Raw genomic sequence first — 72,089 nt, 5'->3', positions numbered from 1 at the left:
AGAAGTCTAGGGAATATGTATAGAAACAGATATTAAGGTTGTGAGATAATGGTTGAAAGAACAGATTTAGTATGTCAGCTCAGGGGTTTAAAAAGGACTTAAACAGTTTGGTTGATTGGCTGAAACATAGACCAAAGGATGTCCTCCACTAAATAAAGATGAAATGCCAATCCAGTCCATTTGCCAAGAGACTTGAAAAGCTGGTATACTGTAAAGAATTCAAAATCTTAGGGATATTGAATATTAGAGTGGATTTATTATTCAAGACCTGGTCACATACCCTGGGTAGATTAAGAGGACACATCTTTTACCACTACTGTGAAGGGAGCCCCAGCTCTGTGATTGCTCTTCACTGTAGGTCAGAAATTACAGTGGAAACTTCCTGACACTGAACTGGGAAAACTAGATGCAATAGAGGTAATTGGATCCTGAGGTTCAGGGGTTAAATGGTGGCAATTAAACATTAAGGCAAGCTGGGCATGGTAACCGTAATGGACAGTAGAGTCAAAGCAGCAATCAGAATAATTGGGGAACTCTACCAACTTGGGAACTCTATCCAAATCTATTACATCATCTGGAAAAGCAGAAGAGTTCCAGGTCATCTGAACAAAAATTCAGCTTGAATTATAAAAACGGAGTATCATAGGCTCTCAATCAATTTCCAAATTTGAGCCAGTTTCCAGACTCAGAACTTCCCTAATGAAGAAAAGTTTCAGTCCTCCTGAGGAAGAACCCCACTACATTGCCAAAAATTTACACTGTTAATCTTTCTCTCAGCCTTCCCCAAAGGGAACCATGAATTTTCGCTAGAGTCACTGTGCATTGGGAAAAAAATTAAATAAACCTTTTGGGGTTTATTAGACTCTGGTTCTGAACTGATACTAATTCCAGGAGACCCAAAATGTCACTGTGGCCCACCAAACAGACTAGGAACTTATGGTGGTCAAGTAAACAACAAAGTTTTAGAACAGTTTCACCTCAACCAGGGGTCCAGTGAGTCCCAAACCCATTCTATGATAATGTCCCCAGTCCCCAGAATGCAAAATTGGAATAGATGTATTCAGCAAGTGGCAGAATTTTCACATTAGTTCTCTGACCTATGGAGTGAGAGCTATTGTGGTAGAAGAGGTAGAAGCCACTAGAACTGCCTCTACCTAGAAAAATAGTAAGCAAAAACCCATACCATATTTCAGAAGAGATTGCAGAGATTAGTGCCACAATCAAGGACCTAGAGCAACCAGAGGTGGTGACTCCCATCATATCCCCATTTAACCTGGCTTTTTGTCCTCTGCAAAAGACCATTGCATGTTGGATAATAATGGGAATATTGTAAGCTTAGCCAGGTGATGGATTTAATTGCAGCTTTTATACCAGATGTGCTATGATTGCTTGAGCAATTTAACACATCCCCTGGTACTTGATAGGCACTGTTAAACTGGCAAATGCTTATTTTCACATATCTGATAGTAAAGATCACCATAAGCAGTTTGCTTTCAGATGGCAAGGCCAGATATAGGATATGGATAGAAATGAAGATCATTGACATTAAGGAGATAGATGAAACCCAATCCAAGGATTCTAAGCAATGCAATAAAGTGACACAGGAGATGAAAGATAAAATGGCCATTTTAGGAAAGAACCAAACTGAGCAGATAAAGGTGAAAAACTCACTTCAAGAATTTGAGAATACAATTGCAAGTATTAACAGCAGAGTAAACCAAGCTGAGGAAAGAAGCTCAGAGCTCGAAGACCTACTCTCTGAAATAACTCAGGCAGACAAAATAAAGAAAAACAGTACAGAATGAACAAAAACCTCTGAAAAATATGGGATCATGTAAAGAGACAAACATCTGACTCACTGGCATCCTCAAAAGATAGGGAGAGAAAGCAAGCAAGTTGAAAAAAATATATTTCAAGGTATTGTTCATGAAAACTTCCCCAACCTCATTAGACAGGCCAACATTCGAATTAACGAAATACAGAGAACTCCTGTGGAATACTACACAAGACCATCTCCAAGACACATAGTCATCAGATTTTCCAAGGTTGAGATGAAAGAAAAGTTAAAGGCAGCTAGAGAGAAGGTTCACTTACAAAGGGAATCCAGTTAAGGGTAACAGTTAACCCATCAGCAGAAACCCTACAAGCCAGAATAGAATAGGGGCCTATATTCAGCATTCATAAATAAAAGAATTTCCAACTAAGAATTTCATATCCAGTCAAACTAAGTTTCATAAGTGAAGCAGAAATACAATCTGTTTTAGACAAGCAAATGCTAAGTGATTTCATTACCACCAGACCTGTCTTACAAGAGATCCTAAAGGGAGTGCTAAACATGGAAAGGAAAGACTATTACCAGCCAATACAAAAACACACTTCAGTACACAGACCAATGACACTATAAAGCAACCACACAAAGTCTGCATAATAAGCAGCTAACAACATGATGAAAGGATCAAATCCAAACGTAGCAATGCTAACCTTGAATGTAAATGGGCTAAATGTCCAATTAAAAGGCACAAAGTGACAAGTTGAATAAAGAAGCAACAGCCAATGGTATGCTGTCTTCAAGAGACCAATCTCACACACAACAATACCTATAGGCTCAAAGTAAAGGGACAGAGAAAAATCTACCAAGCAAGCAAACAAACAACAACAACAAAAACGCGCGCACACACACACACACACACAAAAGCCCAGAAGAAAGCAGGGCTTGCTATTCTAATTTCAGACAAAACAGACTTTAAACAACAAATATCAAAAAAGACAAAGAAGGGCATTACATAGTAGTAAAAAGCTCAATTCAACAAGAAAACCTAACTATCCTAAATATATACCCACTCAACACAGGGGCACCCAGATTAATAAAGAAAATTCTTAGAGACCTACAAAGAGACTTAGATAACCATGCAATAATAGTGGGAGACTTCAACACCCCACTGACATATTAGACAGATCACCAAGACGGAAAACTAGCAAAGATATCCGGGACCTGAGCCCAACACATGACCAAATGGACCTAATAGGCATCTACAGCACACTCCACCCAAAGACAATAGAAAATACATTATTTTCATCTGCACATGGCATATACTCTAAAATTGACCATATAATCAGACATAAAACAGTCCTTAGCAAATTTAAAAAAATGAAATCATACCAACCATACTCTAAGACTACAGCACAATAAAAATAGAAACCAATACTAAGAAACTTACTCAAAACTATATAATTACATGAAAATTAAACAACCTGCTCCTGAGTAACTTTTGGGTAAATAATGAAATTAAGGCAGAAATCAAGAAATTCTTTGAAACTAATGAGACCAATGATATACCATACCAGAATCTCTGGGACACAGCAAAGGTATTGTCAAAAGGGACATTTATAGCACTAAATGCCCACATCAAAGAGTTAGAAAGATCTCAAATTAATAGCCTAATCTCACAACTAGAGGAATTAGAGAAACAAGAGCACACCTACCCCAAAGGTAGCAGAAGACAAGAAATAACCAAAATCAGAGCTGAACTAAAGGAAATTGAGATGTGAAAAACTGTACAAAAGATCAACAAATCCAGGAGTTGGGTTTTTGAAATAATTAGTAAGATATATAAACCACTAGCTAGAATAATAAAGGAAAAAAAAGAGAAGATCTGAATAAATACAATCAGAAATGACAAAGGGGATATTACCATGGACGATTACAGAAAAATTTAAAAACACTCAGGGACTGATATGAACACTTCTATGCACACAAACTAGAAAAGTCAGAAGAAATGGATAAACTCATTGAAACACACAACCCCCCAAGATGGGACCAGGATGAAATTGAATCCCTGAGCAGACCAACAATGAGTTCTGACATTGAATTAATAATAAAAGGCCTATAAACCAGAAAAATCCCAGGACAAGATGGATTCACAGCAGAATTCTACCAGATGTATAAGGAAGAGCTCGTACCATTCCTACTGCAATCATTGTGAAAAATTGAGGAAGGACTCCTCCCTAACTCATTCTGTGCAGTAAACATCATCCTGATACTCGAACCTGGCAGGCACACACACACACACACACACACACACACACACACACACACACACGAAAACTTCAGGCCAATATCCCTGATGAACATAAATGCAAAAATCCTCAACAAAATACTGCAAACTGAATCCAGCAGCACATCCAAAAGCTAATCCACCACGATCAAGTAGGCTTTATCCCTTGGATGCAAGGTTGGTTCAATATATGCAAATCAATAAATGTGATTCACCACACAAAACCAAAGATAAAATCCATATAATAATCTCAATAGATGCAGAAAAGGCTTTTAATAAAATTCAACATCCCTTCACGTAAAATGCCCTCAACAAGCTAGGCATTGAAGGAACACACTTTAAAATAATAAAAGCCTGTCATGACAAACCCACAGCCAACATCATACTGAATGGGCAAAAAGTGGAAGCATTTCTCTTGAAAATGGGTACAAGACATGGATACCCTTTCTCACCATCCCTGTTCAAGTTCAACATAGTATTGGAAGTCTTAGCCAGACAATCAGGTAAGAGAAAGAAATAAAAGGCATCCAAATAGAAGAGAGGAAGTCAATCGATTTATCTCTTTTCACAGATGATAGGATTCCATATCTAGAAAACCACATAGTCTCTGTCCAAAGCTCTTTAATTTGACAAACAACTAAGGAAAGTCTCGGGATACAAAATCAATGTACAAAAATCATTCCTATACACCAACAGCATCCAAGCTGAAAGCCAAATCGGGAATGCAATCCCATTCACAATAGCCACAAAAAGAAGAAAATACCTAGGAATACAGTTACGCAGGGAGATGAAAGATCTCTACAATGAGAATTTAAAAACACTGCTCAAAGAAATCAGAGATGGCCGGGCACAGTGGCTCACACCTGTAATCCCAGCACTTTGGGAGACCGAGGCAGGTGGATCATGAGGTCAGGAGATCGAGATCATCCTGGCTAACACGGTGAAATCTCATCTCTACTAAAAATACAAAAAAATAGCCAGGCGTGGTGGCAGGCGCCTGTAGTCCCAGCTACTTGGGAGGCTGAGGCAGGAGAATGGCATGAAGCTGGGAGGCTGGAGCTTGCAGTGAGCTGAGATCATGCCACTGCACTCCAGCTTGGGTGACAGAGCGAGACTCTGCTTCAAAAAAAAAAAAAAAATCAGAGATTAACATAAACAAATGGAAAAACATTCCATGCTCATGGATTGGAAGAATCAATATTAGTAAAATGGCCATACTACCCAAAGCCCTTTACAAATTCAGTGCTATTCCTATCAAACTACCAAGGACATTCTTCACAGGACTAGAAAAAAACTATTCTAAAATTCATATGAAATAAAAAAAAAGAACCCAAATAGCCAAGGAATTAGAATGCAAAAAGAACAAAGCTGGAGGCATCAATTACCTGACTTCAAACCATACTACAAAGCTACAGTAACCAAAACAGCATGGTAGTGGTTTAAAAGCAGACACATAGACTGATGGAACAGAATACAGAGCCCAGAAATAATGCTACAAGCCTGCAACCATCTGATCTTAAATCAAGTTGACAAAAGCAAGAAATGGAAAAAGGAATGTAAATCGTTCTACCATAAAGACGCATGCACATGTACATTCATCACAGCACCATTCACAATAACAAATACATGGAAACAACCTAAATGGCCATCAATGATAGACTAGATAAAGGAAATGTGGTACCTATATACCATGGAATGCTGGATGTTCTTACTTACAAGTGGAAGCAAAACATTGAGTAGTTATGGATACAAAGAAGGGAACAACAGACATCGGGGCCTACTTGAGGGTGGAGGTTTGGAGGAGGGTAAGAATTGAAAAACTACCTGCTGGGTACTATGCTTATTACCCAGGTGATGAAATAATCTGTACATCAAATCCCAAAAACACACAGTTTACTTATATAACAAATCTGCACATGTACCCCTGAACCTAAAATAAAATTTTTAAAAACCTGCAGGGATCTTCTCAGTGAAATTTCCAGGGATCCAGTGGTGTGAGGTGTATGGAAAGATCCCTTTTAAAGTGAAAAGGAAATTGTTGCATCTGGCCATGCCTACAACAAAAAGGGAGGCACAAGACCTAGTGAGCCTCTTTGGATTTTGGAGGCAACATGTTCCTCATTTTCAGGTGTCACTCCAGTCCATTTACTAAGTTACTTGAAAAGAGTAAGATTTGAGTGGAAGCTGGAATAAGATAATGCTCTGAAGTTGATACAGGCGTTGCTAAATCTGCTCTGCCACTGGGACCATATGATCAAGCCAATACAATGGTGCTTGAAAGGTCAGTGGCAGATAAGGAAGATTTTGGAGTATTTGGCAGGACCCTACAGGTGCTATCTTCTGTAGATACCTACTATCTTTTTCAAGAAACAGCTTTTGGCTTTCTATTGATCCTTGGTGGAGACTGAACACTGAACTATGGACCACGAAGTTACTATATGACCCTACCTGGCCATCATGAACTAGGTATTAACTGATCCATTAAACAACAAATTTGGATGTGCACAGCAGCACTCCAACAAAAAATGGAAGTGTTATCTACATGATTGGCCATAAGCAGGCCCTAAAACAAAATACAAGTCACATAAAGAAGTGGCTCAAATGTGCATGGTTTTCACTTCTGCTACACTATCTACTCTCACCCAGCCTGCAGGTATGGCCTCATGGAAAGTTATCTACAATCAGTTGATGAAGAAAGAAAAAACTCAGATCCAGTTTACAGATGGTTCTGTACGATATGAAGGCATCACCTGGAGGAGACAGCTACAGCACTAAAACTTTTTTCTGGGATATCCCTGAAGTACCCCGTGAAGGAAAGCCCTCCCAATAGGCAGAACTTTAAAAAGTAGTGCAACCAATTGTTCATATTGCTTAGAAAGAGAAATAGCCAGATGTATGATTATATACTGAATCACGGGCAATGGCCAATGGTTTGAATAGATGGTGAAGGAATTGGAAAGCTACCTGGTTGCACATTGGCTACATACTGCTTCCATCATGGAAAAGTCAGCATTTTCTCCTCACTGGAATAGACATTTACTCTGGATACAGATTTGCCTTACATACACACAACGTTTCTCCAAGAACTACCATCCTCAGACTTACAGAATGCCTCATTTACCACCATGGTATTCCACACAGCATTGATTCCAATCAAGGAACTCACTTCATAGGAAATAAAGTGTAGCAAAGGGCCCATGTTTATGGAATTTAGTGAACTTGCTATGTTCCCCATCATCCTGAGCAGCTGGCTTGATAGAAAAGTGGCCCTTACAAGACAAACTAAAAGCACCAGTTAAGTGGCAATATCTTCCCGGATTGAAGCAAAGTTCTTTAGGAGGCCACATATCCTCTAAATCAGTGTCCAATATATGGTGTTATTTTTCCCATGACTAGGATTCGTGGGACTATAAATCAAGAGGTGGATAGGGGAGAGATACCACTCACTACTATTCCTAGTGCTCCACTAGCAAATTTTGCCTTCTACTTCTGCAACATTATGCTCTGCTGCCTTAGCCATCTTAGTTCCAAAAGGAAGAATGCTTTCACCAGTAGACATGACAATGATTTCATTGAACTAGAAGTTAAGACAGCCACCCAGCCACTTTGGGTGCTCATGCCTCTGAACCAACAGGCAAAGACAGGAATTACTGTGCTTGCTAGGATGATTAATCCTGACTATCAAGGACACTTAGAACAACTACTCCCCAATGTAGGTTAAGAAAATGTATGTCTGGAGATCCCTTAGGGTATCTCTTAGTATTATTGTGCCCTGTGATTAAAGTCAATAAAAAAAGACAACAACTCAGCTCAGGCAAGATGATGAATGGCCAAGCCCCTTCAGAAATGAAAGTCTGGGTCACTCCATCAGGTAAAAATCGCTATCACTCGAGGTGCTTGCTGAGAGTGAAGAGAATATGGAATGGTTAGTGGAAGAAGGTGTACTATGAATAGATATTGGTAACATTTTATAGATAATCTGGTATAAGAAAACAGTGTGGTTGGTGTTACATAATAGACATCCTGAATTGCTGGTCCTTGTGGCTCCTTCACTACTGAATATATTAAACTGTATTTAAGTGAAAACTGAGTAAAAATAGAGAGTCAGAAATCAAGTACAGGTATGTATATGTTGATCTTAAGGAAATGAATGAGGTCAGTTACAGTTTATATCTAAAATGAAGAGAGGGGCTTGAGAAACAAACACCTATACTTGTTTGCTTATACTCTCAGCAAAAGCCATGTAAACTTCTTGAGGACAACTTTTTATTTATTTTTGATTCTTTGAATCCTGGCATAATATCTGACAAATAATTTTGCAAATTTGTTGAATAAACCAAAGAAACACAAATTATTTAACATTTTAAATCATTTCATGGGGAGTCATACGTGTTTGGAGAAAAATAATTGTAGGTCTCTTCTTTTCCTTATAAACACGTCCCATCTGCAGATACCAAAACCCTCTTCCACAAGGATGAAAGCTGTTTCTACTTTTTAGAGAAATTGACAGCCTCACATGACTCTACTGGAATGATTGCTCTGGGTCTTATGCTTATTATTTTTGTCTTTCACACTGGGCCTATCTCCATTCTCAGCACCTCAGGGACTGGGGGAAATGTGATGAAGCCTTGTATGTGAGGAGAAGCTGTTATTTATTTTATTTTATTTATTTATTTTTTTGAGACGGAATCTTGCTCTGTCACCCAGGCTGGAGTGCAGTGGCGTGATCTCGGCTCACTGCAACCTCCACCTCCCAGGTTCACGCCATTCTCCCACCTCAGCCAACCGAGTAGCTGGGATTACAGGCACCCGCCACCACGCCCGGCTAATTTTTTTGTATTTTTAGTAGAGATGGAGTTTCACCGTGTTAGCCAGGATGGTCTCGATCTCCTGACCTCGTGATCCACCTGCCTTGGCCTCCAAAAGTGCTGGGATTACAGGTGTAAGCCACCGCGCCCGGCCCCGAAGCTGTTATTTCTTAATTTATGTTTTCTTTCTTCTTCCTAGAATGTGGATGGCATCATAAAGTGGTATGTGTGGGAGAACAGAGATTGTCCTTTTGTGTTGTGAGAAAAGATGTGTAGCCATTAGAATTGCCCGGGGTTCAATCAGAATAAAACATCTTCCAGGACAGGAAATTTAGATATAATATTATTGTAAATTTCTGGTCACAATTCAGGGTGTGAGCGTTCTAAAACTACTGAGAATAAATTGCATTCTATGGTATAAAATTTGGGTGGTGGAGAGTCACAGAGTGTGTGGATCAATAGTGGTATTAGGGATAAGGTGTTGCAGTATCAGACCCCTGTGACATCACCATTGCATTACCTCCATCTAGCTCTGGTTTTGTATTTAATAGGTATCTCAGCTGGGCGTGGTGGTTCATGCCTATAATCCTAGCACTTTGGGAAGCCAAGGCGGGTGGATCACGAGGTCAGGAGTTCAAAACCAGCCTGGCCAACATAGTGAAATCCCCTCTATACTAAAAATACAAAAATTAGCCAGGCATGGTGGCGTGTGCCTGTAGTCCTAGCTACTCAGGAGGCTGAGGCAGGAGAATTGCTGGAACCCGGGAGGTGGAGGTTGCAGTAAGCCAAGATCGCACCACTGAACTCCAGCTTGGGTAACAGAGTGAGACTTTGTCTCAAAAAAATAATGTCTCATTTGCTATAACAGAATTACATCTTCTTTGTCTGCCAAGCACCCCAAAGTTTTCATTGAGACAACTCCTATATATTTATATTTTTCTTGTGGGTATAGAAAAGAACAGATCCTTCCTTGTGGTTCTTTAGATTTAAAAAAAAGATATGCATTTCTGGAATAATTTTTTTCTTGGTATAAACAATTGATTCATCTCAGTCAGATACTTTAGAAGAGTATGAAAAGGTGACATCTTTGTGTCTAAAATTGTACACCTACTTGACAATATAGAGCTTTTCCAAACACACAAAATTCAGACCACTATTAGTTTGGTATTCATAAAATCCCCTTTGCCACGTATTGGTAATTTTCCTCAAAAAATGTGGAACCTCAGATATTATCTGAGCACTTCTCTAGTGGAAATAGGCTTTGAAGGTCTTAGGCCTCTCCAGACAGGATTCCTCTCCTGATATGTCTCAAACACCCAGGAGCCAGGTTCTGCAACCTCACTGTCTAACCATCTTTCTGGTAACCCACATCCATAGCAATGATGTTTCCACACATTAAATCGTTTTGTTAAGGCACCAAAGTTTTTTTGTTTGTTTGTTTTAAAATCCATTATTTCTTCATGTCCTATGAGCTCAAGAAGGTAGAGAGGGAGAGATTAAGTATTTCATTTTGGAAGGAAGAAACTGTGCTTCTGAGAGGTTAAGACCATCCCATGGTCATACAGAGAGTAAGGGAGAAAGTGGACATGAGTACATTTTGTCTGGTTCTAGGGTCAATAGTCTGCCCTCTCCCTTCTCAGGGAACAGAGTTCAAGTACATCAATGGGGTGAAATGATAGGAAATCAGTGGTGTCCAAGGGTTACAAAGTCAGAGGTTTGGGAGTCAATTTTTTTTCATTCCTAGTGGTGAGAATTTGACTTAAGCTAAAAACGTTTCCCAAAGAATAAAGGGAAGTGTGTTGAGCTTCTCATCTAAGAGGAATGCTTCAAGTGTGTAAAGATGAGAAGAGCTAGAACAACTAGATCTGCAGTAGTCTAGTGGTGGCAGGTGCTAGACAGGGAAGAGAGCACTTTCTAGGCATAGATGGAAGAGATAAGGGAGGATGGACATTGTGTGCTGATGATGTGGTTATATTTGATGGAGAATAGCCAAGAGACTGTTTCATGCTATTATTCGCAAATTCATTGCCCTAACATAGTCCCCTCCTCTTCCTCTGTTCTGGAGAAAAAAATTGACGTCAGTGCTGCCTCCTTTGCATATAGTCAATATTATGAATTTTTATCATTTCAGAGTGGACAGACATCCAGTGCTACTGTGGTAAGATGATATTTCCAGATAAGCTGTGCCTCTGGTTGGAATTCTGGGAAGAAACATAAGGGTGGTTGGTGTATTTGGGGATGTGTGTGTGTGTGTGTGTGTATATTTATATAATATACATGTATATTAAAATGTATACATTTATATGTATTATACATATATAATCTATGTATATGTATTATACATATGTATATATTTATATAATTATAAGTTACACATATATTATACATACACATATTAATGTACATGTTATATATATATATATATATATATATATATATTTTTTTTTTTTTTTTTTCCAGAAGACTAGATTTGATGAAGAGAGCAGTTGTCACATTTGGGTAAAAGTCTCATCATCAGGGCAAATAACAGGTGGGAATGTATCTAGAGAATCAACATACAATGAGCAAAAGTGAAGCTTTTCCTAGACTTGACCCTCATCAAGTCTCCTCTGTCCCCACTCTCTTCTGAAGAAGGAAAGGTAGGGCTGTCTTTTTTTCTTCCTGATTGTAGAACTGACCCAAAATATTAGACCTTCAAAAGTACTCTCATTCTATGCACTTGAACACATAACAATTTTATAATTTTTACATCATTTTATTATTGTGGTTCTACGGAATTTTCTGCTTCTTCCTGATTGTAAGATTGTTAATGTTAACCTATTCATTTTACAGAGATTTAAGACCTAGCATTGAATTGTATGACAATGTTTCATAATTTTTTGGTGATCTATATAACAAACCACTTTTTTCACACTGTTTTTTTTGTTTTTTTGTTTTTTTTTTGAGACAGAGTTTTGCTCTTGTTGCCTAGGCTGGAGTGCAGTGGTGCAATCTCGGCTCACTGCAACCTCCGCCTCCCAGGTTCAAGCAATTCTCATGCCTCAGCCTCCCAAGTAGCTGGGATTACAGGGGCTCACCACCACGTCCAGCTAATTTTTGTATTTTTAGTAGAGACAGGGTTTTGCAATTTTGGCCAGGCTGGTCTTGAACTCCTGACCTCGCGTGATCCTCTCGTCTCAGCCTCCCAAAGTGCTGGCTGGGATCCCAAAGTGCTGGCTGGAATTACCAGCATGAGCCAAGGTGCCCAGCCTATCACACTTTTTTATTGTTGTACTAACTTAAATTTTTTTTGCCAAATATAATCACTTTTTTATTCTAACATTAGCAGGAACAGGAACACCACTGGCAAGAGTGGGAACAATATAGAGAGAGGAGGAAGTGCCACACTCTTAAATAACCAGATCTCCCATGAACTCACAGCAAGAATGTATTCATTACCATGGGGATGGTGCTAAGCCCTCCATGAGGCCCCCATGATCCAATCACCTCCCACCAGGCCCCACCTCCAACACTGGGGATTACATTTCAACATGAGATTTGGGCAGGACAAAAATCCCAACTATTTCAAGGATTCTAGTTAATATTGTATTGTATACTGGGAATTTGCTAAGAAAGAAGATTTTAAATGCACTTACCACCACCCCCACACACACGGTAACTATATGATACAGTGGATGTATTAATTTACTTGGCTGTAGTAATCATTTTACCATGTAAGTGTGTATCAAAACATAATAGTATGTATATCTTAAATATGTACAATAAAAAAGAAAAAAAACAGTCCCACTCTCAGTATAAAAAGTTCTATAAAACAAAACTAAAATTGGAGTGGTCTTGACAGTGGAGTCTGGGAACTTGAAAAATGAGACTTCAGTAAAATCAACTACTATTCCTCTGAAGGCCACAAAACTATTGCACAGGACATTACTACAGCTCACAATTTTTAGTAATCATGAGAGCAAATATTTATTATGTTCCAGACACTAAATCGATGCATTACATTTAGAGACACTTAGTTTTACACAGTGATCTTAATAGTTAGGTACAGTCTTAAATCCCAATTTATATTTCAGGAAAAAGAAACTGAGAAAGTATTCATCATAATTAGAAAACAAGAGACAAGGTTTGAGCTCAAATACTCTGGACATAAAATCTTCACTCTGAATACACATATTGCTCATATTTTCCTCTCCTTGATTCCTTGATGTACCTGGGGTATCCTGAGCAACACACTGACATACCCTCCAAGAATCTTTAGTTGATGTTGGTGGTGGTCTTGGGGGTGGTTCCTATGGACTACCTAGATAGCATGGATGGTGGCTAACAGGCTTTGGGCCTCTTCACATCAGTGATAAAGCGAAACACAGATAAATGGGAAGGCAAGGATGTTATACCCATACTGCTTTGTCTTTAGGAGGGATTAGGTAACTGTCTCTGAAAATATGAAAAAGAATAAATGTATAAATAAGCATCTCTCATAACTCAAGCCAAATACACTGTACATCTCAAGGATGAGTAAAAGTTTTAAAGAAGGGAAACCACAAGGAAGCAATGGTCTGAATGTTGCAGATGAGTCAGTTGCAGGAGATAAGTCAAGACAAAGGGTTGTAGGTGAAGAAATGAGAAAATTCAAGAGCTTGGTGGGCATAGAGTCATGGGAGCTGGACAGTTCCAAGGATTGAAATATGGATAAACAGGCTGAGAAAAGCAACATTTAGAGAACTTGTAAATGAGGGAGCCATAGCTTGTGACATTGAAAAATGAGACAATGCCTGCTTCATAGTCTAGGAAAACCCCAACACGGCAGGGAGGCACAGCCATGGAGAGAGTCAAAACCTCGGGATCAGAGGACAAAGACTCCTCAAAGACACTATACTTACATTTATTCTGTAACCCTATAACCCAGTAGCCAAATAGAGGTCTGTATTTGGAGTAAAGATTTTGATGATTTGCACATCTTCTAACAACATACTTTATATTGCGGGAATATGTTCTACAGTATACCCCCAGGATCCAGGCAGTTTTCTTGGACACATCCACTTCCCAGTAATGTTTCCCAGAGGAGAAATATTGGGATCCCAAGACACCATAATTATAACACTGAAAAGGCCAAATTGGCACAGATATCACTTGTCTCTGATCTTCTGAAAGGACAAGATTCAAATTTAGGTTGACTGAATTCAGTGTGACATCCACTGCAAGAAAAAAAATATATATATGTATGTATATGAATATAATAATCTATGTGATATATAAGATTAGGTGACAGATATGGAGTAGGTTTATCTAGTGACATTGTGATGAAGGAACTTGGGAAGTGACTGAAAAACTTGCGTTGATGAATTGGAGGGGTAAAACACTGGAGAAATGTGTTTAGCAAATGTTTTGGGAGGTGCTGAGAACGCATGAGGCTAAGATCAGAAGATATCATTGAAACCATAAACTTCTGAAAGGTAATTGGAAAACAGTTATTTAAAGACTGTAACTTTTTCTTACCCCAGTAGCACCGGACAGCTGTCAGTTCTGAAATAATAAAAGATTCAGTGATGCTGATTAGAAACAAAGGAGTAAGCACTGATACCTATCCATTCTTTAGAGTAGGGACAGGGGAAGGGAATACCATGAAGCTGTGAGCTAGTGAACTAAAAGATAAACCGGAGACCTAGCCATTTTTCCTTACATATAAATGCATCCTCTTCATCACAGAATATTCCTTATTCTCTGACCTCCCTCCTCTCTTCTGTCCTCAATTTTAAGTTATCCCACCTAGACAGTTTATTATCTGACACCACAACAATCCCACATCCACAGTCTTTGCCTGCTTCTCCTCACCTCTAAACATTTGCAGCATCCTACTCAGATCTGGAGCATGGAATACAGTCTTCAGTTTCTTGGAAACCGTTTTTGGCTTTTTCAGCCTCCAGATCTCACTCCTAGGGATGAAAAAAATTTTTTGACCCCCACATCTCTCATCCTGTGTCCATCCCTCCCACATCACTGGTTTCATCTCCTTCACATCACTGATGCACTTGAACCCTTCTCCCTGAGCCTGAGGAGGGGGAGAAGGGAGAGCCAGACCCTGGATCCAGAAGAAATGTGACTGTGTCTATTTTCCCTCTTATCCTCTGGGTGACCTTGAGAAGGTCTTCATTTCTTGAAAGCACAGTTTCTTTCTTAAAAATGAAATAATTAAACTCTCCTTTGCTATCTAATGGAAATAATAAAATATTGGATAAAACAATAGATAGGAAAAGACTTTGCTACCTGTAGAAATGGTATGTGATATGTGGAAAACTCACTGCATCTCAGTGGGTCTTCTGGGAGGGGCCAGAGATGTAGTATTCTGAGCTGTAGATCCTGACTGTGATATGGGGCTCTATAGGGAAATCCTGTGAGCCTATGCCTGAGTTCAAAGCCTGAACTCCAGTGGAATGGCCCATATTTGAGATTTCAGATTCCTGGGAAACACAAACACTTGGCAAAGGAGAAGTTATGACAACCTAATTAAAAATGGTTAGAATTTTATGTCTTTGTAAGAAACTTGATGTTTCCAAGTGGGTTGGCAATGGTAGACACAAGGAACAAGGACTACACTTTTCCACAGGAGCTTCTAAAGTGTGTGAACAGGCAGAGATTAATTATCATCACCAGAGTCACAGCTACCGTCCTGAGGCTTGAGTCTACTTTTGGAAATCTAAAGAGAACCTTGCATAATGATCCGGTACCTTCTATTTCTAAGTAAGCAAAGTAAATATAAAGGAGCTGTCTTCATGCCCTATTTTAAGATTTGACAAGGCCCTCCATGTGTATGACAAACACATATAAAATAAAAGATCCAGGGCTGGATGCAGGGACAGAGGATGAATTAAATGAGTGAAGTCACCGAAGTCTGACAGTAAAAGCTCTCATCCTTTATATACTTTTTGGCTGTAGCTCTGAACTTCAACCACTGAATTTACTACCATAGGATGGAGTCCATTAATAGTTATGGAACACTCAAATACTCATCGGGGACCAGCAATTTAAGATAACGATACATCCACATTTTACTACTCTGGGAGATTTTTTATTCCAATTGACCAGCAAATAACTCTAATAGCTACAAACACTTCTTTATAACTCACAAGCACCACTCCTGGCCACCCATACACACCATTTCATGATTCCACTCATGTCCTAGAAAGAAAAGAGAAAACATGAGTCAAAGTGTATAAAGACTGGTGTAAGACTAATGAAAGAAAGAAGAACAGTAGAAAAAAAAAATGGAAAAATCAGAAGTGAGTTATATGAAAATGTCAACAAAATTGGCAAACATTTAGCTAGTCACACCAAGAAAAAAAGTCAGGAATGAAAGATGGGATATTACTACTGACCTTATGGAAATTAAAAGGATTATAAAATGATGAAGAACTGTATGCCAACAAATTAGATAATGAAACAGACAAATTCCTAGAAATACAGAAACTATCAATACTCATTAAAGAACACACAGAAAATATGAATAGGCCTAAAACATGTTAAGAGATTAAGTTGGAATTCAAAGACCTCCTACAGAGAAAAGGCCTCACCCAGATGGCTTCACTGGTGAATTCTACTAAAGGTTTAAAAAGAAATAATATCAAAACTTCATAAATTATTTCAAAAATATAGAAGAGTAGGGAACACTTCCTAATTGATTACATGAGGCTCATCCTACCCTGATAAAAGAAGCCTGATAAAAGAACCAAAGACATCACAAGAAAAGAAAACCATAGGCCAATATCTCTTATAAATATAAATACAAAATTCTTCAACAAAAATACAAGAAAATCAAATCTGGCAATCCAGCAAAAAGATTATACCTGATGGCCAAGTAGAATTTATTGAGAAATGCAAGGTTGGTTCAACATAAAAAAAAAATCAATTGATGTAATATACCATATTAATAAAATAAAGGATAAAAACCACATGATGATCTCAATAGACATGAAAAAAAAGCATTCAGCAAAATTCAGCACACTTTCATAAAAAAAAACAAAAAAAAAAAACAGGAATGGTAACAAACTTGGAGTAGAAGAGAGGTCCCTCAGCCTGATAAAACACATCTATGAAAAACCTACAGCTAATATCATACTTTGTGGTGAAAAACTGAATGCTTTTTCCCAAAGATCAGAAAAGACAAGGATGTTTGCTCTCACTACTTCTATTTAACATAGTATTGGAGGTTCTAGTCAGGGCAGTTAGTCACAGAAAACAAATAAAAGGCTCTATGTTGGCAGTTAGATAGAATGAATAAGATTTAGTATTTGATACCACAACAGGGTGACTGTAGTCAACAATCATTTATTATGCATTTAAAATAATTAAAATAGTATAATCTGAATGTTGGTAACACAAAGAAATGATAAATGCTTGAGGTGATGGATACATCATTTACTCTGATGTACTGATGTAATTATTATGCATTGTATACTTGTGCCAAAATCTACGTACCCTATAAATATGTATACTTATTAAGTACCAATAAAAAATAATTTTTAAAAAAGCTTCTATATTGGAAAGAAAGTAGTAAATCTATCTCTTTTTACAGATGATATGGTCTTATGTACAGACAGAAAAGTCCTGTTCTATCCACCGCCTATAGGTAACCTCTTCCAATCTTTTTTTTTTGTTTTGAAATAGAGTCTCACTCTGTCACCCAGGCTGGAGTGCAGTGGTGCAACCTCGGCTCACTGCAACCTCCACCTCCCCAGTTCAAGCGATTCTCCTGCCTCAGCCTCCCAAGTACCTGGGACTAAAGGCATGTGCCACCATGCCCGGATAATTTTTTGTATTTTTAGTAGAGACGGGGTTTCACTGTGTTAGCCAAGATGGTCTTGATCTCCTGACCTCATGATCTGCCCGCCTTGGTCTCCCAAAGTGCTGGGATTACAGGTGTGAGCCACCGCGCCCGGCCTCCAATCTTAATTTTAGCTCACACATAGGTGCTGTTTTTTTGTCAACCTTTACATATCTAATCATTGTCTTTTGTCTGTAATCATGTTTCTATAATACTGTGGCAGGTCAGGTTTCCATTAGCAACCAGAACAATCAGTTTCCCTTAACCCTTTACTATAATTTTGATGAATGCTTAAGTTAAACATTAAAGAACTGGAAAAGCTGGTGCCTGAGTACCAGGGCTGAAATGCGAAAGCAAACCCTTTAAAGACCCTGCCTGGGTTTTCTCATACCCTAAAGTCTGATCGAATAATAAAAGCATTCTTACACATACAACTTGTATCAGGGCCCATTTAAGATTAAGAAACTTTCCAAGACTCTAGAGAAAGCTTTCTAAACCCCAGACCCTAGTTAAAGATAGATATAGATTGAATGAAACACTCCTGCTTGTAGGTGCACTCCCACGTGAAGGCATACAGCTTAAAATGTATATAAGCACCAGAAAAAAAAACTTGTAACTCTGAGTTGGTCTGATAAGTTACTCTGACCTTCTCCCCGTAGCCAGTTGCAAAAATAAACTCCCTTCTTTTCCAAGTCAGTCTGCATCTCATTGGACTGTGGTGAAAAAAAGCAGCTAGACTTCATTCTGTACAGGTACAATACTACATTCCACAAAGAAGAAAAAACGGGCACCAGTAACTAAGAATATCTAAAACATAAGCTATTCACCAACCATATTGTTTCCTTTCTTGTGGCGTACTGTCAAAATGGTATCAACATTCACTCAGTCCCTGTCCCAGACACTAAAACATTTTATCAAGCCAGTCCATCCTTAACTTCTGTTAGTCACCTGCATTCCCCCATCATCACCACTATGGGTTAATTTGTTTTGAGCAAGATGTACCAATATATTTGGCTTTACTCTTTCATGACACCAGCTGGTGTACAACCAAATAAATGGTTTTGCTCTCTATATTAGTATAGTTTTGTTGTTCAACAACTAAAATTGCCTTAACTGGGAAGAAAGTAAGGGTTGTGGCCAGAGAGGTATTACTTTAGTCACAGATGGCTCTGGAAGCTCAAACCTCTGTCACAATTCTGGCCTCTCCGTGCCTATTAATTCTCATTTCTTCCCTATATTTTGACTGTATTCTCAGATTTTAGTTGATAGCAACTTTAATCTCTTTATTTGAATTATCTTCACTGATATTATTTTCTGCTAAAAAGGACAACTTCCCTTCACTGCAATGACAGTACAATTTTGTCACCCACAAGCATTCAGGATTGGGTCAGATGTCCAACCTAAAATAATCACTGTGTGGCTGGTAGGGATGTAAGGATTGGATACGCTGATTTACATATAATTAACTCATTCATCCTTGATAGTGCTGATTTTCTCAGGTCTAAACAAGTACAAGGATGGAAATAGACATGCTAGTCTTTCTTCCAAGAGTAATTCCAGGTGTTATTACCAGAAAAACGGGGAATGGATATTGACGAGACAAAAATAATGAGTACCATATAGCCCAAACCCTAGCATTGTGCAATAGACCCTTATAAGAAACCTGTAGGACAAATATTCTATGATTCCACTTATATGAGGTACTTAGAATAGGCAAAGTCATAGAGACAGAAAGTAGAATAGTGGTTATCAAAGTAGAACAGTGGTGACCAAAGGGAATGGGGAGCTGTTTTTTAATGGGTACAGTTTCAGTTTGGGATGGCGAAAAAGTCCAGAGAGGGATCACACTAATGGTTGCACAACAATGTGAATGTACTAAATGCCATTGAATTGAATGTGCCCCCGAATCTAAATTTTTTTTTTTTGAGACGGAGTCTCGCTCTGCCACCTAGGCTGGAGTGCAGTGGCGCGATCTTGGCTCACTGCAAGCTCTGCCTCCCGGGTTCACGCCATTCTCCTGTCTCAGCCTCTCCGAGTAGCTGGGACTACGGGCGCCAGCCACCACGCCCGGCTAATTTTTTTTTTTTTTTGTATTTTTAGTAGAGACGGGGTTTCACCGTGGTCTCGATCTCCTGACCTCGTGATCCGCCCGCCTCGGCCTCCCAAAGTGCTGGGATTACAAGCGTGAGCCACCGCGCCTGGCCTAAAATTTTAAAAAATCTGAAAAAAAAATTTAAATAATAATAACTGCCATCTTCATTCCCTCATTTAGCTACCTACCATTCCATCCTTTCAAAAATAAAAATGGCCAAATATAATAAAACTATTACAGAAAGCATTAAAAATCAAAATATCTCTTTTATAAGGGAAACAACCTAAAATCTCATCTAATTTTTGCATCAAATTTCAAGTTTAGCATCTTTCTGTCTAGATCGTTCTTTGGCAGTAAGTGTTGAATGTAGCTCTCACGCAGTGAACATCAGTCCCTCTAGCAAACAAACAATGGATATATGATAACACCATCCATCCCGATCGCCGTCATGAGAATCCATATAGAAAGAAAGTTGTTACAGGGACTCTCAGGAGATAGGATTGTGGAGGAGAAATACCACAAATACAACAGCATATATCTTTTTTTTTTTTTTTTAGACTGAGTCTCGCTCTGTCGCCCAGGCTGGAGTGCAGTGGCGCCATCCTGGCTCACTGCAAGCTCCGCCTCTTGGGTTCACACCATTCTCCTGCCTCAGCCTCCCGAGTAGCTGAGACTACAGGCAGCCGCCATCACCAGCTAATTTTTTGTATATTATAAAATGCCTGGCTAATTTTTTGTATTTTTAGTAGAGATGGGGTTTCACTGTGTTAGCCAGGATGATCTCGATCTCCTGACCTCGTGAACCACCCGCCTTGGCCTCCCAAAGTGCTGGGATTACAGGCGTAAGCCACCACGCCTGGCCAACAGATTATATCTTAACATATTGGAGAGGAATAGCCAAAGTCCCCACACAGATAAAAGAATAAGTTCCTTAGTTTTCCATTTGCCATTCTTTGAAGCTAACATCTAGAAGTGAAATGTTAATCCCACAGCATTTATAATTTTTGATCTACCAAAATTTTTTTAAATTCCAAGTGACCAAATAGCAACTAAGACTGACTTAAATAGGACAAATGACATAAACACAGTGTTCTTTTGTGAAGGTGGCGATTCCAAGGGTTTTGAAGAGCTTAAGGAAGAACCATAAAAAAGGGCCTATGGAACCTTTTCATTTTTGTTTTTACTGAGATGTAGTTCAAATACCATAAGATTTGCCCTTTACAGTGCACAATTTAACAGGTTTTAAAATATTCACAATGTAGTGCAACCATCATTGCACAGTGAATCCAGATCATTTTCATCACTACAAATAGAAATTGTACACTAATTAGCAATTACTTCCTATTAATTCTTCCACAGAGCCCTGGCAAACACTAATCTAGTTTCTATATTATGGATTTGCTACTTACAGACTTTCATATAAATGGAATCATACGAAAAAGAACTTTGTGTTTGCCTTCCTTCAATTATAATGTTTTCAAGGTGCATCCATGTCATAACATGTATTATTAATTCATTATTTTTCATAGCTAAACAATATTGTTTGGATATAACACATTTTGCTTATCCATTCATCAGTTAAGGAGATTTGAGTTGTTTTTATTTATGAACAATACTGCTGTGAACTTTCATATATAAGTTTATGCACAGATAAATGTATTCAGTTCTTCTAGGTATATAGGTAGGAATGGAATGGCTAGGCCGCATGAGAACTCTCTTTACGTTTCTGAGCAACTGCCAAGCAGTTTTTCCTAAGTAGCTTTACTATTTTACATCTCTACTAGCAATTCAAGAAGGTTTCAATTTCTTCACATCTTCCCAAACACTTGGTATTCTCCATCTTTTTTTATTATAGCCATACTAATGAGTGTAAAATATGTTTAGGAACCTCTGTTCCAGAGTAATCTTAAATTTAAACAAAAAAAGAATACAAAAGGAAAAAGGAATTTAAAAAAAGCTGGGATATAAGCACCAGAGTCAAAGGAAACAATTCAACAAATGAAAATCAGTTACTCTCCTGCTTCCTTCCAAATCTTAAAAAGGAAATATTTGGAAATTCCTCAAAGAAAGGAAAGCACTGTCTGTCTATATATTTGTCCATCTCTCTCCCCAAAAGGCTCAATATTCTATCACTTTATGTTTAAAAAAAATTAACAGGGGGCTGGGCGCGGTGGCTCAGGCCTGTAATCCCAGCATTTTGGGAGGCCGAGGCAGGCGGATCACAAGGTCAGGAGATCGAGACCATACTGGCTAGCACAGTGAAATCCCTTCTCTACTAAAAATACAAAAAAAATTAGCCAGGTGTGGTGCCGGGCGCCTTAGTCCCAGCTACTCCGGAGGCTGAGGCAGGAGAATGGCGTGAACCTGGGAGGCGGAGCTTGCAGTGAGCCGAGATCGCACAACTGCACTCCAGCCTGGGCGACAGAGCGAGACTCCGTCTCAAAAAAACAAACAAACAAAAACAAACAAACAAACAAAAAACTTAAATAGAACACATTTCTTAAATGTGTATGCTCTTAAACCTGAAAATGCGTGTGTTTACCTGTGACTAATCCGAGTAAAGAGAAGTCTGATGAATGCCTGACACTAGATCACATATAACAGGGGCCTAGAGACTATAACTAGATATCGTGGATCTTCTCTGCAAGGTAAAATGTATTCCCTTACTTCATAAATTAATAAAAATGTCATTCATGTCCATGACATCTAGAATGGATGACAAGGCGGCACTGCAAGGCCAAAGAAACCCCTTAGTGTCACCACCAGGATGAGAACGCAAGGACACAGGAGGGAACTGTGTTCCCAGAATCTCAGATTGAGCCAACCTTCTTACCTGCAGCAGCTCCAATGTTGACCACTGACTCCGACACTCCACATCTGAGATGAGCTCTCTCACCAACTGCTTCTGCTGAACTAGCTCATCCTCAGCCTCTGCAAACTTATCCAGCGTCTTCTTTTCCTCTTCTTCCAATCTTTGCAGCTCTCTCTGCTCCTCACTATTTAGGATGCTTCTAAGCCGATCAAATTCTGTTTGTATCCTTTGTCTCTCAGTTTGTACCTGATACTGCAAGGATGAACAAGAAAGAGATGTAGTAAGTTTGTCAGGCTAAGGGCCTATCGTGCAAGGGGATATGTGTGTGTGTGTGTGTGTGTATTATCTGTATATATATATTTGTATTATCTGTATATAGATTTTTTTTTCAGGGAGTTCAAATCAGCAAGGGAGTAGAAGCAATAGAGGTACATTTATTTATTTATTTATTTTTTTGAGACGGAGTCTCGCTCTGTCGCCCAGGCTGGAGTGCAGTGACGCAATCTCGGCTCACTGCGAGCTCCGCCTCCCGGGTTCACGCCATTCTCCTGCCTCAGCCTCTCCGAGTAGCTGGGACTACAGGCGCCCGCCACCACGCCCGGCTAATTTTTTGTATTTTTAATAGAGACGGGGTTTCACCGTGGTCTCGATCTCCTGACCTCGTGATCCGCCCGCCTCGGCCTCCCAAAGTGCTGGGATTACAAGCGTGAGCCACCGCACCCGGCCACAATAGAGGTACTTGGAGGGAAGCTATTTTTTCCTACTATTTTCCTTTCGGTACTTACCAAAACAATGACTCAAACCGTCTTATCTAGGCCAACCCTGAGACAATATGTAAAACATAAGGCTTAGCTTCTAGATAGCTTTCCTGGATATTCATGACTGCCTGCCTTACCACACTCCTAATTTGAATCTTGAGGAAAACCATAGTCCTTTATGTAGTGTCTTCCACCGGCAGTAGTAGAGCCCCATTGGAAAAGAGCAATGGAACACAGTATTTGCTAGCCTTCCTCATCATAGATTCTATCTTTGTGCTCAGTTCCAGGTATGTGTGTGTAATTGTAACATGTCCACTTTCTAGCCTCCACCCCCAACAGGGACAGGACAGAGAAGAGAACTAATCAAATGGCTTCGGGACTCATGCAATGTCAAGGAATAAAAAGGACGAGGCCTCCTTGGATTAAGGTCCTGTCGAGATTCCTGTCTCATAAATCCTTCAGAATCTCCTCTTGCCTTCCAGGAAGTTTTCTCTTCTCTGATGTCAGCTTCCAGCTTCTCAGCCTCCTCCTCCTCCTTCTTCAGCCTCTTGAGGACTGCCTGGAGTTTCTCCTATGAGAAGGGAATCACACTAGAGTCAAGCTATAAGCCTTCTTAGTATCTGGATAGAGGACAAACAGGGAAAAAATCAAGTTGATCCTAGAAAAAAGCAATTTACAGAAACTGTGAAGCTGGTGATTAGAATCTATGACATGGGGAAAAATTTGAGGAGATGAATGTATTGTTTACTCATTGTGATGAAAATCAATACCCCTCAAGAGGAGTAGCCTGATTCTCTCTTTCCTTAGAGTAAGTATTTACCCTGCAGAAAGTCCTTTTCTCTTATCAATGCTCTTTCCTCGTTCAATCCACAATGTTCCTTAGCAATTATCCTGCTTAGAGAAGCAAGAGAGCTAACTTTGGGAAGGAATGTATCACTTATACAATGAAAAAGGAAAAAACAAGACTCTTGGCTAAGAGACTGTACTCTAGGATCGTCTAGTATGTAAATGAAAGGAATACACAGGAATGTACCCCAGGCATTGGAAGCTGAGCATAGGGTGAAAGATGTACATGGAGAAGATCACAGGACTCAGAATTATGGTTCCACAAGGGGTAAAGAAGGATGAAAAGGGCTGACTCCTTTTTCAGACTCAGCCCGCCTGCGCCCAGGTGATTAAAAAGCTTTATTGCTCACAAAAAAAAAAAAAAAAGAAAGAAAAGGCCGGGCATGGTGGCTCACGCCTGTAATCCCAGCACTTTGGGAGGCTGAGGTGGGTGGATCACAAGATTAGGAGTTCAAGACCAGCCCGGCCAAGATGGTAAAATCCCGTCTCTACTAAAACTACAAAAAAAAAAAAATTTGCCGGGCGCGGTGGCAGGCGCCTGTAATCCCAGCTACTTGGGAGGCTGAGGCAGGGAAATCGCTTGAACTCAGAGGGCAGAGGCTGCAGTGAGCCGAGATCACGCCACTGCACTCCAGCCTGGGCGACAGAGTGAGACTCTGTCTCAAAAAAAAAAGAAAAAAAAAAAGAAGGATGAAAAGGTGAGATTTTCCACCAACTACCATCTTCTGCCCCATCTGCCTCCATCTAGGGCCCTACCTGACATTCCTTGAATACTTCCTCCGTGAGGAATGTGTGGTGACCACGGTGCTCCTGAGACCGCTCACAAAGCCAGCAAATGACTTTCCTATCCTCCTTACAGAAGAGCAGGAGTTTCTCTCCATGATGATCACAGAGATCTCCCTTCTTCCCATTGTCTGGGCTCAACTTGATCTCCTTGAATATCTCCACTATGTTGGCCAGATGCTGATTAGCCTGTAGATGTTCAAATGAGTAACTGATACCACACACAGGACAGCTGCTTTTTCCTCCCGGGCTGGTCACTACCTCCTTGTTGCTCACAGTGATGCAGGCTCGGCAGAGGCTGTGGCCACAGCCTAGACTCAAGGGTTCTGTCAACAGCTCCAGGCAGATGGGACAGGTCACCTCCTTTTGTACGTTAAGCAAGGTTTTTGAAGCCATGGCACTGCTTCCCTGGCTTCTTCTCATCCTAACTCCTGAGGCTCTCCTCTCTCTTCTGGTTAAAGACCCCTGGATGGCTGAGAAGATTGAAAGGGGATGGTATAAGAATGGTACAAACAAAAAGCATTCTAATTGCACACACATCAAAGACTGGCCAAGACTGCAATATCAAAGAACAAAGAAGTTGAGGAAGAGAAACCGAAAATGGCTGAAAGTGGTCTGGGCAAGCTGTTAATGCCTCAAGGCTTTTGCACTTGTTCATTACTCAGCCTAGAATTACCATCCTGTTGCTATTTGCATGACTTTCGTTTATTCTTTTTTCAACTTTCTCCTTACATGTTCCTTCATCAGAAGGGCCTGCTAAGACAAACTTAAGTACAGCAAAACCACAAACTCATCATTCAGTGTACATTTGCCATCTTTCTTTTATTATCACTATTTTTTTTTTTTTGAGACAGAGTCTTGCTCTGTCGCCCAGGCTAGAGTGAAGTGGCGCAATCTCAGCTCACTGCAATCTCCGCTTCGCGGGTTCAAGCTATTCTCCTGCCTCAGCCTCCCCGGTAGCTGGGATTACAGGTGTACGTTACCACCCCCGGCTAATTTTTGTACTTTTAGTAGAGACGGGTTTCACTATGTTGGCCAGGCTGGTCTCGAACTCCTGACCTCAGGTGATCCGCCTGCCTCGGCCTCCCAAAGTGCTGGGATTACAGGCATGAGCTACCATGCCCAGCCTATTATCACTATCTAGTTTTAAATGTCCACCTCTTCTTTCTAAAATATAATCTACACATAGATTAGGCACTTTTGTTTTTTTACTGCTATAGCCTCAGTGTTTAGAACACAGAGAAGCACAGTGTTTGATAAATATATAAAAAAAAAACTTCCCTGTCTCTCCATAGACAACTAAAACTTTATCAGTGTTTCATTATTTTCCTTCCATTATTTGGAAATTCTTCAATAGCTGAACTTTGGAACCCCAGATGTGGTTTCCAGTGAAGAAGTGCTCGCCTCCTAACACATCTACCTACACAAAATCCTCCCACGCCCTCACACACTTTCCAGAGACACCCACAGAAACAGCAATGACCACAATATGGAGATTTCATTACCAGTTACAATTTAAAAATCACTTTGGCCTGTTTGTTCCTCCTTCAAAAATTCTTGAGAAATAAGAGTACTCCCTTTCTTCAGATGAATAAATAAAATTAAATGATTTACAAAGATCACCCAATTCAATAGGTAGAATTGGAGTGAACATAATATCCTCAGAGTTCTCTTTCAGAGGTCTCCACGCTACTCCACTTATTTAAACAAAGAAAAGCAGAGGTAAAGCCTGAAAGAAGTAGATTGGGATCCAGGGTTATGAGAGTGTAGAAATGGAGGAAACCACATAAGCTGGGAATTTCTGGGGGGTCTTGTGTTTGTAGATGGTAGGATTTCATCTTGGCCTGAAGGATGTTATAGAGGTTGATAGGAACCCAAAGGTGTGTATTTGTTGGCAGAGGGGGTGTAACCAGCTGAATTACACATAGATCACAGATTCATACCAATGTCAGATCATTGAGGAATAGAAATACCAAGGAGATGGCTGTTGGTCATGAGAGAGATGTCCCAATATATAAGGGGAGACCACATTTAGGAACAATGAAGTTCTGTCTGTGTTAAATCCACATCCACTAATTGAATGCCAATTATTCATGTGTTTATTTTGGAAATTCTCACTGAAGACACATTATCTTCCATGATTAAAATCCAGGAAATGGATTAAAATCCAAAGTTGAGTATGAACAGATGGTATTAGCCAGAATAAATAGTCACCTAAAGAAGATAGAAGCTAATTACATAATCATTCATAAAGTGTAAAATGGTAGGCGTAAAAAACACCATCATAGAGAGGTATAGGTTTTTAGAAAATCAAATAATTTGCTAAATAGAGAACTATCCAAGATATCTTGCTTGGATAAGTAAGAGTTTAATGAAAGCTGAATAATGAGAAAGGAATACAGAATGAGAAAGAAAACAAATATTTTAGGTAGAAGGAATCATGTAAGTGAATGCCCCGTTTGTTCATGGAGGACATAGCATCATAACATATTTGAAAGTTTTTAAATGTGTGGCTGGTATTCAAAAAGCCCTAGGCCTTGGCATCACATGAGCCTAGAGGAACCTGGATATGTGACACTTTCTAAATGAAGTAAAAGTGACAGTCTCTTTCCAATGAATAGGAGGTGGGGGCAGGGATGGGAGGATGCAGGACAAGTTAACAGAGGAAACAGAGAAGCAGATGAGGGTGGGAAGTAGGGTAAGGTAAAGGAAATAAGACTGGAAGTCAGACTAGACATGTGGGGGAAAAAAGGTTATCATTAGGCTTAAGTCCTTTCTCCTGTAAAAAAGACATCGCCATCACCATCCCCTGGTACGTTATTTTATTTTTATTCTTTTTGGTAAGCACAGACCTCCTTTTCCGTAAGAGGGTTGAGACTCTTGTAACAAAATATTCTCTGTAGGGCCCTGGAAGCTATGCTCATGGTCTTTACAAGGGAATCAGTCTGTTGATGTAAGATTTACCTAAGCTACGTTAGTTTCACACACATCCACATGGTCTTGGACCACCATAAGAATCCTCACTGAGGCCGGGCGCGGTGGCTCACGCCTGTGATCTCAGCACTTTGGGAGGCCGAGGCAGGCGGATCATGAGGTCAGGAGATCAAGACCATCCTGGCTAACAAGGTGAAACCCCGTCTCTACTAAAAATACAAAAATTAGCCAGGCATGGTGGCAGGCGCCTGTAGTCTCAGCTACTCCGGAGGCTGAGGCAGGAGAATGGCGTGAACCCGGGAGGCAGAGCTTGCAGTGAGCCGAGATCGTGCCACTGCACTCCAGCCTGGGCGACAGAGCGAGACTCTGTCTCAAAAAACAAAACAAAAAGAATCCTCACAGAGAGCTCATCTGAAGCGGCCCTGTCTGCATGCTATATCTCCTGTCCTGTATTCCCCCTGTGGAGTTAAGCTGCATGAGTACAAATGGCAAAACAAACCCGCAATTATTGCTTGTGGTCAGCCAGAGGGTGTACCGCAGAGTAGTGGCATGATGATACAATGCCAATTCTCAGAACCTGAGGTCAGTTTAGACAAGAAACTGTGAGGCAAAGGGAAAAAGGGTGGCTCTCAGGAGGCAGTAACATTTTGATACTTGTTCTAGTAGATAGATTTATACCCTCCACAAAAATTGTTCACTTATGTGAATGTGACCTTATGTGCAAATCACATCTTTGTAGGTGTAATCAAGTTAAGATGAGGTCATACTGGATAAAGACAGGCCCTAAATTTAATGACCTGTAGTTTTTTTTTTTTTTTTTTTTTTTTTTTTTTTTGAGATGGAGTTTCGCTCTGTCGCCCAGGCTGGAATGCAATGGTACAATCTCAGCTCACTGCAACCCCCGCCTCCTAGGTTCAAGCGATTCTCCTGCCTCAGTCTCCTGAGTAGCTGAGAGTACAGGTGTATGCCACCACGCCCAACTAATTTTTAGATTTTAAGTAGAGACGGGGTTTCACCATGTTGGCCAGGCTGGTCTCGAACTCCCGACCTCAGGTGATCCACCTGCCTTGACCTCCCAAAGTGCTGGGATTACAGGCGTGAGCCACCGCACCTGGCCTTGACTTGTGTTTTTATAAGAGGAGAAGACATACAGACACACAAGAAAGCAAGCCATGTGACAATAGAGGCAGAGATGGGAATAGCACAGATATAAGCCAAAGAATGCCAAGGTTTGCTAGAAACTACCAGAAGCTAAGAGAGAGGAATAGAACCGATTTTCACATAGAGCCTTCTGAAAAAAATCAAGTTTGCCACTATCTTGGTTTTGGACTTCTGGACTCCTGAGCTGTGATATAAATTCCTGTTGTCATCTAGTTTGTGATAATTGGTTACAACAGTGCTAGGAAACTAATATAGTTGAACAGGTTTGATAGTGAAAGAAAGATCTGTGATGTGTGACAACCTAGGAATCTTTCTCACACTTGGCAAAAGGATGGGGTACAATAAAAGCTGTATGGAGATAAACCTAGGCCTCGAGACCTGTCTACTCCTCTAACCATCCATCAAAAGACCTTAAGGAGGAAAAAAGGCTGAAAGTTGGCTGGCGAGTGTCATCCAGCCAATGGTACAGATACTAAAAATCATACAAAAGAGATATATTGGTAGCCCCTGGCTACAATGACCATTGGTCAGACCAGGATCTGATGACTAGTAAGACCAGGAGTTTATATGATATGATAATATTCACCCCTGTTTATGGCTAAAGCTATGAGCCAACCACAGATGTGGGCTTGTTATCTTTTATTCAAATCAGTATCCAACCAATAGTTAGAAATACCGGGGGGCTCCAGGAGAGGAAGTAGTAGAACATGCATTCTGCCACGGGCTGTGACTTAATGTTCACAGTGAGGCTGCATGTTGATGCCAAAGCTGCTGCCACCATAATGGCAAAAGAATGAGAAAAGTGCAGAGTAACCAGGGTCCCACGTGTGAGAAATGACCCCACCACTTCCCAATGTGGCTCAAGCCCAGAGCAGTCAGGGAGGTAGAGAAGGGAACATGATCGCCATTGGCCTGACAGAACTCCCAGGTTACTTGGTTACCATAGCTGCCTAAGTCTTCTCCTAACATCTGGACTCCTAACATCTGGATATGATAACGCAAACTTTAAGTCTTTCCACAGGTAGATAGTAAAATTAGAGTGTCTCTAAGAGTGACTTTTAGGGGGAGGATGTCTTTTGAAGTTTCTAGACAATATCCTAGACACTTCTTCTGGATTCTTGGTCAGAAACTGCCAATAAGGAAAGCAGAGCCTATTTTGACATCCAGAGGCCCTGAGAGCTCAGAAACATTGTAACATCTCCTCCCCATTCCTCTGTGCACTGAGTTCTTGCTTCAGCTACTCCTTAGAGTCCAGGGCTCAATCTACACCACATTAATGACTCTCTCCCCAAGAGCTGTAGTGTTCTGGTCAATATATCTCCAAATAGTTATTTTTTAACATAGAATTATTTTCATTAAGCAACCCCTAATGTCTTTTTCTGTCTGTTACTTCATGAGAATATGCTGAAAGAGTTTTTTTTCAAATTAGTTTCCAACCACCTCAACTGCCACCACTCTGGTAGAAACCACCTGAATTCAGGAAATTGTTCTTCCACTAGTCTTGCTGATACTATCATTGCCCTTACTTTTTTTTTTTTTTTTTTTGAGACGGAGTTTTGCTCTTGTTACCCAGGTTGGAGTGTGGTGGCATGATCTCGGCTCACTGCAACCTCTGCCTGCTGGGTTCAAGCTATTCTCTTGCTTCAGCCTCTCAAGTAGCTGGGATTACAGGTGTCTGCCACCACGCCCAGCTAATTTTTGTAATTTTAGTAGAGAGAGTTTCACCATGTTGGCCAGGATGGTCTCAAACTCATGATCCACCTCAGGTGATCCACCCACCTTGGCCTCCCACAGTGCTGGGATTATAGGCGTGAGCTACTGTGCCCAGCCATCATTGTCCTTCTTCACTCTGCTCTCATCTTTGTTTTACATCAGTAGACAGAGTGATCACCTTAAAGCAGATGTCAATCACATTGCTCTTCTGTTCAAACCCATGCCATCCAGAGTGAGGCCAGACTTCATAATGGTCCAGTTAGGTCCACATCACACATCCCTTCCCACTGCCTCAATCCTCAGAGCTCACCTCTTTTTTTGAGACAGAGTCTTGCTCTTGTCCCCCAGGCTGGAGTACAATGGCGAGATCTTGGCTCACTGCAACCTCCACCTCCTGGGTTCAACTGATTCTCCTGCCTCAGCCTCCCGAGTAGCTGGGACTACAGGCGTCCGCCACCACGCCTGGCTAATTTTTGCATTTTTTTAGTAGAGACAGGGTTTCACCACGTTGGCCAGGCTGGTCTTGAACTCCTGATCTCTGGTGATCCTCCCGCCTTGTCTTCCCTAATTGCTGGGATTACAAGTGTGAGTCACGGTGCCTGGCCAGAGCTCACCTTTTATTCCTCTCCATGCACACTCCCATCTTAACCTTCCGTATCAACACTGTTCTCCTTTTAAGTCCGTGGGAAAAACCATTAAAGCCTTTAATTTCCTCACATTCTTAAGATTCTACTCAAATGTGTTCTTACAATGAAAACTGTTAAAACTTTCATAAAAACTATTTAAAGTTGCAAGGCCTTCATGAGGTCTTTACAGAGTCACTACCCTAATGTAACTTCTTGAAGATGTTACTCCATAGTATTAGTCATCTTCTCGTGTGCTCTATCATTCATTGATATGGTCTATGATCACTTTCTAATTAGAATGTAGGCTTCCATGTATATTTCATATTTATTGAATGTTGAATGGATGCTAATTGCACGTTTTTACATTAGCAGCCTGCTTTATAATCAATTTTATCCCATATGTTGGGTCTTGTGCCTGACTAGACACCTCTGGGAGACAGTCAGTATGTAGGCAGACATGGATTCTACCCAGGAGTAAGGCAGAGACACAGGATGGCAGTTACAGTGAACTCTGAAGGGTGAGAGCAGAGGCCAGAATGGCATGTGTCAGAATATCTGTAACATATCAATCAAGGTGCAAATTGCTCACAAGTGAGCTTAAGATAGGACATACTCTTATGTCAAATTCTTAACAAGAAGATTAAATCTGTGGGCTCCTTCTGAGCCCACAATAAACAACTTCTGTTAAGTAATTGTGAGCAAAGAAAAGCAATAAGAAATTGAGGTTACCAATCAATGCAAAGGTGTGTCTAAGACGAAGAATGATGAGGAGCAAGTTCTGAGACAGGTGAAGACGCTGGTGGCACATAGGTTACTGAAGTAAAAGTAAACTGGTATGTTCAGGGACGTGCAAGGAGAGCCCTGAGACAACCCGCAGAAAGACATAGGATAAGAGGGAACAGAGCGGTGTGCAGCAGTCAGATCTCTCAACCTGCTATTGTCAGGCAGGCCAAGGACTAAGAATACGTGAGGATGGCCACAGAAAGCCCCTTAGTGGTGCCAGGAGGGCAGCGAGAGAACCCGCTTCAACGCCTGGCCATGCTCCCATGGCTCCATTCTATCTGACGCCACATACTAGGAGCTAAGCCCTGCACACTCTTGGAAAACAGAGACCTCCTCTCACCAACTTCTCTTTTGAGGAGGGAGGAGGGGGTGGAAAATAAGAGATCTTCTGTTCATCTCTTTAAGAGAGAGAGAGAAAGAGAGAGAATTCAGTTTCCTTTGCAAGGTAGAAAATCAAAATTATATGATAGGAAGGGAATGGAAATGGATTCAGCCTGGAGAAAAAAAAGACACTCCAGAAAACAAAGGCGGCCTTCTGCCTCTTTAACACTGCTTTCAAGGCTGTCCCTCCCCAGACTCTAGGCTGCTATCAGTGTGCACTCAAAGCAGGAAGCCTGCAAGCTAGCCTTTGCTCCCCACAGAGCAGGGGAGCCTTGGGGCCATAAATCAAATTCCCCTAACTTCATTGAGAACTTTTCTCCTGGAGCCTCATACCCTCTACCCCCCACAAACCTCCCCACACACCTTCAGACCTACAGAAATCTCGGCTCCTGGTTGAAGAGGTGCAGAAAAGCCAGGGTGGGTGTGGTCAGGATTCATTCAACAAATGAGGTTCCTCTGTGTGAAGAAGTCCCTCCCTCCTGAGGAGGAACTGCCTGAGAAATGAAAGTGAAATTTTGGGGGCTGTCAGGAAGAGAAAAGGGGAAGGAGCGTCTAGGTGAACTGAGCTGTGTAGTCCTTTAGAGCCTCTGGACAGAAGGTAATGCTCTTAATCCAGTGATTCTCGAGGGCAGAATGGAGGATTTGCACTAGACGGCACATTTGGCAATGTCTGAAGAGATATTTGGTTTTTTGTTTGTTTGTTTGTTTTTGAGACAGAGTCTTGCTCTGTCACCCAGGCTGGAGTGCAGTGGTGCGATCTCGGCTCACTGCAAGCTCCGCCTCCCGGGTTCACGCCTCAGCCTCTCCGAGTAGCTGGGACTACAGGCGCCCGCCACCACGCCCGGCTTTGTATTTTTAGTAGAGACGGGGTTTCACCGTGGTCTTGATTTCCTGACCTCGTGATCCGCCCGCCTCGGCCTCCCAAAGTGCTGGGATTACAAGCGTGAGCCACCACGCCCGGCCTAGATATTTGGTTATTAACTAGGGGGATGCTACTGGCATCTTAGTGGGTACAGGTCACAGATGCTGCTAAGCATTCTACAATGCACGGGACAGCTCCCACAACAAAGAATGATCCATTCCAAAACATCGATAGTGCTGTGTTTGAAAAGCCCTGTTTTAACCTTCCCTGCTTCCCAGGCCAGTTAAACACTCAACTCCCCTTCTCCTACCACTTTCATGGTTGCACATGGTCCCTCGAATCAGTCAATTTGAATTATTCTTTGGATCCAAGGATCCACTTGCGTGCTACCTACCAAAGTACCACGTCACCCCCTAGGAGATGGAGGATGGGTGGCGGAGAGGTGGATGGTGCTGAGAAAAGTTGGCTATAAAGGACCTGGGGAACTTTTGAGAGTGTTGGGAATGTTCTAAATCTTTAAAAGGGGTAAAACTTTTTCAAAACTCATCAAAGTGTGCACAGTAAATGGGTACATATTATTGCACATAACATATACATCAGTAACATTATTTAAAAATGAAAAGTCTTCCAGGTAATTTTTACGTGAATCTGAGGCTGAGAACCACTAGTTGTAAGTAGTAAATCAGGAGTTTTGTGCCCTGAACAGAAAGGGCTGCTTTGAAACTGAGGTAACCTTGAAATCAAACCAAACGAGGAGGAAACTTGAACAAGAGTTGCCACTCGTTTGGTCACAGGATGACCCCACATTGTGCCTCCACAAACAGCATGCTCTGTTTTCATGAGGAATATAAGTGATAGATTCATTTTCTGTGCTGTATGCATCAAAACAATCCTAGTCTTCTACCTCCTGTAGAGCACGTTACATAATAAAAAGTGCCACCTTTGGAAACCACCTGACAAGGTACAATTTTCATTTTTGCCCTCTCCATCTGACTCATGCATGACGATCAAGCACAATTCCCAGGCAGGACAATTATAAACTTGTTGGAAGTTTAATAACTTTCCCATAAAAAGTATCCACATCCAATATCTTTGGAATATGCTTTGACTACTTTTAAGGGAGTCAATTACTATCAGGTTGGTGCAAAATTAATTGCGGCTTTTGAAATTAAAAGTATTATAAAGCCAGGTGTGGTGGCTCACACCTATAATCCCAGAACTTTGGGAGGTTGAGGCGGGCGGATCACAAGTTCAGGAGTTCGAGACCACTCTGGCTAACATGGTGAAACCCCCATCTCTACTAAAATTACAAACAAACAAACAAAAAAAAAGCCGGGCATGGTGGCATGCACCTGTAATGCCAGCTACTCGGGAGGCTGAGGCAGGGGAATCGCTTGAACCCGGGAGGCGGAGGTTGCAGTGAGCCGAGATTGCACCACTGCACTCCAGCCTGGGTGTCAGAGCAAGACTCTGTCTCAAAAAATAAAAAATAAAAATAAACAAAATAAATAAATATATTATAATAGCAAGAACCGCGATTACTTTTGTACCAGCCTAATACTTTCAGATTTCTTTTCCTTATTTCAATATTGGTAACTAATACATCTAGACAGTGTAAAAGGGAAGAAAATCTCGGGACCCGAAAATCTCGGGACCCAAAAATCACTAAGCCGAAGGGAAAATTCAGGTTGGGAACTAACTTGTTAGAGCAAACCTGGCTCCCATTCTATTCCAAAAAAAGACAGCTACTAAGATTAAAAAAATGCTCCAGACAGAACTCAAAGTCACCCCTCTGCTGAGGTGAGATACATGAATATCTGGTTACTTGCTTTGCCCTATTGCTTAATGCAACCTGTTTGTCTTTTATCTACCTGGAAACCCCCTTCCGGCCTCAGTTGTCCTGCCTTTGCGGACATATATTGACTGATGTCTCACGTCTCCCTCAAATGTATAAAACCAAGCTGTGCCCTGATCACCTTGGGTACATGTTGTCAGGACCTCCTGAGGCTGTCATGGGTGCGTCCTTAATCTTGGCAAAATAAACTTCCTAAATTGAGAGTTTTCTCAGATACTCTTTCATTTACAATAGTAAAGCATTAGACAGATTTGTTAAAGCATGAGTTGAGATGTGTATATTACCTTAGCCCATCAGTTCTGTGTGCATGACATTCAATTTTTCATCATTCATTTTGTTCACTTGAGTTTTTCCTTTTTTTTTTTTTTTTGAGATGGAGTTTCGCTCTTGTTGCCCAGACTGGAGTGCAATGGCATGATCTTGGCTCACCGCAACCTCTGCCTCCCAGTTTCAAGTGATTCTCCTACCTCAGCCTCCTGAGTAGCTAGGATTACAGGCATGTGCCACCACGCCCAGCTAATTTTTCTTTTTCTTTTTCTTTTTTTTTTTGAGAAGGAGTCTCGCTCTGTCGCCCAGGCTGGAGTGCAGTGGCGTGATCTTGGCTCACTACAAGCTCCGCCTCCCGGGTTTGCACCATTCTCCTTCCTCAGCCTCCCGAGTAGCCAGGACTACAGGCGCCTGCCACAACGCCCGGCTAATTTTTTGTATTTTTAATAGAGACAAGGTTTCACCATGTTGGCCAGGATGGTTTCAAACTCTTGACCTCATGATCTGCTTGCCTCGGCCTCCTAAAGTCCTGGGATTACAAGCGTGAGCCACCGCACCCAGCCGAGTTTTTTCCTTTTTAAAAAACTCATTTCTCTGAGTTCAATGGACATGCAACTACGCTATGTCTTTAATGTCTTTTTGTTATTTTCTTAACAACTGTCTAGTGTGAACCCCGAAAATCTGAGACAGATCTCAGATAATTTAGAAAGTTTATTTTACCAAGGTTGAAGACATGTGTCCCTGACAGCCTCAGGAGGTCCTGACAACATGTGCCCAAGGTGATCAGAGCGCAATTTGGTTGTATACATTTTAGAGAGACATGAGACATCAATCAATAAATGTGAGATGTACATTGGTTCCATCTGAAAAGGCAGGACAACTCAAGCAGGGAGGGGGCTTCCAGGTCACAGGTTGGTGAAGGACAACCTGTTGCATTCTTTTGAGTTTCTGATTAGCCTTTTCAAAGGAGTCAATCAGATATGCATTTATGTCAGTGAGCAGAGGGATGACTTTGAATAGAATGGGAGGCAGGTTTGCCCTAAGCAGTTCCCAGCTTAACTTTTCTATTTGGCCTAGTGATTTTGAAGCTCCAAGATTTATTTTCCTTTCATACTACCAACATATAATATATTAATGGTAGAAAAATCACCACTTTTGGAAACTCTTAGGCATTCTTCTGGTGCCTCACTCTCAGCTGAGCTGTGCTTCTGGATGGCAGAAATGACCTGGACAGAAAAATGAGCAAGTTTAGTCATTCAAGAATATGCAGCTATTTCCATGGTCGTGTACTTAGAGCTCTGTGTAAACAGAGTGGCTAATAAATGTTGGCAAGGGTCATATCCTCAAGGCTTGTTTACAGAGGCAGAGAGAGCCAGCTGGGAAATGATCTAAAGACACCAGTGCAGGAGTAACCCTCTGACTTTACTCACACCATTCTCCCGGGTCCCAAAGTCCTCCCTGAGCAAGGCACAGCAGGGCTGTCTTCTCTGCCAACCTCTACTTGCAGAACTCATTCGGAAGCCTGGGCCACCACAAGCATCAATACTTGGAAAGCATCAATATGTGGAAAATAATTTTGCATATCTTCTAATTTTTTTCTTGTGAAACGTTTCTGCCTTTTGGTGAATGTTACGTTTTTATTTTTCAAATAATCATTTTACACAGATTCTAAAGCTTATTAGCATAGAGCTGTGTACTATTTTAAAAAATATTTTAATTACCTATAACGAACCACTTTTCATTTGCAATTTTATTGGTTGGTTATGCTACCTTTTGCCTTGCTTAGATATGTTCACTCACCTTGTCTACTACAATTTATTTTAATGTGTTCTATTCATTATTATAGTCTCTCAAAGAGCAAGTCTCTCCTTTATGAGAACACAGAACAACTTGGAGATAGAAAAGGCTGAGATAACCTCCCCAATCTGAAATCCTCCAGTTGCCTCCTCCTGTGAAACTAGCTAGTGGTAGTCTGAGAATGGCTCAGAGAGGAAGGGACAGGCTCAAGGGGGGAGGAAATGCTGATAGGGCCACTAATGCAACAGAGCTTGGACTTTCAGGCCTCAGCCCTGCAGATGTAGCTCCAGCCCATCAACCAGTGAAGAAGATCTTTTGAACCTTTTGTACTCAGCAGTGCGGAGCAGCACACTTACTGAATGAGAAGAAAAATCTGGCCGGGCGTGGTGGCTCACACCTGTAATCCTAGCACTTTGGGAGGCTGAGGCTGGTGGACCATGAGGTCAGGAGTTCAAGACCAGTCTGGCCAAGATAGTGAAACCCCGTCTCTACTAAAAATACAAAAATTAGCCGGGTGTGGTGGCAGGCGCCTGTAATCCCAGCTAGTCAGGAGGCTGAGGAAGAGAATTGCTTGAACTCAGGAGGCAAAGGTTGCAGTGAGCCGAGGTTGTGCCACTGCACTCCAGTCTGGGTGACAGAGAGAGAGACTCCATCTTAAAAAAAAAAAAAAGAAAGAAAAAGAAAACTCTGAGGCCCCTGAGAACACCCAAGGGCCACAGATGCCAACTGTGAAGTGTCATCTGTTAACTTTAGCCTTCCTACAATACATTATAAACAATAAAAATGTACTTATATCCCATAATAAATATTAAAATTCTAAAACTGCATGAGTTTGTTAAAGATGACCACTTGAAATAATGGGTTGTTTGGCAGAAACATTAAATTTATCTCTCTGCTCTAAGGTCTCTTCCTTTCCATAACTTGAAGACAGTAGGAGCTTTGTTATTAAGTCTCCAATATTCTCAAGAATAACTTAAAACACATTTAGGGCTTAAGAATAACCAAAACGGCCAGGTGCGGTGGCTCATGCCTGTAACCCCAGCACTTTGGGAGGCCAAGGTGGGCGGATCACGAGGTCAGGAGATAGAGAGCACCCTGGCTAACACAGTGAAACCCCGTCTCTACTAAAAAAAAAATAGAAAAAATTCGCCGGGTGTGGTGGCAGGCGCCTGTAGTCCCAGCACTTTGGGAGGCCGAGGCAGGTGGATCACGAGGTCAGGAGATCGAGACCATCCTGGCTAACATGGTGAAACCCCATCTCTACTAAAAATACAAAAAATTAGCCGGGTGTCGTGGCGGGCACCTGTAGTCCCAGCTACTCGGGGGGCTGAGGCAGGAGAATGGTGTGAACCCAGGAGGCGGAGCTTGCAGTGAGCAGAGATGTGCCACTGCACTCCAGCCTGGGTGACAGAGCAGGACTCCATCTCAAAAAAAAAAAAAAAAAGAATAACCAAAAACATTTAAGTTTAAAGAAATGAGTATGGTCTCAGTGGAAAAGCAGCCATGAGGAGAAAAACAGTTCCCTTAGTCTCAGAGAAAGCAGATGAGAGTCACTTGAATTGGAAGGGTGCCTAGCTCAGGAGAGGCACGGTGGCCGGGGGAGGGCTGAGGGTGTGGAGATTAAAAACAAAACAGCAGTAAAAACAGACCTAGGCGGCCGGGCGCGGTGGCTCACGCCTATAAATTCTAGCGCTTTGGGAGGCCGAGGCTGGCGGATCACGAGGTCAGGTGTTCGAGACCAGCCTGGCCAGCATGGTGAAACTCCGTCTCTACTAAAAATACAAAAATTAGCCAGGCGTGGTGGTGCCAGCCTGTAATCCCAGCTACTCGGGAGGCTGAGGCAGGAGAATCGCCTGAACCCAGGAGGCGGAGGTTGCAGTGAGCTGAGATTGTGCCACTGCACTCCAACCTGGGCGACAGAGCAAGACTCCGTCTCCAAAAAAAGAAAAGAAAAAACAGACCTAGGGTTAGAGACAGGATCAAGAGATTACCTAGCATTGTTTTCAGGCAAATGGAAGATCCCTGACATCTCACACAAAAGAGAACAACAGGTTCTGTGTCTATTCCAATAGGAATTTCAGATTCCCGGGGTTGTGAAACTTCTGGTCACCCTTTGGTGATGGCTCCAGATACTGCTTCCTGCACATTGTCCATGGAGCATCCTGCAGGTTGAGGGCTCCTCATGCCCTGAGATTCTCCTGAGCCCACTGAAACTTTCCAATGTGGATGCCCCACTCCTAATTATGACTCAGCACAGTCCTAATGCCCCAGAAATACAAGATGGAATGACTGCCACAAACGCCTTCAGAGATGATGGGAAAGGGAAAGCCCTAAAACTGATTCCTGGGTGGTGAGAACCCACACTTAGTACTCACTGTGTTACTGGTGGAGGATGTCCAGGTTCTTGGCATCTTGATAAAGAACTGGACAAAATGCACAAACAGGCCGGGCGCAGTGGCTCACAATGCCTGTAATCCCAGCATTTTGAGAGGCTGAGGCAGGTGGATCACCTGAAGTCAGGAGTTCGAGACCAGCCGGCCAACATAGAGAAATCCCATCTCTACTAAAATACAAAAATTAGCTGGGCATGTTGGCATGTGTCTATAGTCTTAGCTATTCAGGAGACTGAGGCAGGAGCATCTCTTGAACCTGGGAGGCAGAAGTTGTAGTAAGCCAATATCACGACACTGCACACTTCAGCCTGGGCTGGGCAACAAAGTGACTCCATCTCAAAAAAAACAAAACAACAACAACAAAAGAGCACAAAGAAAGGAAAGAATGAAATAACAAAAACAGATTTATTGAAAATGAAAGTACACTCCACAACGTGGGAGCAGGCCGAGTGTAGGGGCTCAAGAGCCCCCGTTACAGAATTTTCTGGGGTTTCAATATCTTCTAGAGGTTTCTCATTGGTTATTTGGTGTATACCCTACGTAAATGAAGAGGATGAAATAAAGTTACAGAGTCATTTAGTCGGTATGGGCCCTATGTAAATGGAGGGGATGTTACTCAGTGTGTGGCCTTTGTAAATAGGACAGTCCCTGTCATTGTGGAAATATTTCCTGATTTAGTCCTAGAAAGTCCTTAGATTTCCTGCCTCCAGGCCCTATTCTCCTGCCTTGACTGGACTTTTAATTTTGAATCCATACCTTTTCCTTCTCTAGTCTTTTCCTGAAAACAGAAAATTTGGAAGCAACTTAAAGGCTTCAAAGTTTTGTCAGCAGGGGGTGCCATTTCTGAGGTCAGAAGGCTTGCTAAAAAGATAATGGCCTAAGAATGCAGATTTTGTGTTTGCTATTTCAAGTCCTTGTTTCTTTGTAACCAGTTTCCTATCTTGACCTGGGGGGCTGGAGATTCTGAAAATGAAAGGCATAAATATCCCAAAAGAGTTACCTGTAATTTAAGAAGTGCAGCAGCTTGTAGTGATCCAGAACCTCGGCATTGCAATAAAGGGGTGACTGGGATGCAGGGGTCAAAGGAAAATGGATAGAAATGGATTTCCTCCAGTTGCTGTGGATGAGTGCTGGAGATAGGAATGTGTGTCTACACATAGAGAAACTGCCTGTATCTAACTTGGAATCCCTTCCCCCACCAAAGGTCACCAAGATAGGGGGACTAAAAATATTCTAGTAAAGCTGGGACCAGAGCAGAAACGGCTTTACCAGTTTAGAAGCAAAGAAAGGATAGTTTGCAACAAAAATGCCAAAACACACAGGGACTCTACCACATACTACATGAACACTGCACAGCAGCTTTTGCCCTGCTATCTCACTGTAGGAGCAGAACAGGCTTTACTTCATTCCTGAGGACTACCAGAGCCTCTCACTTCAACGGAAAGAAGCAGCTAATCGGGACGAAGAGAACACTGACAAACACCATTGCAGAGGGAGCCCATGACAGTACTTCTGACCCTCCCGCTGTAAGGCATAATATGCACTAGTAACCTGAAAAATGGAGACTTAGCTGGGCAGATAGAGAAAGTGATTTCCAGAGAAAGAGAATTACTACAGAAGTAGAAAAGAATACCAGGAACTTCCAGTTTTAGTTCCAACATGTAAAGAGCTTGAGACTCATTACTCCAACCCTCAGAAGAAAAAAAAGCTTGGCTGGACGCAGTGGCTCACGCCTGTAATCCCAGCAGTATAGGAGGCTAAGGCGGGCGGATCACGAGGTCAGGAGTTAGAGACCAGTCTGGCCAACATGGTGAAACCCCATCTGTACTAAAAATACAAAAACTTAGCCGGGCGCAGTGGCGCGCGCCTGTAGTCCCGGTTACTTGGGAGGTTGAGGCAGGAGAATCGATAGAACCCAGGAGGCGGAGGTTGCAGTGAGCCGAGATCCCACCACCGCACTCCAGCCTGGGCGGCAGAGTGAGACTCAGTCTCAACAAAAAAAAAAAAAAAAAAAAAAAGAAGAAAAGGAAAAAGAAGCTAAACCAGCTAAAAATCAATGACTTTCCTAAGTCTCATCAGATAATTAAAGTCACAGGAAAAAAATTGCCACCCCAAAATCTAGAGACAGGTAAATACAGAGAATAAACAGCCTAAATCTACTTACCTGAAGCATGATTCAGGACGGGCGCAGTGGCTCACACCTGTAATTCCAGCACTTTGGGAGGCTGAGGCGGGTGGATCACTTGAGGTCGGGAGTTTGAGACCAGCCTGGCCAACATGTCGAAACCCTGTCTACAAAAATACAAAAATTAGCCAGGCATGGTGGTGGGCGCCTGTAATCCCAGCTACTCAGGAGGCTGAGACAGGAGGATCGCTTGAATCCAGGAGACAGAGTTTGCAGTGAGCCGAGATGGCACCACTACTCTATCCTGGGCAACAGAGTGAGGCTCAGTCTCAAAAAAAAAAAAAAAAAAAAAAAAAAATTTAAAAGAGGAGTTGCCTGAGTCATATACTGATAGGAACACTTAAATAGTAATTCTGACAAATTGCCGGAGGCTGATTATGGACTAGCTTGAGAGAGAGAAAAACTCCTAGCACCTAGACTTAGGGCCCCGCCCCCGCCCCACTTTCTTGGAATTTACCTCCAAAAACCAAAGCGAGTTCCCATAGTGGAAAGCCAAGAAAAAGATCCTTTCTTTTCTGGCAGAGAGAGAGAGTAAAAGAACCATTCTGAAATATGTTCAGAGCATCCCCCATAAAAAAGGCCTACTCTGCATTGGAAAAGACTTGAAAGCAGAATGCTTTCTCCAAATAAGACAAAGAACTGAAGATTCCTGCACTTCTCTGGTAACAGAATGAAGGAGGTATATTCTTGTGGGATCATGTGGTTACCACTGAAACTGTTTTGGGGACATCAAAATATTGATAATGGCAATCTGTTGGCCTTTATGGTACAAAATGCCTGAGAGGCAGGGACAGCTATTCCATATGCAGAGTAGATGTCAACTTTTGTCAATAAGTACTTGCAGAGGCTCTTTCTAGGTATAAGAGTACCAAGTCCACTTGCTACACAAAGTTGGTCGTTTCTCCCAAGGAGTTCATATGACTCAGGCTACCCTCATATCACCATTTGCACACAATACATTGATTCACACAATCTTAATTTTCTCCAGGATTACTGTGAATTGTTACCACTGACATGAAGCCTGCTCATGTGAGTGATTTAAAATGGCTTGTCCTTATCATGCTACACTGATGTTTCCCAAATAAGTCATGGTTTTAGCTTTGTCACTGTTTCTCTCCCCAGTCTGCCCTAAATGAGATTTGTGTCCTCCTTACGTCTTATAGTTGTACAAAGCTTCAAGCAGAATTTCCTCTCATAGTCCAATCTTTTCTCCCCCAGAGTATACTACATTTGATGTTATCTATAATCAATCAAGGCTCAAGAATCAAAACAATCATGTACTTGTGCCATTGTTTTATAATAGATTAATCAATATGCAGTGTATACAGTTTATCATCTAGGCTAATCTTCTCTCTTCTTTTACCCTGTATATCCATTGATATTCCTGACTGTGGTGTTAAAATTTGCATACGAAATGATTTTGTTTTTCAACATAAGCTTTCAACTTAAAGTTTTCATCATTACCTGGGTCGCTCACATAAGCTAGACTTAATATTACTTATATCATTTATGAGTAATATATTTATAGGAGTCTATTCCTTCATTAGGCCTGAGATTACATTTTGAGCATTATACATTACTTTGACTGGTTTTTTTTTTGTTGTTGAGATGGAGTCTCACTCTGTTGCCCAGGCTGGAATGCAGTGGCATGATCTCGGCTCACTGCAACCTTTGCCTCCTGGGTTCAAGCGATTCCCCTGCCTCTGCCTCCCGAGTAGCTGGAATTACAGGCGCGTGCCACCATGCCCGGCTAATTTTTGTATTTTTAGTAGAGATGGGGTTTCACCATGTTGGTCAGGCTGGTCAAACAGTAAATATTTTAGGATTTGCAGGTCAAGCAGTCTCTGTTGCAACCAGTCAACACTGCTGTTGTAACCTGAAAGCAGCCACAGATGATACATAAATGAGCATGGTGATATTCCAATAAAGTACATTGACAAAAATAGGTATCAAGTAGGATTTGGCTCACACACTGACCTTTTCAGATTTCTAACAGAGAGAAATGAATAAAAATGTTGCCTCTGAATTTTGCTGCCCTGTTTTGTAGGCCAATTCTGTCACTTCATATTTGTCCAACTTTGAGCAAGTTCTTTCATCTCACTGTACCTCCATTTTCTCATTTTTTTTTTAAAGGATAATGACAGTACCTATTTTCATACGACCATTATAAAGATTAAGCCCAGGCCGTGCACGGTGGCTCAAGCCTGTAATTCCAGCACTTTGGGAGGCCGAGGCGGGTGGATCACCTGAGGTCAAGAGTTCGAGACCAATCTGCCAACATGGTGAAACCCCGTCTCTACTAAAAATACAGTATTAGCTGGACGTGGTGGCAGGTGCCTGTAATCCCAGCTACTCAGGAGGCTGAGGCAGGAGAATCGCTTAAACCCAGGAGGCGGAGGTTGCAGTGAGCCAAGATCACGCCACTGCACTCCAGCCTGGATGACAGAATGAGACTCCGTCTCAAACAAACAAACAAACAAACAACAACAACAACCAAAAAAACAAGAAAGCTGGAGTGGCTAAATTAATATCTAACAAAGTAGAGTTTGGAGAAAAAGATCTTAGTAGAGATAGAGGGTCATTCCATAATGAGAAAGGGCTCAATTCATCAAGAGGATGTAACATTCCTAAATGTGTATGCTCCTTACAGAAGAGCTTCAAAAATCAGAAAGCAAAATCTGATAGAACTGCAGGAGAAATAGGCAAATCCACAAATATAGTTGGAAATTTCAACACCCCTCTCTCATAGAAAATCAGTAAGGATATAGAAGATTTGAATAATATCAACCAACATGATGTTTATTCAACACTGTACCCCAGGACAACAGAATACACATTTCTTTCAAGTACAAATGAAACATTTACCCATATAGATCATATCCTTTACCGTAAAACAAGTCTCAATACATTTAAAAATGATTCAAGTCATATAAAGTCTATATCTGGACCATTTAAAATTAAATTATAAACCAGTAACAAAAAGATATATGAACATCCTCATAGATTTGGGAAAAAATATAATTTAAATAATTCAATGGTCAAAGAAGAAATCAAAAGGAAAAATAGAATCTTGAATAGAATGGAGAATATATCAAAATTTGTGAGATGCATTTAAAGCCACAGAAGGAAATTTATAGCTCTAAGTGCTATATATACAAAAAAGAACCCCATCTGATTTATTGCCTTGATAGTGATGAGTTTCACAAGTCAAAATGTATCAAGTTATATACTTTATGAAATGTATTATATGTCAGTTATATCACAATAATAATGTTAAGACAGTCCTCTTCCCCTAAAAAAATTATTTTTAAGTTAGAATCAAACTTACATGCCAGCTCTAACCAGCACTCACTTGTTGGGAAATATTAGGATAACTATACCACATGCCTAGAACTTTAGTGACAATACAGTTCTCTTTTACAAACTTTAGGCTGTAGAATGGAATTAACATAGTTGAAAAAAGCTGAGATCCTGAGTCCTCTATAATGGGAAAAAGGATTACTTAGGGTTCCAGGCAGTTTCCACCAAAATCTGAGTTTTTTTTTCCCTTGAAATTTGATTGTACATGATTGCATACAGCTAGACATTTAAAAAATCTTTACAGTTAGGTTTAGCCCTATGGCTATTCTCATTAACAGAAAATGAGCAGATATTACAAATCCCATCTATGAACTAAAGATTTAAAAAGCACGTTTTCTCCCCTAAGTTTTCTTTACCTTTCTGCCAGCTTCGTGCTGTTACTATTCTCGGGTACAGCAAGTGCCACAAGATGAAAGCAAGCTTGGTGCATGAATCCCACATGGAACAGCGCCACTCACCACCAGTTACATACACTCATGACCGATTGTTTCACATTAACAAGAAGTACATTTCTTTAGTATTTGATCCATTATGTATTTTTAGAGTTCTTTTTCATAGTAGTTTAGCCTACTCTATCACATGTCAAGAACAGAATGCCTCTGTCAAGCCCCCATAACCCCTCAAGAAAAGGTCAGAGCTATGAACTTACCCTAATAATTGTCCCCAAGTCTCAGATTGAGCAACCTTCCCCAGGTCTTACCTATAGAATTCCAGCAAGTACTTAGTTTGGCTTTCACTATTATCTAAAGTCATTCACTGGACAATACTTTCGGTTCTCCAAGTGAATTTACTTATAAAGTTAATATCACAATAAAGATGTTAAGGAAGTCCCTCTCTCTTTCAAAATCTTCTTTTTAAGTTAGCATCAAACTTAAATACCGGCTCTAGCAAGCACTCACATTTTGGGAAATATTAGGATAACTATACCACATCCCTAGAACTCTGGTGACGAAAAAAAAAAATTACTTATAAAGTAAATTCACTTGGAAAGTAAATTTACTTGTAAAATGAGTTTACAGAAGAGCTGGGCTAACTCTTTTGCCTAGAACTTATTGTACGGGAAAATAAGTGGGGAGGGGATAAGTACTCCGGCAGATCTTTCTCTTTCCTGAACTTCCACCAGCCCCATGGGCCCCAGTCAGCCAGCCCTATCTCCTTTTAAATCTCTTCCAATTGAAATGCAGACCAGGATGAGGAGTTTGCATCCAGCCTCTGGGCTTCCACAGATATGATCTCCCAAATATTATAAAACTGTGCCTTAGAACAAACCAGTAGTGAGCTTTTACTATAATCTGCACTACTTCATCTCACCATAGACAACCAAGCCGAGCCTTGATAACAAATCAGTTTTTCCTCGAACCATGAAGGAGCTTCAAGTGCCCAACAGACTGAGGACTAATGGCAGGGGCCAGAGTCGGCAGAATCATTCTCTGGTCATGAGCCCTTTCTATGATCTTCCAAATTTCTACACTTCCAGATATGTTGAGATCTGCTTTTCTCTGGCATTACCTTCCATAAAAATGCCTCAGGGCAGCTGGGAAGGTGCAGGTTCTTGTAGAGATAAACATATGTGCCTTGAAACTCCTCTGTATCCCGAGTCCATAGGCTTTTACACTAGGGCTCACTTAGGGACAGAAATTTCATTATAGGATCTACTCCAGAGTTGTCCAATAGAAATACAATGTAAGCCACATATGTAATTTTAAGGTTTCTAGTATCAACATTAAAAAAATAAAATGAAACAGGTAAAATGAATAACATTTTATTTAATCCAATAGAGCCAACATATTATCATTGCAATACACAAAGGAAAAGTTATTAGTGAGATATTTTACATTATTTTTTGAAGTAGGTATTTGAAATCTGGTATATATTTTATACTTTGAGCACATCTCAATTCAGACTAGTCATGTGTGAAGTACTCAACAGACATTGGTGGCTCCTGGATACCATATGGGACAGCCAGTGCCATTCTCCTCCTTGGTATTTGTTTCTACCCTCACATGTACCTCATAATTTCTTTTATAGCTGGTTCAAAAAACATATCGCACCTCTCTACCAAAGTCATAGCAGCTCACTCAATAGCTGTTTGTTCCTGCGCATAAAGAGAGTGTGGAAAAGCTGGAAGAAACCAACCTCTTCCTTTAAGTGCTTTATAGTGTTCATATTTTCTCTTTGTATTTTCTTTCTATTCTGAGAGAAAAATATGTATTGGGTTGTTTTTCTCTCCCCATTACCCTTTTGTTTTTACTGCAATTAATTTGAAAGATGTATTTTTTTTTATTGTTCTATTGCTACTCTTAAATGTAGAGAGGAAGGCCAAAGGTTGTAGTGAAGACTGTAGTGAAGACTCTCTTCAATTTGAGTTTGAAGCTACCCAAATTATCATTATAATGGTTTGGTTTTAGAACTCAATCCTATACATACTTACACAAAAACACAGTAATTTATTTGCTTATTATTGCATTTTATAGAACCTGGCAAAGATATTACAAGAATGTAAAAATACAGGCCAATTTCTTTCATTAACATAGATGAAAACAAAATCTAAACAATACGTTATCAAAATAAATCCAGTACTGCATACAACAAATAATAATGGTGTATTTCAGCAAGTTGTGGCCAATATAACAAATTGAAGTAAATCAATGTACTAAGCCACATTAACAGAACAAAAATGACACACAATTGTCTCAATAATTTACAGAAAAGACATAGGTAGAATACGATTTTTCATTTTATACAAAAACTTGTAGCAAATGAACAGATCAGAACTTCCTAAATTTGATCCCCTGCATCAACCAAAAAAACCTGCATCAAATACTATGCTTAACGGCAAAATACTGAAAGCACCCCCTATCCACCTCAAGACCTGTCATCAGTCAAAGATGCTTACTCTCACCACTGGGTGCATCCTAGTACTGAGTAAATGTTTAAAACAAAAGAACTGGCTGGGTGCGGTGGCTGACATCTGTAATCCCAGCACTTTGGGAGACCGAGGCGGGTGGATCACTTGCGGTCAGGAGTTCGAGATCAGCCTGTCCAACACGGTGAAACCCTATCTTTACAAAAATACAAAAATTAGTTGGGCATGGTGGTGGGTGCCTGTAATCCCAGCTACTTGGGATGCTGAGGCAGGAGGTTCGCTTGAACCCAGGAGGCAGAGGTTGCAGTGAGCCGAGATTGCACCACTGCACTCCAGCCTGGGCGACAGAGCGAGATTCCATCTCAAAAAAATTCAAAAACCAAAAAACAACAAAAGAATTGAGAACACAGAAAAACAAGATCAGAAGGGAGAATCACATGCTGATAAGCCTCAGGGTACTTATCAGAAGTGGGTGGAAACAGAAGAATATTCAAGAGCTTGGACGGCGCAGGGTCATAGGAATTACACAGTTGCAAGGATTAAAATATGGACAAAGAGTAGTGGGAAAGTAGTATTTAGAGAAAGTGTAGATGGGGAAGCCATGGTTTGTGACATTATAAAAGGAGACAGTGCCAGCCTCATAATCTAAGAAAACCCCAACACGGCGAGGGGGCACTGTCATGGAGAGGAGCAGGGAAGGGGAAGAATCCTCATAGGCCCTATATTCATGGTTATGCTGTAACCCAATCACCCAGTATCCACTCTGAGGCTGATACCTGGAGTAAGCATTGTGATTTTGAGCGTGATGGTTGAAAGAGAATGTAAGTCCCAGTGAATTGCTGCATACCCCCAGGATCCAGGCAGTCTTCTTGGCCACATCTACCTCCCAGTAATGCTTTCCGGAGGAGAAGTGCTGGGAGCCCAGGACACTACAGTCATAATGCTTTTCCAGACGGGGAGGTCCAGATACTTTAGCTCCCACAAACCTCACTTGTCTCCGGTTTTTAGCCAGGACAAGATTTAAATTAGCTGTGTGTGGATTCAGGGTCACGTCCACTGTAGGAAAAGGTACAACATCAGCAGATGAGAGTGGGGACATGGGTCTCATTATGCTGAGAAGAGGAAACACAGGAAGTGGTTGGAAGAACTGGAACTATAAGGCGGGGATGGGGGAGGCATCAACACCTAGGACCCGTGTGGCTATGTCTGGGGAGGGCATGTGAAAGGAGATCAGAATGTGCCAACCCAAAGAGGCCATGGCTTCTACTTACCCCAGTAGCTCTGGACATCTGTCAGCTCTGTAATGATGAAAAGAGTCAATAATGTTGAATAGGACCAACTGTCTCATGTCTGGTGTCTCTCTCCTTACTAGATTGAGGGGAATGGTGAGGAATCCTGTGAGGATGTCACCTGGCCATTTCATCTCCCCTTAAATACAAACTGCATCTTCTTCAGCACACTATGTCCCTCCCTCTGGGACCTCCCTCTTTGCCACTATGCTCAAACACCGACTATATCCTCTATCCCACTTATTTCTTCCCACGACAGTAATTTCACATCCAAACTCTTTCCCCTGAATCTCCTTACCTCTAAACACTCGCAGCATCCTTTTCAGATCTGGGGCTCGAAACATACTTCTCAGCTTTGTAGGGAGAGCTTCTGGCTTCCTCAAGGTCCAGAACTCACTCCTAGAAAGGACAGGATTTCTGAGTTCCCACACTGCTGACTGTGGGTTCCTCCACCCCCCATCTCCCTTACCTCCCAAGCCTACTGACGAATTCCAATCCTCCTTTCTGAATACACTTAGCATCATTCTGCAAACAGCCTTGGCACTGGAGCCAGAAGACCTAGACTAGAAACTATCATCTCATCATCTACATAAACTTGTGTAAGATTTAACTTTTTTTTTGAGAAGGAGTCTCGCTCTGTCGCCCAGGCTGGAGTGCAGGGGCGTGATCTCGGCTCACTGCAACCGCCACCTCCCAGGTTCAAGCGATTCTCCTGCCTCAGCCTTCCGAGTAGCTGGGACTACAGGCGCGTGCCACCATGCCTGGCTAATTTTCTTGTATTTTTAGTAGAGACAGGGTTGCACCATGTTAGCCAGGATGGTTTTGATCTCCTGACCTCGTGATCTGCCCTCCTCCGCCTCCCAAAGTGCTGGGATTACAGGTGTGAGTCACTGCGCCTGTCCAAGATTTAACTTCTTAAAGTCTCATTTTGTTTTTCTGTTGTTGTTTTTAGAAAATACTATAATTTTCCTTTTTCTGTGTCCTAGAGGTGTTATGCAGTTCAGTAAAATAATGGCTTGGAAATCTCTTGCTACCTCTAAAAAAAAGATAAAAAATATTTAAAATCAGAGGGGTTGAAGATGTCTGGGTTGACAGGCAGAACACCAAGGGCCTATTGCTGGGGCTTTGAGAGTATCAAGTGAAGGGGTTTCTTCAGAACAGTCTGTGGGCTTAGGCCCTAGGATTTCTCAGAAAACCTTCAAAACAGCATTTTAGGATTTGCTGTCTCTGGGAATGTTACGCCACTAGCTGGAGAAAAGATGTCCTCACCTCCAAACGGAGAGTACAGATTTCAGAAGGGACAATAGGCTTCCTATTTCATGTGTCTGTGAGGAGCATGAAGGAACCAAGTGTGCAAGCAGCTTGACATGTCACCTTGTTGGATGAGACTCTGGAGTATGTGACAGAGAACATGTTTGATTTCCGGGCTAAATTATTATCCTCAAGAGCTCGGGTTTACGTTTTTACTGGAATTGAGATGAAAGAAAATCTACTAGGGAGCAAGGCCTGGGAGAAAGGAAAAACTTAAGGCAGATGTCCCAAGACCAAATTCTTAGACCTTGAGAAATAATGCAGATGGGAATGTCACACTGATAAAATTCACGGGCAGGAAGTTGCAGTGAGCCGAGATCATGCCACTGCACTCCAGCCTGGGCAACAGAGTGAAACTCTGTTTCAAAAAAAAAAATTTATAGGCAAAGAAAATTCCTGTGTATTTTGAGGTAACTATAAACTTAAGAATCAGGGATGAAAGCAGGCACAGAGGTTTATGGAAAAGTACACTAACAGGGTACTTGGGGAGTCACTGATACTGCAACTCTTTATTCATTTTTTTTTTTGTTTGAGGCAGAGTATCCCTCTGTCTCCCAGGCTGGAGTGCAGTGGCGCAATACTGCAACTCTTTATTCTAAATAACAGTACTGTCCCCAACTACTGACCCCCCATCACCCACATTTTCCTACCAGAGAAGCCAGTTCATCCCCTTTATTTGGGGATGCCAAAACTCTCATGTGATGCGCAATTCAAGACTACTCTCTGGAATCTTCCCCACTCTGATTCTTCTTCCCTTTCCCACTGATCATGGGTAAAGGGATCATTTATCAGTCCAGGGGAACTACCTCATGTTCTCCTACACATACCTTTCTGTGACATCACTCACATCCTAGGAAGGAAAAAGACAGGTTAAGTCAAGGAGTAACAGGTCATGCCCTTATCCACATTTCTCCTTCCATGTCCACTACCCCACAATATGATACAAAGAAAGACAATCCTAACGTGGAGGCCACAAAGTAGAGAAAAAACTCAGGGCAGACTGTTTCTAAGAACCCATGTGAGGACATCAAAAAATAACTCAATCGACTCATCAGTGTCTTGATTTTTACAACATTGTGTGTGTGCATATGTGTGTGTAATGTTATGTATGTATAGCATGTATTATTTGTCAGGCATTGTGCCTGGCCTAGAGAACCTCAGATGATTAAGTCATAATTTCCATCCTTGGGTAGCTTACATCCTGTTCTGGTTGCTGAAGATACAGGCTCATGGGCTTTAAATATGGTTGTTTCTCAAACTTCACCTTCTCTAACCCTCTACCCTACCTTTGCTGACTTCATCCATTTCCTTCATTTTAATGCACACATGTTGATGATTCTCAAATCAGTACTTCTGCTCAGCCCCCTTTCCTTATGATTTTGATTAATATATACACCAGCAAATGAGTCACAGGTACCTCAAATGCAAGATGTTTAAAAGAAAACTTATTTCTGCAACTCTTGTCTCCCTTCCATCCTACTGAATCATACTAGCAACCACTTAAGTCACCAAATTTAAACAAAATAGGAAATAACTACCATATATTCACCCTGGCATCCTATCTTTGCCCAAGTCAGTCCACTTCACATCCTTAATTTCATTTGGTCACCAGTTGTTCACCTTTATCACTGCCACTGCTAGTCTCATTTCCGTGGAATTGGCTATTCCTTTCTATCTGGTCTTTTTATCTTCTGCTCCATACATCTCAATGACCTCGAAGAACAGCTTAAGATTGGTCCATATAACACAGGATTAACTATTTTCTCTGTATTAGGGCTGTTTATGGTGGCATTTCATAGAGACACAACTCAAACTGGCTGGCTTGAACATAGAACGTGGTAGAGGTGCTGTATCAATTTGCAGTAAATATCCAGGATTGTATCAATCTTACATTGTGGCCGTACTGAGGAACTGAAATGATCAAATCAATGTGCTATTTTGTGTGGCTACTTCTCTTATGTTGGCTTTATGTCGATATTTTGAAGCTTTTATCTTGGCTATAAAATCTTTTTTTTTTTTTTTTTTTTTTTTGAGACGGAGTCTTGCTCTGTCCCCCAGGCTGGAGTGCAGTGGCGCGATCTCGGCTCACTGCAAGCTCTGCCTCCTGGGTTCGCGCCATTCTCCTGCCTCAGCCTCCTGAGTAGCTGGGACTACAGGCGCCCGCCACCACGCCCGGCTAATTTTTTTGTGTTTTTAGTAGAGACAGGGTTTCACCGTGTTAGCCAGGATGGTCTCAATCTGCTGACCTCATGATCCGCCTGCCTTGGCCTCCCAAAGTGCTGGGATTACAGGCGTGAGCCACCACGCTCGGCCTTGGCTATAAAATCTTAATGGGCAACAATTCACACAGATATGGAAAAGAGAAAGAACAATGTCTGTGATGGGAAAATTCTAGAAAGTTTGTTAGAAAAGGCTACTCAAGTTTAAATGTCCATTGGGCAGTCATACTAATGAATGTGGAAGTGTCTAAACTAGCAATATGAATTGATGATTCATTTGCATTTAAAAAATATTTACAGTTTGAGGAGTGTTGAGGAGCCAGAACAAAAAAGTGAAGGAGAAAGTATCAGGGTAATAATATCAATGATGAGGACAAAAAGGCAAGAAGAATAAAATGAAGGTGCAAAGCAGGAAGCAGTGAATGAGAAAAACCTGTAACAGGCAGAAAGTAGCTACCCATGGCTCTAATACTAAGACCCAAGAATATGTAAATAAACAATTATTCCACCAAGAAAGAAAGAGCAAGAGGAAAGCACGAAGGCAAACAAAATTTAAAGAATATCTTACACTCTGAAGGTTACAGAATATCACAAGCTATATCATGCCTCAAATTCATAGCCACATTATTCATTCTATGCAGAAAACAGTTGCTAGAATTTCAATCTCAGTTCAAGTCCCTCCATCAAATCTCTCTAGGCTTGATACCTTGTAATCTTCGACCTACACACATACAGACCAGAGCCAAGACCCCCAAAACCAGTTCAAATATCGATTACTACAGTATGTTAAATGATTCTGCTCTACAGAAGAGAGTGAAAACAAAGAAGGGCTGGTAATACATCGTCTCTAAGAATTTAGCTTGGCATAAGTGTGCCTGTGACTAAGCTGGGTAAGAAGCACTTGGCAAATTCCCAACACAGCATCAGAGACAAGAGGTGCCTAATGAACAGTGGTTCTCAACCGGGAGAGCACTGTGTTCACCCAGGGGCTATCGTGGCAATGTCTGAAGAAATTTGGGGTTGTCACATCTGGGGTGGTGCTGCTGACATCTAGTGAGCAGAGGCCAGAGATGCTGCTAAGCATCCTACAACGTACAGGAGAATCCCACGCAGCAAAGAATTATCCAGCCAGAAATGTAAATAGTGCCAAGACTGAGAAAGACAGAACAGAAAGAACAACATCACTGGATACAACAGATCTTCTCCACAGCATCAAATAAACTTTTAGACAACGCTTTATAAATAAAAATGGGATTTTCCCTTGCATCCGTACTCTGAATTATCTTATGCTTTACTCCATACCTCTAAACAGTTTAATAGGGGATAGGCACTATAGCGCCAAAGGAATGTTTTTTCTTGTCCCCGCAACGATGGTAGTCTGATGTCCCAGAAAGGAAGGAAAGTTAGTTTCTCTTTTCCTTGACTCTCAGATCTGGGCTCCTTCACAAGCCTTACCTGCAGCAGCTCCATTGTTGACCCCTGACATCGATGCTCCAGATCCGAGATGAGCTCTCGCAGCGACTGGGTCTGGTAGACCAGATCATTCTCAGCTTCTTCTATAATTCGTAGCCCCTTCTTCTCTTCCTGTTCCAGCTTTTTCAGCTCCCGCTGCTCCACTCTGTGTAGGATATTTCGCAGCTGATTAAACTCTGTCTGGATCCTGCGTCTCTCAGGCTCCATCTGATTCTTCAGGAACAGTGAAGAAAAAGAGGCTGCTAGTCGGTCACACTGAGGGTCTCCTCTATTAAAAGCAGGGGAGTTGGGCTCAGGACTGCTTTCCTGGGCCAGGCTTCCCAGGGAGAGGGAGGGTAAAGGATGCAGGAGAAAGCCTTTGTAGCCTGTTCTTTCCTTCTTTTCTCCCTTCAGCTCTGCCCAGACCATTGGCCCGGGCTGCTTTATCTAGGCCATCTAGACATCAACTGTGATTCCTGGGTGACATTTAGATTCCAGGAAGCCTCCCTCACCTCTGCATCAGCCTCCTCTTCCAATTTTGAGTACTGAGGTAGAAATTACTGGCCTGTGACTAACCTGTCTCAGATCTGGGCTTCTTCACAAGCCTTACCTGCATTCTCCCTTGCATTTGTATTCTGAATGCAAGGGAAAAGCCAAAGAGACTGAAACTGTAGAGCAAGACCCAGAATTATGAATTGGGGCGACCCCTAGCCATGGTTCCTCTGCTCTGTGATTGTCTCCTAGGTTCAGTTTTGATATGTTTGCTATTTACCTCCCCTCTCCTCCCCCCTGTTTGGAAGCAATACAGTGGAGGCCCAGGCAAAGGGAAGCTCTTCTAGTCATGGCATCAGAGGACGGACAGGACAAGGACTCCTTTGCCTTCAGCTCCTATGACCTGCCATGATTCCTGCCCCAGGACATCTTCAGAAAAAGTCTCCCTTGCCTTCCAGGATGTCTTCTTCTCTCTGATAAAAGCTGTTAGCTTCTCGGCTTCCTGCTCCTCGTTCTTCAGCTTCTTTAGAGACTCCTGAAACTTCTCCTGAAAGAAACAAATCAGGTCAAGCAGGATCAAGCCTTCAGTTGACTCAGTACCCAGACATAGAATGAATGGGACAGAGATTCTGCTAACCTCAAAAGAAGCCTGTCATAACCTAGGATGAAAACTTGAGAAGGCCAACAAATCTTTTATATACACAGGATGAAAACCAACAGGGATAGGCTGATTCTCCACCCTCTTTGGGAAGGTGCCTGACCACAAAGCACCTGTGGCTCACGCCTGTAATCCCAGCACTTTGGGAGGCTGAGGCGGGCGGATCGCCTGAGCTCAGGAGTTTGAGATCAGCCTGGGCAACATGGCAAAACCCCATCTCTACTAAACACACACACACGCACACACACACGCACACACACACAATTAGCTGGGCATGGTGGTGCACACCTATAGTCCCAGCTACTTGGGAGGCCAGGCACGAGAATTGCTTGAAGCCGGGAGGCGGAGGTTGCAGTGAGCCGAGATCGCACCACTGCACTCCAACCTGGGCGACAGAGCGAGACGCCTTCTCAAAATAAATACATGAGTAAATAAATTCCTTTACCTTCCCTGCCAACATATCTCCCCACTCAGTCAACCAACTACCCTTTTTACCCCGAGCAGCTCTATCTACTCAATCTGGAATAGCAAGTAAGAGATAAAGAATCTATTCTTAATCAGTGAGGCAGTTTCCAGGTTCATTCTCTAGGTAGATGAAGACTACAAAGAGATCAGATCAGAGCATGATAAAACGTTAAAACCTGCCAAAGACCCTGTTTCTCTGTCTCCCCTTCCATCCTGGGGTCTCACCTGGTACTCCTGGGCAACCTCCTCCACGAGGAACGTGTGGTGACCACGATGCTCCTGAGACCGCTCACAAAGCCAGCAAATGACCTTCCCATCCTCCTGACAGAAGAGCTGCAGTTTTTCTCCATGGTCTGCACAAAGAACTGCTTTCAGCTGCTTCCCAGGGCCCAGCGCTACCTCTCTGAGCCGCCTCACTATGTTGGCCAGATGCCGATTAGGCCGCAGGTTCCCTGGCTGGTAGCTGGTCTGGCACACAGGGCAGCTTCTTTCCCCTTCTTGACCAATCACTGATTCCCCGCTATTCGGTGTGATGCAGGCTTGGCAGAAGCTGTGGCCACAGTCTATGCTCAGGGGTTCTATTAGGAGCTCCAGGCAGATAGGGCAGGTCACCTCTTCTCGTATGTCCACCAGTACTGGTGAAGTCATTGTAGCTACTCTCCTGGCTCCTGCCGGCTCAGCCCTGATTTCTAAGATGTTTCCTGCTTGTAGAATCCTAGGTAGATGAACAAACAAAAAAAGGGTCAGGGTAAGAAAGGAGGGAGAATAAAGGAATACTGACTGCCCAGTCCTGGATAAAGAGGTCAGACACCTGGGGTAACAAGGGCTTCTCATTCTAATATCCAATATGTTCTTTATCCCGGCTGATACAAGGTACCAATTTCTCCCCATATTAGAGCAGTGATAATTTCCTCTTGCTCCTATTGAATGGAGTGACAAACTGAGGCCCTGGAAAGGAGGGGCCTGTGTGAGTCACTGTCTGTGTGATATTTTCTTTTTTTCAAGATAGAGACTCACTCCGTCACCCAGGCTGGAATGCAGTGGTACAATCTCAGCTCACTGCAACCTCCGCCTCCCAGGTTCAAGCAGTTCTCCTGCCTCAGTCTCCCGAGTAGCTGGGATTACAGGCATGTGCCACAACACCTGGCTAGTTTTTGTATTTTTAGCAGAGATGGAGTTTCACCAGGTTAGCCAGGTGGTCTTGAACTCCTGACCTTAAGTGATGCTCCTGCCTTGGCCTCTCAGAGTGCTGGAATTACAGGCATGAGCCACCGCACCTGGAGACTGTGTGACGTTTTCTCATCCAAAATATATCCTCAATGTTAAAAGCACCTAAAACACACTGCTGCCTCAGGATTTTTGCATTTGTTGTTCGTGATGTAAAGATGACCCTTTACTCTGCTATCTGCATGACTTACTAGCTTCCTACCTATTCCCTTATCAGAAGGGTCTGCTCTGACTAGTCTATTTAGAGCACAGCCACCACACAATCACTCTCCACATATTTATCTCATTAGGGAGTCTTGCTCTGTCGCCCAGGCTGGAGTGCAGTGGCGCGATCTCGACTCACTGCATGCTCTGCCTCCTGGGTTCAAGCCATTCTCTTGCCTTAGCCTCCCGAGTAGCTGGGATTACAGGTGCCTGCCACTATGTCCGGCTAATTTTTTTGGTATTTTTTAGTAGAGATGGGGTTTCGCTGTGTTAGCCAGGGTGGTCTTGATCTCTTGACCGCGTGATCCACCCGCCTTGGCCTCCCAAAGGGTTGGGATTACAGGCATGAGCCACTGCACCCGGCCTATTTTACTTCTTACACCACTTAATATAGATCTTTACTTGTTTGAATCCTCGCAGTGAAATGTAAGCTCCATGAGATCTGAGACTTTTTGTTCATGGTTGTATCCTTGGCAGCTAGCATAGAGCCTGACAGATAGGTCCTCAACTTTTGATGAATGAGGGGGTCAGAACCCCCTCATCCTCTACAGTCATCATCTGTGACCTTTCCATGAGCTGTTTCACCTCTCTGCCAACACCCTTGCGTCACTCTCTGGTATCTGATCTCTAAGACTGTGCAAACACTTCCACTTCTTAACAGCCCTGCTCCACATAGAGCCCTCTCACCACATGCTCCCCTTCTCAGAAAAAAACAAAGAAACAGCAATGGCCACAATAAGGGGTGGCAATTTTTTTGTTGTTGTTGAAACTGAGTCTTGCTCTATCACCCAGGCTGGAGTACAGTGGCACTATCTCGGCTCACTGCAACCTCTGCCTCCCGGGTTCAAGTGATTCTCGTGCCTCAGCCTCCTGAGTAGCTGGGATTACAGGTGAGCGCCACCATGCCCAGCTAATTTTTGTATTTTTAGTAGAGAGGGGGTTTTACCATGTTGGCCAGGCTGGTCTTGAACTCCTGACCTCAAGTGATCTGCCTGCCTTGGCCTCTCAAAGTGCTGGGATTACAGGCGTGAGCCACTGCACCCAGCCTGGGGAGGTAATATTTTTACAACTCATGATTCTGTAACCAGTTGTGATTTAGAAATCACATTCTCTTGCTTTCTTTCTCCCTCATGGACAACTCTGCATAAATAAGAGTATTCTCCATTCTTTAATAAGAAGAGACATCAAGTGACTTTACAAAATCATGCATCTTGTAAGTTGTAGAATTGGCATAACCTAACCTTTCCAGGGTGCTAGTTCAAAGCTTCGTCCTCAAACTCATAACTTTGACCAAAGACAGTCAGTGTAAAGGCTGTGAAAGTCAGGCATGGACCAAATGCTTTGGAAGTATGGAAATGAGAGAGATCCTATTTGATGATGGGATTTTGCCAGGGCCTGTCTTAAACTTCAGCAGGATCCTAAGGGGGTCCATATGTAAGGAGAGGTGGCCGGTAAGGCAGTTGAGGCCTTATATCTTCATTGAGAAATATGACCTTTATTCTCTATTTTTCTTGGAAGAGTTGTTGATAAATTACATTACCATTGTTTAAAATCACACTGAGAATACTCTTTAGAAAATTTTTAAAACTGTTTCCAGCATTGAGTTATTTTCATTGGAAGCCATTTGCTCTGCCTGCCTACCTGGAGTTGTGTTTGGGCCACCAAAGAAGAGCCAGCTAACACTGCCTATGTGAAGCTCTGGCCCTGGTTCCAGGCGTGACCTCGCTGTTCTGAACAGGCCACAGTGCGTAGGGAGCAGGCGGAATTCTCTAACTTGTCTTTGGCTGGTTTCCCAGCAAAAGTAAACGCACATTGATGTAAAAAACATAGTCCGTGTGGGCCTAAACACGAGGCCCTGTAAATTGTACCAATTTACCCCCATCTTGAGGACCTGGTGGATTTAAAAAGTATATCACATTGCCTCCCAATAACAATACTCTCCTTGGAAGAAAGGGCCCGAGAAAGTGTCTCAGATAAGGGTAAGAAAAAGTCATGGGACATAAGCGTAAGCCTCCTAGCGGCCCTGCTGGGGGATCTAGCGAGCTGAAAACAGGCCCTTGGTGCTGCCATCTAGTGTTCTGTGGTGCTTCTGCAAGTACTGGCCTGGGTCTTCAGCTTTGCCATGCTTAGCAGCAGCAATGCTCACAGCAAATATTTACAGAAAGCCCATTAGGTACTCAGCAAGAATTTAATTATTTTGTATGTAATAACTCAATAATTCCATATAACAACATTACGAATGTCCCTTAAATCTCATTTCATAGTTGCATAAACCGGTATTTAGTAGATCCTTCAAGTGGCGGGGGCCGGTTTTGAAGGCAGATACGCAGGCTGCAGAGCTGGAGCTCTTATTACTCCTTTATATTCCTCATCTCCATAAAGGGTGCAAAATATAATTAACAAATTAATGAACTCTGTACATCTAACTGGTAGTACTAATTGGTATTACAGATGTATTTACCTATCATTCTGAGAGTCTGTTTAATCAAATTAATCACACCTGTGGGAACTGCACTATTATTTCCTTTGTGAAAATCTCCTACCATACCCACATCATCTCACTTAGCACACTGCACTATAAGGCTCTATTGCCTTTGATAAATTAGCATTATGAGGGCAGAGGCCCAGTCTCACTTTATCTTCCAGGTGCCCCAGACCTTAGCACTGCAGCTAACACAGGAAGTGATCAATTAACTTTATAATGGACTGAAAATTATAACTTACTGCTGAGCTTATAGTTGGCCTTGATGCTGGCACTAGAGTATAGAAATAAATGTGCTATCTTATGAAACTGTTACTGTTAAAAAAATAATTGCTTTGGCCGGGCGTGATGGCTCAAGCCTGTAATCCCAGCACTTTGGGAGGCTGAGGCAGGCGGATCACAAGGTCAGGAGATCTAGACCATTCTGGCTAACACGATGAAACCCCGTCTCTACTAAAAATACAAAAATTTAGCCGGGTGTGGTGGCGGGTGCCTGTAGTCCCAGCTACTCGGGAGGCTGAGGCAGGAGAATGGCGTGAACCCGGGAGGCGAAGCTTGCAGTGAGTCGAGATTGTGCCACTGCACTCCAGCCTGGGCGACAGAGCAAGACTCCGTCTCAAAATAATAATAATAATAATAATAATTGTGTTGGTATTATATTTTAATTGAAAGTCCAGTTCCAATTCATCTTCCCCAACAAACACATGCACACTTTCATTTCAGGCAAAACTGTATTTAGCATACCCAATTCTCTTGAAGGAGAATTACTGCCTCATAAATGCAACGTAGTAATAGTCCCAAACTGAAAAGAATCCATGACATCACTAACTGGTAAATGAATGAACTGTGGTGTATCCATACAGTGGCATATTACCAAACAATTAAACTGTTAATATATACAACAAGATAAATCTCAAAAGCATGCAAAGTGAAAGAACCCAAACATCAAATTTAAGTTATTGTATGATGCTATTTATGTGAAATCCTAGAAAAGAGAAAGCTATGGTATTTGAAAGCACATCAGTGGAAGCCAGGGCCCAGGAGTGGGAGAAAAGGATGAACTGCGAAGGGCATAAGGAAATATGAAGGGTGACGGAAATGCCCTTTATGTATCATGATCATGGTGGTGGTTACACAGCTGACTGCAACTGTGAAAATTCACAGAATTGCATGCTTAAAATTTGTAACTTACTAGATAGAACTCAATAAACTGACAGAAACAAAAAAATACAAGAAAAATTAAAGGCTTGGTTTCTGATCTTCTAAGCATAATGAACTGTGTTGTCAAACATGTAGCCAGATATGGCTATTGAGCATTTGAAGTGTGGCTACTCAGAAATGCGTTGCTTTAGGTACAAAATACACATTGGATTTTGAAGATTTAGTGTAAAAAAATTAAAGGATCTTATTAATTTTTTATATTGATCACATGTCCTAATTGTATTTTGCATGTATTGGGTTAAATAAAATATATTAAAATTAATTTCACCTGCTTATTTTTAATGAGGCTACTTGAGTATGTAACATTACATATGTGGCTTCATTCTATTTCTACTTCATTATATGTCTTTTTTTCTATCTAATATGCTGCTTTAGATATTCATCTAATACTCTCTTTAGACAGAGAAAAATTCTTGAGCAGAAAAAAGATTTGTAAGAGTTGAGGTCTCTTGTCAAAGCTGAGGCTTGGGAAAGAAATTGTGAAGGAGGGGAGCATACAGTTAGCATAGGTTTGAGTGACCCTTGCCCACACGCCAGCAAGCCCTGACTGCCCACTGCAGCTGAGTGCAGCCCAAGGGAGATATGGAAGGCTGCCAGTTTCCAACTGAGGCCAAGTCTCCAGAGCAGTGTGGATGGGCTAGAGAAGGCATTCTGACTGTGAGGAGTGCAGACGAGAAGAGCCTGCAGTCCCAGAGCCCAGTGCATTAAATTAGCAGAAGAAAGAGCCCAAATTCACAACCAGGTGGGACCAATTAAAGCAGAACCAGACGCCTGAAAAAGGTCTGCTAACTAGTAACACTGCAACCACTTGGAGTTCTTTATGCAGAATCTCAGTCTTTCCTGGAATGATTCAGAATTTGCACTTTAATATTAAAGTTCTCTAGGTGATTCTTATGCACATTAAGGCTTCAGAAGCACTGCCTGAGATAAAGGACCTTCTTTCCCAGGTGGATACAATTTTGGGCGCAAAACAGCTAGAAGAGGGAGGGGGACAGAGAATGGCCTGCTATTTAAATATGAAGCATCTTTTAGAATGGAAGCTTGCATCGATATCAAAATGGCTTTCAGAATAAAAATCAGTGACTCAGCAGAGGATACTGGGGCTGATGTAGGCTAGGGGTTCAGAGTTAGGAATGACAGAGCGGGCCTGTCCACCAGCTGGGAGCCCTAGTGAAAGTGGAATAAAATAGGTGGCAGTTGCATTTATAAGCGAGTTGGGCATGAGTTCTTGCACTTTAGGAATAACATTTTTTTATCTTTGTGTAGGGTTATATTTAACCTATTATCTGCAATTGATTATCCAACAGGACTCAATAAATATTTGAATTGGAACATAATCAGTTTCAAAACAAAAAAAATTTAATTTCCACTTCAAAAGAATTTCTACCCCCTGCATTTCAGAAACCTATAATTTAAAAATTGTTTTGATTGTGCATTTTTTTAAAGCTAGGCATGGAGTTTGCCAGTAATAATGACCATAATTTGTGTCAGGCAGCCTCCTACGTGTTTAAATCTGTCTCGCTTAATCCTCACCAAAACTCTTAAGATACACTATTACTCCGTCCATCTTATAGATGGAAGAAACTAAAGCTCAAAGAAGTCAAGTTAACAGTCTTCGGGCACACAGCCAGTGTCTGTCAGAGTCAGGATTTGAACACATGCAGTCTGGCTGCGGCATCTATGCTCCTAACCACACATTTCTGTCTCTGTTGACTGATTGATTAAAAATAAAATGTCTCTAACCTCAGTGGGGTCATTTGCAGTGAGAAAGAAAAAGAAATAAAGATATAATGAGTTCCGAAAGGGAAAGGACCTTATCTCTTTCACTGCCCTGTCACCTCTGCCAGAAGTGACAATAAGAGCCAGTCAGCAGAACGGTAGACAAACCTCTCTGACCCGCACATCTGGGGAATGAGAAGCCAAGAAGTTCCAGATGTAAGCAACATCAGGTGGTCAAAGGTCTTCGGAGCAATCCAAGGCGCCTTAAACTAATCTTAAGGAACAGAGCGCGCTCACTCGTCTTTTATCTAAACTCAACCACGCATGACTCTGCTCCGTTCCGAGAAAGGCAGGGGCTCCCTCCTCCGCCAGCCTTTGGCTGTTGAACGGACAGACCCACAGGTCAGGAGTTTGCGGAAGGCTCATCTCCCAACTCCCTCTGGGAGGAGTCCGGCCGCTTGGGGTGGGGGATAAATGGTGCTCACTTCCTGGAGCGGCCAGGCTGGAGATGGGGGGAGGGGATGGGGGGAAGTGGGAAGGGGGGAAGGGATGCTGACTCTGAATCCACGCCTGACAAATGGTTTGCAGTGATTCCCTAAAGCAGTTTCCAGAGCTGCCTCCCCTACATATTCTAGCTTCTAGAATCGAGGTTTAACTCTCTTTATACGGCCTATTCCCAGCTGCAAAGGTGCCTCTTCTGTGCTCCCTTCCCAAACTTGAGTCAACTTGAAAATGCAGAAGTCTCCCTCATTCTTCTTTCCCCCGTGAACCTCACAACCCGACCTGCAGGGCGGGTCAAACTCTCCAGACAAGTGGGGACAGCGGTAGCTGGCCAGAAAATGAAATTGCTCACTAACCTGGAATCTGTGGCCTGGATCAGAGCCGAGGACATGCAGCAGCCGCGTCCTCCTCCCAAGCCGAAAGACTCAGGGGGGAAGGGGCGGGGCCAGGGGAGGAGGAGGGTCAAATTGTCCAGCACCGCAGGAGATCCAGCCGATTCCATGGGTGTGGTCACCAGTGACCTCTCAGGTGGTAAGGGAGATCGAGATAGTTTTTGAGGCCGGGCGCGGTGGTTCACCCCTGTAATCCTAGCACTTTAGGAGGCCGAGGCGGGCGGATCACGAGGTCAGGAGATTGAGACCATCCTGGCCAACATGATGAAACCCCGTCTCTACTAAAAATACAAAAATTAGCTGGGCACTCCTGTAGTCCTAGCTACTCGGGAGGCTGAGGCAGGAGAATCGCTTGAACCCGGGAGGCGGAGGTTGCACTCCAACCTGGAGACAGAGTGAGACTCTGTCTCAAAAAAAAAAAATTTTTTTTTGAAGGTAGCAACGCAAAGCTGTTCATCTTACCTGATGAACGGCAAATCCGGAGGCCTCTGAGAACACCAGGCCAGAGGTGACCCTTGTAAATTGTCTGCAGTGCACTGTAGCTTTCCAATATCCTATCAGAGTTTCATTACACTGATAATACACCTGTACTCCATATAAACATATTAATTTAAATGTCTAAATAAAAACAAAGTTATACGAGTGAGTAAAAGATAGCCCCTTTGCATAATGGCGTGTTTTGCCAAACGATCATTAAAATTCATCAATTTAAAATTACATGTATGTATGTATAAAGCTGTGTGTGTGTATCTGTAATTTTGACTTATATAACTAGAAGACAATCTTTGTTTTTATTTAGGTCTTATGAATACATGTAAAGCTTATAGAGCCTCAGAACTCTACAGCCTGGGCAACAAAGCGAGGCTCTGTCTCAAAAAAAAAAAAAAAAAAAAAAAGAAAAAGAAAGTTGAGATACAGAGAAGTAAAGTAACTTGCCCAGACTCACACAGTGAGTAAATGGAACAGTCATTTCCAACAGAGTCAATTTCAAAAAGATCTAGAACTTAAAACTTGATCACCACATCTTACAGTTTTCTTTTCCACATAATAAGGATGCTAATGACTCCTCTCTCTAATTCTTATTATCATTGTCTTGAGGATGCAGAGAGCTATGTGGAAAGAAAAAGGTGGAAATGAACTGAACATTCATTGAATGCTTATTATGCAATAGATACGTAATGTTATATTATTCTCATCTTCTTCAAAGCTGAGCAGAAAATTAAGTTTATGGATATTATCCAAACTCTCAAGCTTATTGACCAAGTAGTACATCTAACTTCTAAATCCATATCTCCTGGCACCTAGCACAATTCTCTCCTCTACGTGACATTGAGTCCCAGTGTCTCCCAGGAGGAAGAACTCCTGCAAAGAAGAATGAGTCTAGAACAGAAAAGTGATGTTAAATTTTTTAAAGAAGAATTTTATACACATATACTCATATTACATATTTGCTATGAGAGGGTTCTCATGCTTTGGGGCAATATGATAAAAAGCCTTCAAAATAATCTTTTCTTTCTCAAGAAGTGTACACTCTAGACAGGGAGTTAAGACACAAAGATGAGATTTCTAATAAAACAAGAAACAATATACTAATGATCCAACAAAATAGTAATTTAGATGAAACGTGGGGCAGAATCTCAAATGATGGCTCTTTCACTGTGGGCTGAGTATAGGAGTGGGCAGGGTTGAGATGCGAACTATGTTTTCAAGAATAGTTTGGTCTTGGGCTAAAATTCAGGTTGAGTTGCTCTTCTCAATCTTAGAGAACATCAGCCTAGGCTAATTCCTGATGTTAGTAGTTATTATTGAGCAAGTTATTAAATAACATATAGATGTTTATATTTCTTTATTTATTAAATAATACATATATCCATAGGTATTAGATATGAGTAGGTATTTTTATTTCTAATTTTAATGATGAATGTAACTTTTAAATACAAAGCATATTTGGATGGAAAAGAGTCCTATACAATTGTCTACATTTCAGGGAAAACTTTGTCCAGAACAGGTAATGGTTAGTTCAGAATTATTTGATAAAAGTTGATAAATGGATATGTCCACCTATTTATGCTGCTGCTGTGTTAGTATCTCTGAACATGGGTACATACATGTATGTGATCGTGAATTTGTGCAACTGGTGAGAAAAATATCATTCCATGAGACTATAAATTCTTAGACATGACAGTTCTCAGGGGTTCCCATCATGAGAAAGATGCTGAACTGGCAAATGTCAAAATTATATACAAGTGATTAAGAACACTTTAGGAAGCCAATGTAAGCAGTCAGAAAAAGGTTTCACTTAGAACGTAAATTTGGTTCTTACATTTCCCTTAATTAGCTAGTTTTTCTTGAGGTGATGGGAAATCAGATTGCATTTCAATAGTAAGAGTAAGAGGACGAGACAGATTTTACTAAAGATTTCCAATAAAAGAAATCAGAGGTGGGTTTGAGTAGATGACATATTTAAATAAATTGGGAGATCGATGAGAATAACACAGGGATAATTGGAAGATGTAGAGGCGAGAATGGGCTAAATACAGGACAATTGATAGGTATAGAAAAGGGTTGAGACTAAGTTGAAAACATTTATTTAGATCCTTTGGCAAGATTTGAAAACATCTGCTTAGCTCCTTCCAGTATTTGCTTAGTCCTCACTCCATAAATAACGGGATTGAGCATAGGAGGAATAACAACATAGAGGTTGGCCAGGAGAATATGGACATAGTGTGGGATACTTCTCCCACCAAACCTGTAGGCAAAGACAGAAAAAAGGGCAGGGACATAGAAGAGTAGGATGACACAGATACGGGATCCACAGGTACTCAGGGCCTTGGAGCGAGCACCTTGAGAAGGGAGGCGGAAGACTGCTTGGAGGATGTGGATGTAGGAAACAGTAATAAGGATGATGTCCAGGCCTGTGGAGAGAAGAGCAGCTGCCAACCCATACCAGACATTGATGGAGATATCAGAACAGGACAGATGGGCAATGCCCATGTGCTCACAAAATGTGTGTGCAATCATGTTGATCCGGCAATAGTGCAGGCGCTTAAGGAGAAAGATGGATGGAAACATAATGATGAAGCTGCGGCTCAGGGCGGCAGTGACGATCTTCCCAATGAACTTGCTTGTGAGGATTGTGACATATCGCAGGGGGGAGCAGATGGCTACATAGCGGTCAAAGGCCATGGCCAGCAGGACAGCAGAGTCGGCCACAAAGAGGAAGTGAATGAAGAACATCTGAGTGAGGCAGCCATCAAAGGAAATGTGGCTATAACCTAGCCACAAATTGGCCAGGGCCTTAGGCATGGTGGCGGTAGAGAGCAAGACATCAGCACTGGCCAGCATGGATAAGAATATGTACATGGGCTCATGCAGGATTGCCTGGGAGAGGATGACACAAATTAGGATGCCATTGCCTGCCAGGGCAGCGATGTACATGATGCAGAAGGGGATGGACAGCAAGATATGTAGGTGCTCCAGCCCAGGGATGCCAGTGAGGAAGCAGCCTGCTATGCGAAGTGTCAGAGTTGTTCATAGCAGCTACGCTGTTAGCAGAAAAAAGGGCCATGATTTTATGCAGAGCCCTCACCTGTGCCATAGGGAAAAAAAGAGCTTCAGATTTTTGAACACATTAGTAGAGTGTCTATAAAAGCGTCCATATGCACAAGGCCTGCATATACTTACAGGCCTGATGACAGTTATGGCCTCTGCACACAGGCATATCTCTACAGATAATCACACACAGGCTCTGCACACAGCCATATTCTCCGTAAATAATTCACATAGGCTCTGCACAGTTACAGGACCTGCCCACAGACAGGCTCAGTGTTCTTACTCAGAAGCTCTCCACACAGCTTTAAGAATTTCAGGAAACTAGGCCGGGCACAGTGGCTCACGCCTGTAATCCCAGCACTTTGGGAGGCTGAGGCTGGTGGATCACGAGGTCAGGAGTTCAAGACCAGCCTGGCCAAGATGGTGAAACCCTGTCTCTACTGAAAATACAAAAAATCAGCCGGGTGTGGTAGCAGGCGCCTGTAATCCCAGCTACTCGGGAGGCCGAGGCAGGAGAATCGCTTGAACTCAGAGGGTGGAGGTTGCAGTGAGCCGAGATCACGCCACTGCGCTCCAGCCTGGGCGACAGAGTGAGACTTCGTCTCAAAAAAATAAAAAATAAAAAATAAAAATTTTTCAGGAAACCAAAGGGCTCAAAAACATTGCCAGACTCAGCACAGTGCCATAGGTGCAGAAAAGAACAGGGATAGGTAGAACATCAAAACCAATCTCTACAATCTCTTTGGGCATGTGAACTGTAATGAGCTCTGCAAAAGCCCCAGGCCCTGCAGAGAGGACTGCAGTCCTACAACAAGAGGAGTAAACAACAATTTGCTTAGCAGATTATGTGAAAGAGTAGGGTTGGGGGTGGTGGGCACTGCCAACCCTGCACCCCTTTTTCCCAGGCACAGATGCGCTGATAGGTATGAAGGCAGTTAAGGTAGCTATGGCATTTAGAAAGAACACCGGAGAGGGTGTGAAAAAACCTGGGTCAGAGGTCTGCCCTGTTAACTATTGGCTGCTTGATCTTGGACAAGTCACTGTCTTCTCTGAGTAACAATTGTCTTTCTTTCTTTCTTTTTTTTTTTTTCTTGAGACGGAGTCTCGCTCTGTCACCCAGGCTGGAGTGCAGTGGCGCGATCTCGGCTCACTGCAAGCTCTGCCTCTCGGGTTCACGCCATTCTCCTGCCTCAGCCTCCCAAGGAGCTGGGACTACAGGCGCCCGCCATCACGCCTGGCTAATTTTTTTGTATTTTTAGTAGAGACGGGGTTTCACCGTGTTAGCCAGGATGGTCTTGATCTCCTGACCTCGTGATCAGCCCACCTCGGCCTCCCAAAGTGCTGGGATTACAGGCGTGAGCCACCGCACCCGGCCGAGTAACAATTTTCTAATTTTTAAAATGAGCATAATTGTTGTTTTGTTGGTATATTAAGCTCAATTTTCTCTGTGGAAGGCTTATTAAATTGCGTGTGACTTCCTGAGTCACCTCTGTGGCTGTGAAATGTGGCACTGTCATCCAGAGCAGAAAGGAAGGTGTAGAACAATGTTTCTGAAGCTTGGTCTCCACAGCATCATCAGGGAACTTGTAAATTCTTTGGCCCCACCACAAACCTACGGATGAGAAAACCTAGAGTCGGGTTAACAGTCTGTGTTTTAGCAAGCTCTCTAAGTGATTCTGATTCATGCTGAAGTTTGTGAGCCACTGATGTAAGAACTTTTTGAACTTTCTTCCCCATCTACTCTAGATGTCTATCACTTCCGCCAGGATCATTACCTTTTGGTATCCATTGGTTTCTGCTGCATCTATAAATACTCAGACTTCAACTAAATCTAACTAGTATTATCCTCAGCTTACATAGTCAGGATGTGAAAAAAATGACACAATCACATAAGTAGTCTTTAGCACATATTAGGACACATAATTCCTCCTCAGTCCTATTAAACTATTCTCACAATGAATATACGACTTTTTTTTTTTTTTGAGATGGAGTCTCGCTCTGTCGCCCTGCCTGGAGTGCAATGATGTGATCTCCGCTCACTGCAACCTCTGCCTCCTGGGTTCAAGTGATTCTCCTGTCTCAGCCTCCCAAATAACTGGGATTACAGGCACCCACCACCATGCCCAGCTAATTTTTTGTGTGTGTTTTTAGTAGAGATGGGGTTTCACCATGTTGGCCAGGCTGGTCTTGAACTCTTAATCTCAAGTAATTCACCCGCCTTGGCCTCCCAGAGTGCTGGGATTACAGGTGTGAGCCACCACGCCTGGCATATATGACTTTTGTCACTGCCCAAATTCTGTTTTTCTCTCTCCACTGAATGTTTCTCTTTTGTAACTCACATTTCAGGACTATCAGGAACATATCCCTCATATTATTCCCTTCCTGTAAATTTATTTATCTCTGCATCCATCCTCCCCTCATTTCCTCCAGTCCCAGAGAAAGAGATGCCAGTATCTTTTCTATTTTCCAATGTTTCTTTTGTCATAGCTGGAACATATTTTACTTTGCCTAAATATAAGAAAAATTTCTTGAGTTATTTTTTTGGAGGTGCTGGGAAATGAAACTAGGGCCTCATGTATGAATATTTAACATATTAGATTCTTTTTAAAACACCTTATACACACAAACATACATATGCATACTTATATGCATGCATTCATATGTGTACATATGTACATATGCATGTATATACATGTATTTATGTGTATGAATGTATGTAGCTATATCGTCAAGAATAATTTCCCCATCTATTCTCTGAATTACCTTTCTTTCCTACCACTTCAGGGACTTTGTTTCATCAATTATTCTCCTGGATCGTTATTAAAGAATATTCAAATCTTTTTAACCTGAAGACAAGCAAAAAATTAGCAACAGCTATAATAAAAACATTTTATTCTACTAAACTCTCTTTTAAATTACTGTTTTGTCTCTCTTCTTTCCTTTAAAAATCATTCTTCCATGAAAGATCACTTTTGACTTTGATTTCTCTACCTTCCACCGGTTCTTCTCTTGTACCTTGGTCTGATCCTGCTCTCATTAAAGTCATCTCTCTCCCTGCAGAATGGTTTACTGTTTGTGTTTCCTAATGGTCTGTAGCAATCATCTCACTCTTTCCTCTCTCTGACCAATCTTGTCTACTACCTTGGCTCCACTTAGCCTTCATGTGCTAATATCGCCCAAATCTACATTGCCATTTATGTTGCTTTCCAGGCTCTAGATCCACTTATCCAAAGACCTCCCAACTGGTCTCCTAGTCTGCAGTTCTTCTAGTCTCTAAACCATTCCTCATAATTAAACAATGTTTCCAAAAGATAATTTTGCATATGCACTATCTGGATTAAGGATAATAACTGCCCATTGCCTGAAAGATTCATGCAACTAACACACACACACACACACACACACACTCTCTCTCTCTCTCTCTCTCTCTCTCTCTCCCTCCCTGCTTTCTCTTTTCTCTACTCATACTGGAAAGCATGTATGCCCCTGAAGCTACTCTTTTTTTCCTGTGGTCTTTTATACATTCTGCTTCTTCTACCTCCATCCTCGTCTTTAACATAGCCAGTCTATATTTCTCATCCAGAAAGATTTCTCACCCCTCCAAATGGCTGGATCAGCAACTTTCTCTGTACTATTGCATTCCCCTGCAGCCATCTCTCTTTCTCCCTATCTATACGTACTGCACTAAAATATTTTCAGTCCCAATATATTGTGAGCTGTCTGTGAGCCAGGACTGTGCCTCATTTGCTATTGACTGGGTTAGAATTTACACTTAATGAATGTTCAAAAGAAGGTGGAGGAGGTCAATTCCCACTTACTCAGCCATGTAAGTTTACACTGACAACAACGCACACCAGTACCACAAAAATCACAGGTTTCTTATCATAGATCTTCTGTTCTTATGTTCTCTTCATGTCTGTAGCTGGTGCCACTGTTGTGCTCATTCTTCCCACAGCACCCATCACTCATCATGTTCATCCTCTGCTACATGTTCACACCTTTGTTGGTGACATCAGCGCTTGCAAACTCCTTTCTTCTCCAGCTTGACTTCAGTTCTCCTCCTAAATAATGAACCTCCAAGGTAGCCTGTGTCCATCTGGTGTCTCCCTGTTCTCCATCCCAGTAATTTCTGTTTTCACTCCAATTTAGGCATCCGTTAAAAGTCTTCACACCTCAAAACTGAGCAACTCCACTTTAAGTGTCTATCTGGCAGCTCTTTTTAAAAAACCTTCCACTCCATATATACTTAACCCCCTTGTCCATGAGTTCCTCCTTCAGATATCTTTGGAAACTCCTGTCTTTTCTAATGTATCTTTTCCAATTAAACATCTCTTGGCCACCATGGAAATTTACACGTTTTAGAGTAGAATCAGGTCAGAGATAGACTATTCAAAGTTAAATACAAAATTAAATACATTAACTACAAGAATGGAAGCAGATTTTATTTACTTTCACTTGGCTTTAGGCTTCAACTCTGCAAGGCTGAGTTCCTTGGTTAGAAACTTGAATAATACTGACCACATTTAATTCTCTCGGTCACTAACAATTCCTTATCCTGGCTCGTATTCCTAGTTTTCATTCTTAGGCAGTATATTTTTGTTTGATAAATTTATATATATGATCTATTACAAATTTAGGCAGTTTCTATTAGAACTTTTTTTTGTCATCTGTTGACTTATCCCTTATTGGGGTCCCAAAATATGAATGTTAGTTCCAAACCTTCTCTTCCTTCCTCTCCTCCAAGACCCAG

At 41.8% G+C, this 72,089-nt stretch overlaps 3 protein-coding genes across 7 annotated transcripts; all 3 read right to left on the bottom strand.

The window, feature by feature from the left end:
• Positions 1-12,803: 12,803 nt before the first annotated feature.
• On the bottom strand, positions 12,804-32,987 carry TRIM34 (tripartite motif containing 34). The gene is made up of 8 exons (XM_003254844.4): positions 32,934-32,987; positions 24,946-25,445; positions 23,819-23,914; positions 22,607-22,837; positions 16,017-16,039; positions 14,696-14,796; positions 14,360-14,386; positions 12,804-14,058 (listed from the first exon to the last, which is right to left on the bottom strand). Exons 2-8 carry the CDS (start codon positions 25,393-25,395, stop codon positions 13,493-13,495), a joined length of 1,494 nt encoding a protein of 497 aa, XP_003254892.4. The 5' UTR covers positions 25,396-25,445; positions 32,934-32,987; the 3' UTR covers positions 12,804-13,492.
• Positions 32,988-47,035: 14,048 nt separating this feature from the next.
• Positions 47,036-63,818, bottom strand: TRIM6 (tripartite motif containing 6). 5 transcript variants are annotated; one of them, XM_012505159.2, is made up of 9 exons: positions 63,752-63,798; positions 56,441-56,756; positions 56,267-56,362; positions 55,370-55,465; positions 54,430-54,660; positions 51,583-51,605; positions 49,743-49,843; positions 49,427-49,453; positions 47,538-49,211 (listed from the first exon to the last, which is right to left on the bottom strand). In XM_012505159.2, exons 1-9 carry the CDS (start codon positions 63,784-63,786, stop codon positions 48,646-48,648), a joined length of 1,491 nt encoding a protein of 496 aa, XP_012360613.1. In that variant the 5' UTR covers positions 63,787-63,798; the 3' UTR covers positions 47,538-48,645. The 5 variants fall into 5 exon arrangements, with proteins under 5 accessions (XP_003254887.1, XP_003254886.1, XP_012360613.1 ...); XM_003254839.3 differs by having other exon boundaries at positions 47,036-49,211; positions 56,267-56,756; positions 63,752-63,818; XM_003254838.3 differs by lacking the exon at positions 63,752-63,798 and adding an exon at positions 63,063-63,337 and having other exon boundaries at positions 47,036-49,211; positions 56,267-56,756.
• Positions 63,819-66,373: 2,555 nt separating this feature from the next.
• On the bottom strand, positions 66,374-67,385 carry LOC100587548 (olfactory receptor 52B6). Its single transcript, XM_012503523.2, is given in 2 exon segments — positions 66,374-67,303; positions 67,305-67,385. Coding segments are annotated over 2 exon segments (1,011 nt in total).
• Positions 67,386-72,089: the final 4,704 nt, after the last annotated feature.

This window comes from Nomascus leucogenys, chromosome 15 (assembly GCF_006542625.1).
Source record: "Nomascus leucogenys isolate Asia chromosome 15, Asia_NLE_v1, whole genome shotgun sequence".
Classification (NCBI taxonomy): Eukaryota; Metazoa; Chordata; class Mammalia; order Primates; family Hylobatidae; genus Nomascus; species Nomascus leucogenys.
This window is presented reverse-complemented; position numbering and strand designations above follow the sequence as displayed.

Coding starts and splice junctions, on each gene's coding strand:
- TRIM34 (XM_003254844.4), bottom strand. CDS start 25,395: ATGAGAAGAAGCCAGGGAAGCAGTGCCATGGCTTCAAAAACCTTGCTT. Junction 22,838..23,818: donor AAGAGAAAACTTCCTGGAAG/GCAAGAGGAGAT, acceptor TCATCCTTGCAG/TATCAGGTACAAACTGAGAG. Junction 14,797..16,016: donor ATGAGTGGAATCATGAAATG/GTGTGTATGGGT, acceptor TTTCATCCCTAG/GAGTGAGATCTGGAGGCTGA.
- TRIM6 (XM_003254838.3), bottom strand. CDS start 63,121: ATGTTGCTTACATCTGGAACTTCTTGGCTTCTCATTCCCCAGATGTGC. Junction 55,466..56,266: donor AGGTTGCCCAGGAGTACCAG/GTGAGACCCCAG, acceptor TGTTTCTTTCAG/GAGAAGTTTCAGGAGTCTCT. Junction 51,606..54,429: donor CAACAATGGAGCTGCTGCAG/GTAAGGCTTGTG, acceptor TTTCCTTCCTAG/GATGTGAGTGATGTCACAGA.